At 31.8% G+C, this 72,089-nt stretch overlaps 5 protein-coding genes across 5 annotated transcripts; 3 read left to right on the top strand and 2 right to left on the bottom strand.

Annotated features, from left to right (window-relative positions):
• The first annotated feature begins 8,633 nt into the window (after nt 1-8,633).
• On the top strand, nt 8,634-11,164 carry LOC124933812 (serine/threonine-protein kinase PCRK1-like). The gene is made up of 4 exons (XM_047474256.1): nt 8,634-9,100; nt 9,187-9,450; nt 9,769-9,891; nt 10,440-11,164. Exons 1-4 carry the CDS (start codon nt 8,696-8,698, stop codon nt 10,965-10,967), a joined length of 1,320 nt encoding a protein of 439 aa, XP_047330212.1. The 5' UTR covers nt 8,634-8,695; the 3' UTR covers nt 10,968-11,164.
• Nucleotides 11,165-14,125: 2,961 nt separating this feature from the next.
• Nucleotides 14,126-18,592, bottom strand: LOC124933800 (amino acid transporter AVT1C-like). The gene is made up of 12 exons (XM_047474246.1): nt 18,407-18,592; nt 17,817-18,127; nt 17,151-17,365; nt 16,784-16,807; nt 16,516-16,696; nt 15,868-16,087; nt 15,520-15,655; nt 15,384-15,403; nt 14,883-15,028; nt 14,751-14,794; nt 14,569-14,631; nt 14,126-14,282 (listed from the first exon to the last, which is right to left on the bottom strand). Exons 1-12 carry the CDS (start codon nt 18,586-18,588, stop codon nt 14,187-14,189), a joined length of 1,638 nt encoding a protein of 545 aa, XP_047330202.1. The 5' UTR covers nt 18,589-18,592; the 3' UTR covers nt 14,126-14,186.
• Nucleotides 18,593-27,244: 8,652 nt separating this feature from the next.
• Nucleotides 27,245-27,997, top strand: LOC124943622. Its single transcript, XM_047484104.1, has 2 exons — nt 27,245-27,746; nt 27,852-27,997. Exons 1-2 carry the CDS (start codon nt 27,245-27,247, stop codon nt 27,995-27,997), a joined length of 648 nt encoding a protein of 215 aa, XP_047340060.1.
• Nucleotides 27,998-37,157: 9,160 nt separating this feature from the next.
• On the top strand, nt 37,158-40,720 carry LOC124919804 (U-box domain-containing protein 14). Its single transcript, XM_047460141.1, has 4 exons — nt 37,158-37,586; nt 38,733-38,849; nt 38,956-39,372; nt 39,446-40,720. The coding sequence occupies exons 1-4, from the start codon at nt 37,305-37,307 to the stop codon at nt 40,517-40,519; spliced, it is 1,890 nt and encodes a 629-aa protein (XP_047316097.1). The 5' UTR covers nt 37,158-37,304; the 3' UTR covers nt 40,520-40,720.
• A 2,286-nt stretch (nt 40,721-43,006) lies between these two features.
• On the bottom strand, nt 43,007-53,545 carry LOC124919803 (vacuolar protein-sorting-associated protein 33 homolog). The gene is made up of 22 exons (XM_047460140.1): nt 53,274-53,545; nt 53,141-53,180; nt 52,976-53,056; nt 52,687-52,881; nt 52,454-52,564; nt 52,304-52,369; nt 52,052-52,159; nt 51,896-51,940; nt 50,568-50,624; nt 50,327-50,421; nt 49,727-49,778; nt 49,531-49,587; nt 48,030-48,092; nt 47,838-47,944; nt 46,704-46,826; nt 46,334-46,415; nt 46,006-46,076; nt 44,710-44,790; nt 44,068-44,125; nt 43,903-43,964; nt 43,392-43,485; nt 43,007-43,302 (listed from the first exon to the last, which is right to left on the bottom strand). Exons 1-22 carry the CDS (start codon nt 53,324-53,326, stop codon nt 43,213-43,215), a joined length of 1,791 nt encoding a protein of 596 aa, XP_047316096.1. The 5' UTR covers nt 53,327-53,545; the 3' UTR covers nt 43,007-43,212.
• Between the last annotated feature and the right edge of the window lie 18,544 nt (nt 53,546-72,089).

Here is a 72,089-nt window from a genome sequence, read left to right as displayed (position 1 = left end):
TCATAATCTTGTTAACCAAATTCAACAATCTATCTTTATCCTTATTAAATCTCAATAAATCGACATAAAGAGGCTCTGATACCACTTGTTAGTTTCTTTAGTCTAAATCTTTAATCCTTAAGTCTATAATCTGTATACACTATGTCGATAAATCAAGATAAACTGTAATTGCGGAAATGTACCTGGATCTTGAATGCAGAACGGTTCATTAAGCCGTTCTTCGTTATTCTCTTCTTCTTGATCTTCTCTTGATCTTGAATCTGGACCTGAATCTGAATGTGGATCTTCTTGTTCTGAATCTGGACCTGGATCGGAATGTCAGATGTGGGTGGGGTTTAAGTCTTTCAACCCTATATCGATAACCTTCTTCTTTAGTGTTTTTGAGAGATGAACATAAACCTTATTGTTGATGAGAGAAACAAATAGGTAAGCTATTTATATGGGTTGGGGACCTAGCCCTAATATACCAATTTATTATTCGGCCCATCAACGAAATAATGAATGATATTTCTGCTTCTACACAAATATGTCCCCATATTTATTATAGATGTCTAAATAAACCCATAACCTTTATACATTAATAGATCACTTTATTTGAGTTTTAATCTTTAGTATGATAACAACTAATATACAATTATTAAATAATATATATACCCAAATATTGAAAATAATTCCAACAGGTAGACTTTTGTTCTATCAATGAAAGTATTGTGAGTTTTCGGAACCCATTTGTGTAGAAATTCTTACAGTCAAATGGACATTTGATGGTGCAAAGTTACATAATATGACTACCTTCATTATTGAAACAAATTGTGAGAATGTGGTGAAATATTTGTTACATAAATAATATCAACAGTAATAATTTATTACGGTTATCTGGCTTTTTAGGAACTAGCCCCTAAAGTTGTCGGAATTATTTGTAATAATATGTTGACTACAATTTAAAAGGTCTTATCAATAAAAATTTCTATTTATCCGCGAACTAGCCATAAGTAGCAATTTATTCTATATCATAAAAATAAATTGAACTTTTGGAAACAATACCAACCATTCGAATACAATTTGTACCTCTTGAAGCTAATAAGGCAAGTGATTGTGTGACACAAATGTCTACATGTCTAGGAGGTTTGGATAATGTCTTTTTAAATTTTTTATTTAATACATTGTCTTTAATACTTGTAATGATATGTTATCATGTTCTCCCTATTTATTTGACCAACAAAAAAAATCTCTAATTCGAATAATTTTATATATATTAACTTAATTTTTATATATTTATTTATTAAAAAAAATATTTCAATTGTTATTATATTATTGTTTTATATTTAATTTTTTTATAATAAATTATTTCTAACTAAATTAAATTATGAGTTAAATATAAGAAATTAATTAATAAACAAACTATATACAAAATTATAATATTGAGATTCACTAATTTAGAGATCTCCCATATATTAATAACATCAACTATAAATAGAAAAACTCAAGATAACTATTAATTTATTACATTTATTATACCTCACAATCAAAGTAGGTGGGCAATATATGTTGAGATTGGATCGAAATTCTTCAAAAAAAACTCTCGAAAGCCCCTTAGTGAAGATATCCACAAGTTGAAAGCGAGATAGGACATAAAGAACTCAAACCTGACCGCGTGAGACCTTCTCACGAACAAAGTGAATGTTCATCTCAATGTGCTTAGTCCGTTGGTGTTGAACGAGATTACTATAGAGGTAAATTGTACTCATATTATCACAGTAAACAAGAGTAGTGGTGAGAACCAGACAATGCAGTTCTAGGAGTAAATTTTGTAACCAACAAATTTAAGAAACCACACTTGTAACCGCCCGGTACTCAACCTCAACACTAGAACGAGACAAAATGGTTAGGCACTAGCCAACCAAGAGATTAGATTATCTCCAAAGAAGACACAGTAGCCAAACATCGAACGACGTGTGTCCGGACACCGACCCCAATCAGCATCAGTGTAAGCCAATAGGGGTGTAACAAAGAATGGAGACAAATGAATGTCAAAATTAAGAGTTCCCTAAATATACTAAATAATTCTTTTTAGAGTTTCCATGTGTACCTCCCGGGCATCATGCATAAAGAGACAAACATGTTGAACTGCATGCGTGATATAAGGACGAGAAAACGTCAAATATTATAGAGCACCAGCCAAGTTGCGGTACAAAGAAGAATCTGACACGAGAGAAGAGATTAAAGCCCCAAGTTTTAGTGTTGTATCAATCGGCGTAGTCGACGACTTACAAGATGACATACACGCACTGTCTAAAATCTCATACGTATACTTTCGTTGAGAGAAGAACATACCATTTGTATGAGGCCTTACCGAAATGCCCAAAAAATAATGCAAGGGTACCCAAATCATTCATAGAAAATTTTGTTCTCAAGTTGGAGATGAAGAATCGACGGAGAGAGTCAAAGGATGCCATCATTATTATATCATCAACATACAATAACAAGTATGTCATATTCTCACTCTATCGAAACACAAACAATGAGTGATCTAAAACAGTTCGGGAAAAATCAAGTGTGAATACAATAATCCGTAAAGCGTTTGTTCTAAACTCGAGGACCCTACTTTAAACCATACAATGATTTTTTCAAATGGTGGACATGAAGAATTGAGGAATCTCTAAACCTAATGGGTTGATGCATGTATACAACATTATCAAGAGTGCCATGGAGAAAAATATTTTTTACATCAAGTTGGTGAATTGACCATTTCTTCGATAGGGAAAGACTAAGAACCAACTGAATAATGGTCAGTTTGACAACAGGACTGAAAGTCTCTCCGCAATCAATGCCAACCTATTGTGTTTTTCCATCACCTACAAGACGGGCTTTATGTCTCTCCAAAGAACCATCAGCATTGTCATTATGAGTAAAGACTCCTAAAGAACGAATAATATTAACATCACTTGGACAGTGAACCAACTCCCACGTCTTATTAGCAATTAAAACATTAAATTCTTCCGGCATGGTTAACTTTTAGTTTGGATCCTATATAGAAGCTACATGGTTACGAGATAAAAATGAGATTTAGACCTAGTAGAAAGAATGTTAAAATTACGTTTGGGCTGAAACATCCTTCGCTGACTTCGAGTGACCGGTCGAAGAGGGAGAATGAACGGGAGGGAGAGGTGGAGATGAAGGTGTAGGATGATGATGAATCACATATGGTAATGGAGGATCATCGAGAAAATCATACAAGAATGGAGGGGACTGAATTTCAACAAAAGGAAATGAGACTCATGAAAGATGACGTGATGACAAATAATGATTTTATCATTTGATATGTCAAAACACTTATAGCCCCGATGATTCGGTGGATATCCAAGAAAGACACATGGAAGAAGTTTATGAATCGTCGTGGATAAAAATAGAGGGTAACACAAACACTCAAACACGCGTAAATGGTCATACGTTGGATTTTTGCGGTACAAACGTTGTAATAGAGTAACGTATGCCATGTGTTTACGCAGAAGAATATTTAGGAGGTATGGGGTCATTTAGAGATCATGATACTAAAATGAGGTGGGTATCTTGACATGAGTGAGTAATGTACGAATTATATTATTGATAGTACGAAAATGTCTCTCGGCCTTGCCATTCTGAGACGAAGTGTGAGGGCATGAGAAGTGAAAGGTCATCCCATGTGTGGAAGTAAATTTTCTAAACGAATGATTATCGAATTCCCATCACATTGAAAATATTTTATATCCCTCTCAAATTGGGTTTTAACGAGTGTCCAAAATTGCAAGAAAGCATTAAACACTTGGGATTTATGAGATAAAGGGAAAGTCCACAAAAAAGATGAAAATTCATCGAGAAGCAAAACATAATATATATAGCCCATAGAACTTAACACAGAAGACGTCCATACATCACTATGAATAATGTCAAATGGTAACAAAAAAAATTGAAGTTGAAGCCTTAAACGACAAACGAACTTGTTTTCCCAATGAACACAAAGGACAAATATGAGAAACAATTTATTACAGTGAATTAATTTATTTAATCCAAGATATTCAAAACTAGAGTTGTCAGAATGACCCAAGCAACTATGCCACAAGGATGGCGACAATGCATCAAAAACAAAAGACGATACCTGACTCCCAGTTGTGACCGGATATAGATCCCCTCGATTGTCACATCTCATTAGACGCATTCCTGTCCAAAAATCCTTAACAGAAAACCCAAAAGGATCAAACTCAACAGACACCGAATTATTCGTAGTGAATTTACGAACATAAACTAGATTTTTAACAAGAGCATGGAGAACATTATTCAAGGTAAGTTTATGATTCGAAGAAGAAATAGTGGTGCCTAATACTCGAAATCGGAATCGTATTAACATTACCTACAAGAATATCATGGTTAATGCTTAAATTGAAATAAGACGAGAGAGTACCTTGTTGAGATGTCATGTGGGACGTCGCACTCGTGTCCATGTACCATGTCGGATCAGGAGACGTAATACCAAAGGTATACATTGTCGCTTCAATGTCCGTCAGAGTTGGTGTAGACTAAGCCATGTATGTTTACGGACGCGGGCCAAGGAGACCCGAATGTAGTTGTGGTGTCGACGGACTAGAGCGGGAAGAAGGACTTTTCCATTGAACCGTTGAATACGGGCATAGAGAAGAAGCCCATGGCCACTACCAAGACAATGATGGTGGGCCTGAATGACCAGCCCATTGTTACTGTTAGGGAGAAGGAGGCCGACTTTAGACTTGGTACTAGGACTGCCCCGATGGACCCCTATTACGAGAGCCCTTCTTCTTTGAATTTTACTAAGATCCCCACAATGACATACAATGTGACTCATTCGCTCCAGACACGTCGGAGACAAGAGCTACACGCGATGTCGATGCCGAACTAGAGGCCACCCGCTTTACCAAGCCAGATTCCTCCAAAATCAACATGGATCGTGCTTGGTAGAACTGAGGCGAATGATCACTCTATCGAAGTAACGTTGCCACCCCATTGTACGCCTCTGCTAGGCCCCCGACCAACTACAATACGAGGTGGTCGTTCGAGACTGGGCTACTGATGCCCTACAATTGATCAGCCAGGACTTTGAGACATTGACAATAAGTCGAGACCCCGAGAAAATTCGCTATGATGGTGGTGGAAAACTCTTGCTCGAGGGAAACCGCACGAGAATGACAGTTATCTTGAAAAATTCCACGTAGCCGTGTTCAAGCTTACTCGGCTATAGAGTCCAGTTCCAAGATCGTGTGAAGGAGATCTTGTGAGATTATGACATAGATCCACTAAAGGACATTGACATCGAGAGTTAACCACATATCTTTCTCTTCATCCATCGATAACAGCGATAGAATAGGGACCAACAAGATGATGTGATGTAGGAACTGATGAGAATGGGCATGGATCTTGAACAACTTCACCGATGTCGTGTATTGAACCTTTTCCAACTCAAGAACAATAAAGACGTGATTCTTGATGTTAGAAACGACAATGGCCGGGTGAAATCCTTATTTGTTACTCGTCAACGGAAAAGAAAAGTGATTGAATAAAAGATAAATTATTATGATACGAGATAAAAGAGTGATTGAAGAGAAGATAGTAGAAAATGGACGGTTAGGCTAGGGTGCGGCGGAAGAGAGAAAAAACATTAGGCTCTGATACCATAAAGGAATACAATCTGTTATTCTATTCATTCCAAAATATAAAGTATATACAATATTATAACATTGAGATCCACTATTATAGAGATCTCTAATATATTAATTATGTCAATCATATATAAAAAAAATCAAGATAACTATTAATTGATTTCATTTATTACAGGCAAAATCAATAAAATAAACTGATGGTCCAGATATCAAATTTTATAAATAATTTATAAAAATAATATTATCAATAGAAAATATTCAATGATTATGCGATTTGTTGAGAATCACTCTAAATGCAAACTCATTTACGATAAGTGTTGAAGTAGAGTAAACCGAAATAACCAATTACACGTGTTGAAAGAATCTCTATAAAATATTTTGAGCGATAGTTAAAATTATTCTTAACCGATGGTTGGTAAGCAATGTCGCCAAATAATATTGGACAAATTATATATATGGTCAAAATAATAAGAAACATACAAATCATGAGAGAATACTTGTAAGATGATCTCTATATAAAAGACTAGTTCTAATAACTCTTTATTGAAGCAATAAAAAATTATTCAAATTTGATTATTTTGTTTCATTTTCTACTAAGAAGAGAGATACACGAACTCGAGAAATAAGTATCAAGACAATTAGAAAGGGAAAGAATGACAATTTTATCACTGAACTATAATGGAATATTCACGTATATCATTGAACTAATTTTTGTTCGCTCATATCACTGAAGTTGAGATTAATGTTCATCTATGTCACTACTCCACCAAACTTCTAACCCCGTTAAGTTTCAGTTAAATGAGATGCAGGTGGAATTGACATGTCATCTTTTTTAATTAATTAATATATTGACATATAATCTTTTTTAATTAATATATATTATATATTTTTTTATTTGTTTAAAATTTTAAATAATAAAACATTTACAAAGTCATTAATAATTTCTTTCTCCTGCCCTAATTAACTAAGCTCACCATTCTTTTTCTCATATTCTTGTCTTCAAAGGATTTGATTTCTCATATAAATGAACAAAGGAAGACTGACGAGTTAGCGAAAGAATTGAGGGCAATGGGAGATGAGATTTTGATTTCAGAACCCTACCACGACGAACTTTGACATTTAGCCTAGCCTTATACCTCAACTTTTTCTTTTACTTCGACCAGTCTCAAACAAAGTTCACAATGAACAATGATGACAGATATTGAAGTTTACAAATCTTCTTCCTGTTGAAAGTTTATTTCTAGATTATTGTTCTTGTTCTCTTCCTATATGCTTCCTTATTTCTTCAGATTTTGTTCACATTTCTCTTTCCATATTTTTGGATTCTTGTTCTGTTTTAGAAAGGTGAATCTATCTGATTGATTAGGGTTTATATTATCAACAAGAATGCATTATTAAGATAGCATTTACTTACCTCTGTTTTAGAAAGGTGAATCTATCTGATTGATTAGGGTTTATATTATTAATAAGAATGCATTATCAGGATAACATTTACTTACCATTGGTAGATTTTTGTAGGGAGGTAAATTTTTAAATTTGAGTATTATGAATTTGGGTAGATGTATTTAATGAATGTAGTATTTTGAATTTAGGATGTATGGAATGATGAATTTCGGATGTATGGAATGATAAATATTATATGAATTTTTATTAATGTTATTTATGTATGTTTTTAGTTTATTTTTTTGACTACTTAGTGAATTAGGATAAAAGTGGTTTATTTTATTATTTTAAAAATGTTAATAAAAATAAATGAATAAAATATATTAATTCAAAAAAAAAGTGAATTTGGGTAAAGGTATGAATCGATGTATCTAAAATGTAAGAGTAATTATTTAGAAATATGAAAAAAAATATAATATATATTAATTTTAAAAAATGACATGTCAATCAAATGTGTCATCTTTTAACGGGATAGATAACGAATTTGAATATTTTGTTAACAAATGATATAAACGAACATTAATCTCAACTACAGTGGTATGAACGAACAGAAATTAGTTCAGTAATATACGTAAATATTCTATTATAAATTAGGAACAAAAATAAACCGAACCTAAAAAAAAATAAACCAAACTCAAATTGAAACTCAAATCGGAACTCAAATCGGAGCTATAAACAAAATTCAAAAGTTATCAAACACACAAAAATCTGACCATAGGCAATTATCTAAGCCGGCGAAATGCAGACGTGAGAGCAGTAAACTTCTTCTCCGTTCCATTTGTATTCTCTCTTCATCGAAACGGATTGATTATCTCATCATTTTGGATACACATTTCTCTGAATACGTCTCTCTCTCAGAGTCAATGATCTCCGAATCTTCTTCAATTCAATATTTCTTTATTCGCTTTCTCTACTCTATCTATATCAATCATCCACGCATTCATTTCTATTTTATATTATATTTGAGTTTTCAAATGGGGGGCCTGTAGCTGGTGAGCTGAATTACAGCTACCATTTCATTGACCTCACCCTCCCTTAAAAATCATGGTCTGCTCGTCGTCCACTTTGAATTCCTCAACCCTTTCTTCCTTTTCTTTTCTTTCTCTTAAACCCCATCACTACGATCATGATTCCTTTCTGTCTTACTCTTCTTCTCAGCCTATACTAAGTGAGTATTTCTTCTTTTTCTCATTCTTATTTACATCATGATCATGTTTAAGTGCAATTTCAATTTTGAACCCATTTGGGTAATAGAAATGATTTGTAAACTGTTTTGATTGATTCTCTGTGGATCTAATGAATAACCCAATACCAATTAGTATTTGTTTGTCAAAGTTGACTTCCAACTGTTTCAGAATAATAATAAATTTCTGATCTTGAATCATCCATGGTGCACCAATTCAAAAAAAAGCTTCTTTTCATGTCAGTTTTGAATCTTTTTTGGTCTTTCTGGTTTAAGAACTAAGAGGGGTTTTCATTTTATGGAAGATAATTCAATTCTTCATGGTTTACAAATTAGATATAAGTATTAACCTCTTAAAGAATTGCAGTTAAGGATTTTGGTATTTGGGAGGAGGAGGAGGACTATGAAGTGTTTCCCATTCTATAGTTGGGACACAACCGATGGACCAAAGTCTAAATCTGTTCTGTCATCATCGACCTTGGCCTCCACTTTGACTGATCGAGATGAAGTTAACTCTCAAAACACCAACGAGAGGAAATTCAGTGATGCATTTAACTCTCAGAATATCTCGGATATAAGTAGTGGAATGCCTGGCAGACTCTCGTTCTCATGTTTGTCTCAGAGATCGAAGATTCTTAGAGTGTTTTCACATGAGGAGTTAAAGTTGTCAACTAAAAGCTTTAGTCGATCACTTATGATTGGAGAAGGAGGATTTGGTCCAGTTCATAAGGGTTCAATTTTGGATATAGATGATTCAAATAAAAGGATTGATGTTGCTGTTAAACAACTCAGCCAAAGAGGTTTGCAGGCGAGTTTTGTTTCCATTTAAGGTTTAAATTTTCTTGTAATACTTGTTCTCTTTATTTATTACAGTGATTTGGTTTGTTGTAACAGGGTCATAAAGAATGGGTGACAGAAGTGAATCTCCTAGGTATTGTTGAACACCAAAATCTTGTTAAACTTATTGGCTATTGTTTTGAGGACAACGAAAGAGGGATTGAACGGCTTCTAGTATACGAATATATGCCCAACAGAAGTGTTCAAGATCATCTATCGTCTCGATTTTCCCTTAATCCAATTCCATGGATTATTAGACTTAGAATAGCTCAAGATGCTGCTCGTGGATTGGCATATCTCCATGAAGGAATGGATTTTCAGGTTATAAATATTTTAATGAGATTTTCAATTATAAAAGAGAGTTTCTTATTTAAAACATGAGTAATTTGACTTCCCCTAATGTGTAGTTATGAAGTATTTAAAGGAAACCACTCCAAAACCCTGGTTAAAATAAATAAAAATTTAACATTTATCTCCACAGGAGTCTTTCCTCATTGGATTTGTGTTATTTTTACTTATTTCTAATGTGTCAAAAAAACTAGACAAAATAAGTCTCCTTGGAATTGATTTGCTTGTTCATTTTTGAATGTGCTATTCCACAAATTTTCCATTTACAATCTCTTATATGTTGAATTACAGATTATCTTCAGAGATTTTAAATCTTCAAATATTTTATTGGACGAACAATGGCATGCAAAACTTTCAGACTTCGGATTGGCTCGGTTAGGTCCTGCCAATGGAGCAGGCCATGTCTCAACAGCGGTACCCTTCTCTTTCACTATTATTAGTACGTTTTGCTCTTTCAATGAAAATCATTTGACAAGATTATTTGCGCGATATCACATTCTAGGAAAATGCTGTATTTCTTTAGTTTGCGTATCTAAAGATCTTGTTATTGTTCCTCTATTTTTAGGATAGAAGTTTACTTTGCTTCCTAAACTTGTAGCAAATGCTTGTTTTGCTTCCTAATCTTGTGTACTCTATTTGCTTCATGTACTTTTTAAAAAGGCTCAAACTATTTACCATCTTCAGATCATGGTTAACTCTGTTAAGTTCTTAAATCATCTCTTCACAATTTCAGCAGCTCCTTAATCTTTCTTTTAACTAAATTATTTTTTCTTTTTAAAATGCACATTAACGAAGTAATTTGAGTCATTTTTAAAGCAAAACGAGTCATTGTACTAGTTCAGATATCAAAACGAGCTTCTTTCCTTTTACAATTTTTCTTTTGTGATTCTTTTCATTGAAAATCTTCATGATCAAGGAATAATGTATATTTTCGTAAAACTAAAGTAACCAAACAATGACAGGTTGTTGGAACCATTGGATATGCAGCACCTGAATACATTCAAACGGGGCACCTAACATCAAAGAGTGATGTATGGAGCTATGGCGTTTTCCTATACGAACTCATCACAGGCAGGCGTCCTCTAGACAGAAGCAAGCCAAAACAAGAACAAAACATGTTGGACTGGGTGAGATCACACCTCTCAGCTGACATGAAAAGGTTTGAAAAGATTTTGGATCCACGGCTTGAAGGTAGATACTCTCTTAAGTCAGCACAAAGATTAGCAGCTATAGCCAACAAGTGTTTGGCACGACAAGCCAAAAAACGTCCCACAATGACTGATGTGCTGGTGATGATTAACCAGTTGCTGGTAGAAGAAGAAGAAGAAACAGAAACAATAGAAATGCCTGAAACTCCTTTAGAGGAAATCATCGTAGTTTCAGAAGGGGCAAGAGAGGTGATAAACCGAGGTTTGTTAAGGCTTATGTTTTGTGGATCTTCTTATACATCGAGAAAACAGATTGCTGGCGTGGCTAATCTAGATGAATGAACTTTGTAAGAAGTGGTGAGTGTTTGTGCTCTGCTTGTGCTGCTCATATGAAGAACATACTACTTATTTGTATCCATATTTTTGGCTCTTATTTAATGATGGCATTGTTGCTTGTTAAGGTTATAGAATCTTAATTTAGTGTATTAAATATATCATCATCTTACTTTCTAATGATAGCTGGAAAGTCTTTGATTGTAGTGTACAATATCAGCACAAAAAAAAATTATGGGACTTCATATACTTTATTTACCATTTTTGAAAGTTTACTTAAAATTGTTTGTCTGAATATAAACCTATAAAATTAAGAGTTTAATTGAAATAGTATTAAATTATTTTAAAAGAAATATTAGTTGTATATTATTATTATTTAAATATATAATTAAAAACTTTATACATGGATCATTTTTTTAAAATATATATAATTAAGTATAAAATTAATTAATAAATGACATTATAAGAAATAATACTTGTAAAATTAATTATATTAATTTATTTAAATAAATAATATATTTATTTATTTATAAATATAAATTCACTTTTTATTTTAAAATAATAAAATCAAAATTATTTATAACTTCGTAAAATTTTTAATATTAATAAATTTAAAATAATTTGACTAATTTAAAAGTTTACATAAATAATATTCTAGAATCATAAGATTTTAAAAGTAAATCAAATTCGTTAATCTATTATAGAATCACTGAATCTCAGGTTTTTCCATTGGAATTAGACTAGAATCGTTAAATGGTAAAAGTTAAACTGATATTTCAAAATTAACATAGACCCACCAAATAACTTTTATGACTTATATTCGACCCAAATAAAATATATTACAAATATTACCTACTAAGCATGAATGTGTCACCATTTTTAAAAAATAATAATATATTTATATTAGTTGTTTAATTTGCATATATTCTGTCAGTGATTGGATACTCACATTGATTTTAATTTTTTAAATATTTTTTACATTAAACTAAGTTCCAAACTTAGTTAAATTGAGATTATTTTGTCATGTCAAATAAATGTTGATTTTGGATACAGTTGTGTTTATTTATTGTTGTTCACAATATTTTTTATTTGTTAGGGGAATAATTGAGAGGTGAGACCTAAACCTTTCGTGACCAATATGTCAACCCTTTGTGATAATGTGCAACACATCTTATATAATTTGTTTTCTGCACTTGCATGAAAATTTCATTATATTTCATTAATGTAGACTTACTAACTAGTAGTTATGGTTAATTAACTTTCTAAACTAAAAATAATTATTAACCAATATCACTATTAGTTTACTTCAAATAAAGGAGGTCTTTGATCTTTCATCAATTCTTTTTTTAAAAGCTTACATGCTATTAGAATAATATTTTTTTTTTGTTTCCTAACAAAACTGTCCAAATTTTTGTTTCATGTGTCATGGTTTGTAATTGACATTTGCCGAGTGCTTTGAATTGATTTTATTTTTCATTTGTTTTTTCAATCAAACAAACATCTATAATGAGTCAAAATTCATTATTTTGTTCACTATTATGTACAAAGCCGGAGTCAAAATTTATTATTTTGTTCATTATTATGGGCAAAGTCAGTCCTGAGTTTTGACTTATCACAATCTGGTAAAATAAAATTGAATGGTTGTTGCCCTAAATTTAGTTTTAAAAAAAAAAATATTTTTTAAGATTTTAACTTATAAGTAAATAAAAATTCTTGTATTTTGAATAACTATACTATAACATTTATATTTAAAAATCATAAATTTATTTAAATATTTTATATGTTTTATTAAATGGGTTGCACTATCCCGAAGGTTTACTCGGCTTATCCAGGGCCGACCCTTATGATGAATTATCCAATTTATTCAAATTATTTTTGGGAAAAAAATAAAAATTTATTCCATTATAATGGATATAAATATTTCTCGCTATTTACTTTACTATAAATTTACTAATTTTCACTTAAAACACTTTAAATTAAATTAGAGTTAGGACTTAATTTACCTAAATAAATATTTTCATTCATATACTTCAAATAATACTTTGGAAATATAGTTAATCTATAAAAGTCAATTTATTTATTTATTTCATATTTTATAAGTGTAGTTTAATTTTAAGTTTTACTTTTTAAAATTATATTTAAAATTTTATTTTTATAAAATCTCATAATTCAATTTATATTACAATTTAATATGTCAATTATATTATTTAAAATCTAAATCTTATCCTTTTGAATCAAAATGAAACATTTGTAATGAATTTATTACACAAAATTATTAAATTAATTACTGATAGTTATTTTAAAATGTTTTAAAAGGAAAGTAAAGAACTCAGCTTACAGCCTTACACCATCTTAATTTACAAAATTAATATTATAAATTAAAAAAAAATCAATAATTCCATTTTAGCAAATTTCAACATATTCAGTTAAAGAATTACTTAAAAGTGTTTATCACTTATAAACTAGTGTACCTAATTATAAGTTTAATTTAAAAGAATATTAATTATATATTATTATATATATAAATATAAATATAAAATAAATAAAAAGTAGAAAACAAATATATTAAAATTATTAGTTACAAAATTAATTAAAAAAAATCATTTATTTAAATAAATAAATAATTTATTTTTAAATTTATAAATATAAATTCACTTTATTATATAAAATCATAAAACTAAAATAATTTTACACTCATAAAATTAAAAATTCATGAATTTAAAATTGTAAATTTTAACTAGTTTAAAATTTAAACTTACTTATTTCTTATAAAACATTTTATATATTGATTTTATAATTTTAAATATTAATATTAAAAAATATTATTAAAAATATAAATATATTAAAAATCTTAAGAATTACAATTATAATAAAAAAAAAATTCTTAGAAAAGAAAAATAATGACAAAAATATTTAGGGAAATAATATGTTCATTAGATTGAAAATTTTAAAATTCTATCTCTTATTACCTTAATGTCATAATAACCTTCTATCCAACTTGTATTGTAAAGAAGAATAAACCCATAACTTTTAATTTAATAAACATAATTATAATAATTTCTAAGAATAAAAGATTATGTAAACTGTAAAAATGAAATCTTATAATTCTAAAAGGTTAAGCAATTCAATTAAAATAATTTAGAACTCGGCCACACAAATAATTAAAGTAAGATTATGTTTCCTTCCAAGAAATTCAATAAAATATTCTAAAAGCTTATAACTAATATCTTATCTCAACTTTTTAACTATCTCAGAGATTGCTGAAAAAGATCCTATTGATGCTGCTATCATACCCACACCAATAATTAAAATGCAGAAATACACCTGCAATAAACAATAATTCATCAACAACCACAATAAAAAAATCCTAAAAAGTTAAAACTGAAAATGATTTTGTTACTTTTAAAATTACATTTTGAATCATAATTTGTTATAAATGTTTTTTTTTTTTTTTTATCATGGTTCAAATATTTTCTAGATTATGATCCTTATTTAATGACAAAGTATATTTTTTTATGATCATGATTTGAATTTGTGATAACAAAATAAGCCGATCAAGTAATCAACTAATCAAATAACCAAGTTCAATACACATGAAAATTAATCTTACCTCGACACGGCGTAATTTTCCACCACATATACGCAAGTAACAAGCACACGGAAGTATTAGGGTCTACAAAAAGAAAAGGTAGATCAAGATATGCGTTCTAAACTAGTTTCTTCTTTTTTAGTTTTATCACCAAAAATACAGTTGAACTTGGTTTAAAATGGGAAGAGAAAATAAGAGCTCACCACAAGCATTGTTAGTAGTGATCCAATCAATGCAAGCACTAGACCTGTGGATTGAGGGTGAAAAACATGTTAAATGGTTAAAAAAACCTTAGCTAGAACGAAAATAACTTTGAAATCAAAATGAGAACTCACCAAAGAAAGGGATGCAAAGACCAACAATGACAGTAGAAATCACCAAGGCTGTTCTTATGCATAGTGAATATCTATAAGTGTTTACACTGTTTGAAGGAATCAACTCCTCCAAACTTAACGCCACTGGGGTCATGGTTAATGCATATGTGGTTCTTGTTAAAGAGACAATTTGAAGAAGCTTTCTTGAGAGATTAGCAGGAAGGAAATAAATATAAGGCCTTGATTGATGTCTGTTGTTTGGGATTATTTTCAAATAATCCAAATAATACCCATCATTCAGATCAACAACTAAATTACTCATACTTTACTTTTTTAACATTTCAAAATAATATAGAATGTGATATTAGCAAAGGGCATTATGACCTATGGGTAAGGGGTTTGAATCTCCCTTTGCGAAACAAAAAAACACAAAACTTATGACATGAGAGTGAATGATAAGTTTCAAATAATCCTATGAAATAATCAAAATACCTTTCAAATAATCTATTGTAAAAAGGATATTTGGTAAAAGGATTCACAACCTGAAAAAAAAAGCAAATGAAGCCACGATTTCTAACTTTAAACATAATTTGAGAAGAGGGCTATCCAAGAAACGTAAATAAGGAAATCCAGATAATTGAATATTCAAAAGGCTTACCGTTGTCCAAACAGCAATTTTTGAGGCAACATAACCTTGGGGTAAGTTAAGAGTGAATTGAGACAGTGTTGATTCTCCAAACATCATATATCCCATAGAAGCAACTCCAGCATACAACAAAGTACAAATAGCAAAACTGCACAATTATACATGTAAAATTTTCAAGAGATTCATATGATAGAACGGAAAAGGAGATATTTAAGTTAAAAAAAAGGTATGAGACTCAAAATTGCTTGAATCTAAATATGTCATATTTTGCCCTATTTGAATGTGTAGTATCCAACAAGAAACGTTGCCTAAAATTTTTATACTCAAGTTTCCATAGCCAATAATTGGTGAAAGATTTACCTTGTAAACAGAACTGAAGGATATTCGCTTGGTTTTTCCATGGATGAGTAGATGTTAGGAAAGACAGCATGCCCAGAGTAACAAAAACCGTAGAGACCAATAGCAACAGGCATTGTGTTGAGGTTTAGAATTGACCCATGACTCTGAATGCCAATATGATCGACAACCCCCACCCAAAACAGGCACAAAACCACCACAATTGAAGCAAGGACTCCACCAGCTGGAAGGCAAAAGACAAGAGGATCTTGTTACTGCTTAGAATGAATCAAATGGAAAAGAAAATCTGAAACACATATTTTACACAGTTAGGAAGTCACCTATTTAGAAACTAGTATTTTGTCACAATCACAATTTTATTGAAAAATCGACAAAGTATAAAATTGAAAGTGACTTCCTTTTTTCGTTTGGTATAAGATTTCTTGTGGATAATGATAAAGAAAATAGATCATGATCAGATTATAGTATAGTTTTGGGTGATTCATTTGGTATACAATTTATTTTCTTGATAATGATCCAAATTATAATGAAATTATTTTATAGACATTGTGTTTTTTTTTACCAACCCAACAAATGTTGATGTTTAGATATGATCACTACAAAAAAAAAAAACTTGGTAACAAAAACATCTAGCCCAATGTACTACTTTACCAGAAAGATAACTCAACACTCTGAGATCTCGAAGCCAGACAGTTGGAAGAATGACAAGAGTGGCCACCAAAGCAAAAAGGTGACGTGAACCTAAATATAAACCTCCAATGTTCAAATGCGCATTAGGAAATAGCGATGATAAGTTGTCACCCTCCAGAATAATATATTCAACGCAAGAAGCCTGCAAGAGAGACTTGAGTTTAACCATGCTGTTTCCACTCTCATGTTTACAATATAAATGGTAAGGGAAATGAGTTACTGCACTTACATATAATTCAAGGTAGAGAACAATCTGCAACAATGAAAGTGCATAAACACAATTAGCCACCATATAAAGATGAAAACATTGCTTGAATAAGTAAATTTAGGAAACTTTTAGAATATTTCGTCAAAGAGCTTCATTAACAATAACTTTTTAACAGTTTTCATATTCTTAAGAGGACAAATTTATTGTAAACCTTTTCAATAGGGACAAAAATACCCATGTACTAATACATTAGCAAAGAATTTATCAAGTATAACAATGCTCATAATATCATAGAAATGTACATACATCTAGCTAAGGTACTGTTGAATAAGTCATTAACTAATATGAAACAATTAAAACCAAGAAAGGAGGGAAAGAAAGGACATACAGAAATGGCAAAACGTCCTGCAGTGCCAAATGCAGCCTGGCCAATGTCAGGATAAGTCTTTAGCCCAGGTCGGCTATCCAAGCAGTAACGCAAGAGAAGTCCTGTGTAGAAAGAAAGCAGTGCAAAAAGACCCAACAGGGACAGGCCAAGCCATCCGCCTTCTTTCAGCGCATAAGGAGTAGAAAGGATTCCAACTCCACATAAAACATTCATTCCTGCAAAGTTGATGGGGCAAGAGAATTATGTTTTGTGACATTCAAGTAGTTTTCCCTCCTTCAAACCAGTTGTTTGATAGTTGGTAATCTCGGCGATGAACATATGCAAGATTAATGTATTTGAAATAATATCCTTGAGAATTAATCACAGAAATGGACACGTAAAATTGAAAAAAATAATAATAATTTATGCCTTAGTGAATCACATAGTCAGTGTATGAAACAGTCTTGGGTAGAATGTATGTAATTAGTAGGAGATATTCCACCTTTCCTGAATTTTATTCTACAAAATCTATACGACAAACTAGAAGTATTTACATACATCTCAACTCCAGACATAAGTATAACGCTCAACCAAATGTAACATCACAATTGAAACAGGGTTGGGAAGGTTTCCCACCTCAATGATTAAACATACTATATTGTATTAAAAAGGCATGAATATTTTTACCATTTATCACTGCTTGACCATATGTGCTGTTTGGAGTATCTGGAAGTTCATCCAAGACCTTGGAGGATTTCCTTAGAGAACTCTTTCTTGGAGCAAGTGGTGGATATAGATAACTGTGCCTTCTTTGCTGTTGTTGGTCTTCATCTGCCACTGTTTCTAGAAGTGGCTTACCATATGTAGGTAACACCTCAGGAGTGTGTCTATTTGTCAATGATGAAGAAAAGAATGAACTTCCGAATCTTGATAATGTAGGATTTCCCAGAAATACCATACTTGGTGAAGGAACACTTCCATAAAGATCAATCGACTGCCTGAAAATTTTACCCAAACACAAATACTTGAGAATCAGAAAACTGCGTCATATATCAAATCACTACAGAAATCAATTTCTGATCAAAGATCTCTGGAAATTGTAAAATCCCTCAATGTTCTCTAGCAGTAACTTGAAATCCTAGGTTATATATCATAATAAGAATTAGCAAATCAAAATTTCTTATGCGCCAATATCACAGAATTCTAGGATATATATATATACACATTCGAATTTGTAATAAACATATTAAAAAAATGAAGAAGGATTAGGCATTTACTTGTAACTTTGTGGCCATGCTGTGCTGACAGAATTCTGCTTACTTCGATTCCTATTTTCATTAGAAGAATTTGAGGAATCTGAATCACCGTCATGATCATCACCTTCATTTTTATCAATTGATTTATCATCTTCATCCTCACTCTCGGCGTAGATGCTTTGTTCCGATACAGAATTCTTCATCTCTTTCTCAGCTACAAACACACAAAGAATAACGATCTTAACTTCAGAGATCTCCCTACTAAATCAAATTGAATCAGATTCCAAAACTTCTAAGAATGAACAGAAATCATTCCTGCACTCCTACTGTTTGCAAGAATTCCAAAATTCTATAATAATTTCTATGAATCAATGACTTGCGGTTGAATTCTGTTGAGAAATGAGATTGATATAAGCGTAGATAAATGCCAGTCGCATGCACATCCACGTATGTTAAGGCTTATTAGATATAATCGACTACTTTTTCTCTTTTAGCTTTTTCATTGCATGGAATTCTATGTTTAGACAACATATTAGCGAAATTTTAGCGCTAAGATCACACATGTTCATGAATCATTACTCATTCATACATTATACATACATTATACATATATATATAGAGAGAGAGATTACCTTCGTCTTCGTCTTCTTCGCAGGAATATCGTCGTCAGTCTGATTAGTACTGGATGAATATATATATCAAATAATTTCTGATGTGATCCGCCATTAACACTAAACCTTTTAAGGATTTGAATTTAATATTCTTCTTCTTATTATTCATTTATATATATATAATTAGTTTATAAAACATTTTTTATTTATTAAAGATCTAAGAATAGTAAAATATTATATATTTAATTATTTTTATTTGTTTGCTTATAAGTTTGGATTTGAATAATGATGAGCTGTAAATTATTATTTATAGATTTTAATGAAACAGTTTTCATCCTAAAAAATTTAACTTTTTTATATTTGGATATAAAATAGGAAACAATTTGAATAATTATCTATATAATAATATTTATATTATATAAATTAAAATAACAAGATAATTATAACATAATTAAAAGTTATACTATTCCTATCCCATTAGCCTACGGTATTCCAGAATCCAGCTAGATAATAATATTTACCAATTAAATTCATGTTTTTTTTGGTATTATTTTATTAATTATTGATTTTCACTTTTTCTTTAATTTTAATTTTAATTTTAATTGGTAATAATTATAATTATAATTTATAACACAGTAAAACAATCATAATGTTGATAAAATGATCCAATTTGAAAATTGTATTATGTATATCCCAATAAAAAATATTAAATTAAACCTATAAAAAAAAATATTTATATAAGATTAACTTGTATTTATCATGATTAAGAGATTTTTTTAAAATAATGATCTTAATTTTAGTTATTTATTAATTGTGATTTCTGTTTATATTTAATATAAATAATATTATTTAGATCATGATTTAATTAATTTTTGAATTATTATAAATATAATGTGATCCAGATTTTGAACCTATTCTGGTTTGCTAGTTGAGCAACTCCAAGTTATATTATTAAAAGTTCATTTAAAAGTTTAATTAAAATATTAATATTTTATTTTTTAATTAGATTCTTGATGTTTTAATGTTATCTTTATAAAAAAATTCTTCAATTAAAATATTTAATTTCTTAAACAAGATTTTTACATTTAATAAGATTCTTACATTTAAGGTACTCAATCTATTTAATTTTATAATTTAATTTAATTTAATTAATATCACATCATTAATTATTCATTTCATAAAATAATTTAAATGATTAAATTAAGTATACAAATATTTTAATTCTATTTGTATAATATTTAATTTTTTTTTTTGAAAAAAAACTTAGCACTATTTTATTAAAAATAGGGGGTCAAAATCAAAGTTAGACAATCTTTATCTTTGATTAAAGTATGACAAACCACGACCCTAGAGTATCTTGGAAACAACAAACAAATATTGCAGTAAAAAATAACAAAAGCAAATAAGACTTACAGTTTTAAAATTATGATTCTGGTGTGAACTTCCTTTTTACTACTCTTATTCTGCTTTAGAATCCCAATTTGCATTCTCAAAACACAATTTGTATTCCTCAAATTTCAACTATTATTCTCATACTCACTTATTTGACTCTAGACTTTACTATTCGTAATATTATTAAATACTAAAAAAAATACTTATACATCCCACTAAAATAATTAAACAACTTCTCACACCAATATTTTTTCATTAAGCTAAGAGTGGTACATTATTGAATAGTTTAATTCAAATTTTAAATAATTAATAACAGAAAATAATTAGCCTAACAATCCATACACTAAAATATTGTAATATCCATCAATTAACGGTCGGATCCTCTCCTCCAATCTCCTATATAAAGTCCCCCTTTTTATAAGTCTTATTATTTATGTCGGTCAGTTCTCTGTTTTATATATAAGTTTAATTATAATATATTTACAGAAAAAAGTTTTTGTATTTGTACAATTAGAGACATGTACTCATAAAAACTCATTTAAATAGATATCAAATTGATATAGGCTCATTTTGCCTTTATTATTAACTATAATTAATTTTTACTTTTTATTTATATATTTATTTATTAATATATTTTATCTTTTCTTTTTTCTCATTAATTAAACCATTTAAATTTATTTCATTCCTATTTTTATTTTATTTTCTTTTTTTTTTTATCAATTTTTATTTATTTTAATCCTTAAATTCTCACTTTTGAAGAAATTTTAACAATTTATTTATGAATTTTGTGTTTTACTTTAATATTTTTATGAAGGTTTCTTTCTTATTTAATTTAATATGAACAAAAATAAAATTAATAATTTTTTATTTAATTTTGATTCATGACTTATAGTAGTATAAGGAATATTATTTGGTATAATATTTGATTATTACTCTTTTGTTGTTTGATGAATAAGTTATTATTATCCAATTTTTGATTATTAATTTATTTATTTTCGTGTTAAAAGATTTTTATTTTTAAAATAATAAGTCATTGTTATATCAAATTATTGGGACTAAACAATTTTAAAATAATTTATAATCAATATTAATATAAGAAAAAAAGAAAAAGAAAAAGAAAAAAATATAAAGTTAAAATAATTAATAACGAAGGTGGAAAGAGTTCATTTGAAAAAGAAGGAGAGAGAAAATATATTAATATTTAATTAATAAATATATAAATTAAAAAATAAAAATTAACTATGGTTTATTAAAAAAAGGGATAAATTAGTATTTTTTTTATAGTATTTATATTTAAATGACAGTTTATTAGTATATAATTGATTTTTTTTATTAAAAAATAAATTTTCGTTTTTAAAGATAAGTATAATTTTACTTATTATTTGACTAAATTATTTTATTTATTATAAAAAAAATGTATACGTGTAGTATTTTATTTATTAATAAGAGAATTATATATATAAACAGGAATGCAGCAAAAGTAAAGAACCAATTACTGATATAAATTCTGAAGAAAATGCAGCAAAAAAATAGGGGGAAAATGAAGGAATATGGAATGTTGGGTATAATGAAAGAGCAAACCTCTTTGAACTTAAGAATCAAATCACAAAGCTACTAATGCATGCAAAGAAAGGAGAGATTGTGCTCAACAAATAAAAAATACAACAAACAACCGTCCAATTGAATATACATTATCTTCAAGATTTTTTTTTGGAAAAATGACTTAGCGTCATTTCATTAAAAATTCCCCAAAACGGGAAAAAACCACGAGTTTAAGAGATCATTCTAGATAGGCCTAGAATGATTTTGAAGTCGTAACATTCTGAATAAAAACTAAAAAGCTAAAAACGTAAATGAATTATCTGTTTACAATGCTTTCAATTCTAGTGAGTTTAAAAAACGGTAAACTCCGGTTCCTACAGATATTCCAGTTCTGCTCCGTGCTTGGAATTCCTCTCCACGTTCTCGCGAGGGCGCTGCAATCCGATACAATATCTTTCCATAACTCGTCAACGCTCCTACGGGTTCTGCCATATACCCTTGCATTCCGTTCTTGCCAAATGTTATACACCACTACTCAAAAGCCGCACTTGAACACGCTTGTTGCAAATCTATTTCCTTTGGCTTTGAGTAGTGCTGCTTCTTTGATTTCATTCCATTCGCTCGGGAAACTAATCAGCTCCAGGATTTTTATAGAATCTGTCCCAAAGCTCCGAAGCAATACAGCAGCTCCCGAATAGGTGATCTATGGTTTCTTCATTTCCTATGCATAGCATAGAAGACAGCTCGCGTCCGGGATGCTCATATACTTGCTGATACGATCACGAGTGCTGAGTCTTTCCCAGAAGGTGAGCCATAGGATGAACTGGTGTCGAGGGATAATCTTCGTTGACCATACAAGAGGAGCCCATTCTACTTTCTGCATTTTTTCCCAGATTACCTCCCATATTTTCTTCAATACCAGCTTTCCATTGTCCTCAGCTTTCCATTCATGAATATCCGGTCTATCGTGTAGTTGTATGTTACTTATATGATCAAGTATCCTCTTTTCTTCTGGAATTCTTCTCAAGAGCAAGTTCCAATTCCCGTCTTTGATGTCTCTGATTTTCGCTTTTGCGTAGTCCCTTATAATACGGGTATTTTGAAACTCCTCCTTGTCGATGATAGGCTAGTTTTCGAACCAAGGGTCGTGCCAGAATAGAGTATATTTCCCGTCCCCTAGTCGGATGTCATAAAGATCTGCAATATCGCTTCTTAGTTTAAGAATCTTTTTTAAAGACCAACTCATACCTTCATGAATTTTGCAGGTCTAGATGCTGGTTTCGTGTTTCATAAACCTCGTATGCAGCCATTTGATCCATAGTGACTCCTGATTGCGCTCCAAAGCCCACAGATGCTTGAAGGTTAGAGCCTTGTTCCACTCGATACAGTTCTTCAAGTCGATGCCTCCCTCATCCTTCGGTTTGCAGAGAGCGATCCATTTGACTTTCTTTCCTCCTCTTCCACTACTACCCCAGATAAAGTTTCTCATCAGCGTGTCGAGTTCCTTCATTACCTTCTTCGGAATGACCATTTTCTGCGCCCAGTAGCCAACTATGCCCATAACCACGGTTTTGATAAGTTCGATCCTCCCTGCATAAGAATGTTTTTTCGCTGCCCAGCCAGATATCGTGTTTTTTACCTTTTCAATCAGCGGCTTGTAGTGTGAGATCTCGACCTGCTTCGCAGTTAACGGAATTCCTAAGTACCTTATGGGAAAGATGCCTTCCTTGATGCCCATGATGTTGAATATGTCCTGCTTTGTTTCGTCCTTCACGTCTCCATAAAATGTCACACTTTTGCTTTCATTAATAGTTAAACCTGTTACCTCAGAAAAGAACGTTAGTGCAACCCTAATAGTTTTAATGGAATCAACGTCTGCGTGCACTAGAATGAACAAATTGTCAGCAAAGCATAAATGTGTTACCTCCTCTACCTCACAGAATGAGTGAAAGATGTATGGACGATTCTTTCGGAACATCGTGAAGATGCTCTCAAAGATCGCCATGATAGCTACGAAAAGGTAAGAAGAGAGGGGGTCCCATTGCCTTACCCCGTTTTCACCCTTGAAATAGCCTCCATGGACTCCATTGACGCTAACAACAAAGCAGGATGATGAAACGCATTGCATAATCCAATCGATAAAAATCATAGGAAAAGCATAAACAACTAGAAAGTCTCGAATGACTTCCCATCTAACAGAGTCGAAAGCTTTCTTGATATCTATTTTGAAAGCCACTCTCGGGGATATTTTCTTTTTCTCATAGCCTTTTAATAGGCTCTGCATGAGAAGAATATTATGTGAGATTGTCCTACTGGAGATGAATGCAGATTGATTAAGATTTATTATTTTTCCTATTACATTTTTAAAACGTTTAGAAATGATTTTTGAAATTATTTTATAAATCACATTGCAGTAGGAAATTGGTCTGAAATCTTGTACTTTCTCAGGTACCGCAGTTTTCGGGATCAAGGTTAGAACCGCTGTATTCCATTGCTTTAACATCTTCCTGTTTTTGAAAAACTCCAGAACCCTATCAGTAACATCTTTATCCACAACCGACCAATTGTCTTTGAAGAACTGTGCATTAAACCCATAAGGACCTGGACTTTTATTCCCATCAATACTAAACAGAACTTCTTTAACCTCAACCTTCATGACCACCCTTATCAACTCGCAACTATCTTCTGGAGAGATTTTCATATCAATAATCTGATACAAGGTATTCATGTGACTTTAATGCTGCTTTCTTGTACCCATAAGCTGCTTATAGAAATCGATAGCCAAATCTTGTACACTCTTTTGACCCTGAAAATATTCACCATCATCATTCTTCAGCCTGTACACATTGTTTCTCATGTTTCTAGCCTTGCATTTTCTGTAAAAGAAAGCTGTGTTTTTGTCACCCAACGAGAGCCAGCTCTGTCTTGATTTCTGTCTAACAAAATTCTCTTCAAGCAGACTCAGCTTCCTGAAGTTTTCAAGCGCATACCTTTCTGTTTCATTGAGTTGTTCATCACTATAATCCCTTAATAATTTTTTCTGAACCTCTTCCAGTTCTTCTCTAGCAGCTAGAACTCTATTGGAGATATTGCTGAACTTCTTCTTGTCAAAGCTTTGGAGATGATTCTTCAAGAGCTTAAGCTTCTCAGAAACCATGTACATGTTGGAACCTTGAATTCGTCATTATCCATCTAGAAATTGAAAATTTTAAAGGGCCTTTTGAACCTTTCTTCCTTTTCCCAAAACAATTTAATCGGGTAGTGATCAGATATACCCGGATTCATAACGTGAAGTTGACTTCTCGGAAATTGGTTAATCTAGTTCTTATTTACCAAACATCTGTCAATTCTACTTCTTCTAATTTTCTCATTCCCTCTCGTAGAAGACCAAGTGAAGAAGTTCCCAGAATTGGTAGGCTCGATACAACTCATATCTCTGATGCAACCATTAAAGTCAATCATATCCTGAGTTATTTTAGATCCTATGCTACGATCAGATTCGTTTCTGGTTACATTGTAATCACCGAGGACAGCTCAAGATTTATCACTACCGATCCAGTTTTCGAGACAATTCTAGAGGAGTCTTCTGTCAATACTTGAGTTGCTACCATAGACAATAGCAAGATTAAACACGATTCTTGTGATTCTATCTTTGACCTCCGCCAAGATTGCTTGTTTCGAAAAGAGAGTCCTTATCTCAGCAACTTTGTTATCCCAAATAACCCAGATTCTGCCTGTTTTGTCATTTGAGTTGTGAATGATTTCACAACTACTATCAATACACAACTTGCTAACCTTCTCAACGTTCCGACTTTTTATTTTTGTCTCAAGAATACCCATAACAGTGATCTTCTAGTTCTCAATGATCCTCTTGATTTTTTTGCATTTTAGAGGGTTATTGAGTCCCCTTATGTTCTATGTCACTATATTCATGAATGAATATAAGTGTTGGGTTCCTAAATTTCCAAACTATCCTGGACCTTTTCATCAGAGAAATCATAAGCATCACTTGCCTCGCTATCCTCAATGGCTACAGTTTGATTACATGAATTACTATTACCATTGAGTGGGGGTTGCTTCATGTAGATCCCATCTTCTCCCTTGATAGAGTTAGTGGCTTTTAGATCCATGATCTTTCTACTTTGTCTTCGATTTTCAGCTTGTTCTGTTTTAGTAGGTCTTTTCTGACTTTGAACCTTTTCTGCTTTAGTCGATTTTAATTCGCCCTACTTCAGAACTATGGCTCACTACCTTATTCAAGACCAAATTGTCTTCTTCTGCACTTAATATTTTGATTTCACAAAACCCAAGATTTCTCAATTCATTCTTAAGAGCTTCTTTATCAGGATTCTCATGTTCATTATCTCGAAAGGTGGCTCTAAGCCCAAGGATTAGGTCATTTCGAATTTTGATGACATTGTTTTTTCGGTTCCTACTTGCATTCCTAGAACTGTGAAGAGTGGACTCATGACCTATTGGAGTGCCTTTAGACCCAATTAAATGGTATCGCCTCTGGTGTTTGGATGCAAAAAAAACTATTATTAGTAGAGATGTTACTTTTGACGATTATTCAATGTTGAATAAGGTAACACCATACAAGATTGATTGTACTCCGCAACAGGTGGAGTTTGAGCAGATAAAGTTAAACTCAATACTTGTATCTCTTCTTCCTTATTAATTGATAGCCTTAGTGCTCGATATTAAAGATATGGAGGCTATTAAAGATAAGGATGCCCTTTTACATTCCAAGGAGACTAGAAAACATAAAGTCTCATTCATTCCTAAGGAAACGTCAACACCAACCAAGGGTCTGCCAATTATATATCATTAATGTTGTCATTTATTATTTTAATCTTTCAATGAATGTAATGTATATAAATAGTGTTGATGTAATATTTACGTACATAGAAAATATAATTTCCCTTCTATCTTCTCTAACTTGGTATCAGAGCAATCAACAGGGAAACCCTCTTACATCGATCCCCTTCTCAAATGGCTCAAAATAATGCATACTCTCTTCAACATACATCTATTATCAAACTTGACCAAAAGAACTTTGTTCTTTGGCGTTCTCAAGTTGTACCTGCTCTCAAAGGGTACGGATTCTCTCCCAGCTCCTATTAAAACCGCAGAAGCATCGACTTCCACTAAGCTTCAGGTCTGGGAACAACAAGATCAACGTTTGTTAAGCTGGCTCCTCGGAACACTATCTGAATCAGTGTTTGCACAGGTCGCAGGTGAAAACTGTATTTCATCTCAATACCTCTAGGAAACACTTGAGCGACGTTTCGCTACTCAATCCAAAGCTAGACTAATGCAGCTCCGTCTTCAACTTCAAACTATCAAAAAAGGAGAATCATCCATGGAGTCTTATCTCCAAGCTATTAAGGTCATAACTGATAACCTTGCGGCTGCCGGGCAGAAAGTTGTAGACGAAGATCTTATTCTCTACGTTCTTAGCGGCCTTGGACCCGAGTATGAATCCCTTCTAGTCGCAGTTACTACACGTCCAGATTCTATTAATGTCGACGATCTTTCTGGATTACTTCTCACATATGAAATCAGACTTGAGTCTCTCTATGCCAACTCGCCAACTGCTAATGTTGTATATAGCCGTCGTGGAACTTCAGCGACTACGAATCATAATGATAAAGGTGTATTTTCTCCCTCTTTTGGATCTGCTACTCGTCCATCGACACCAGGTGCCTCTTTTCACTCACAACAGAGTGCCTCTACTACATCTTCTATTTTAGGCCAGCCATCAAATTTCTTTAATTCAAGGACTGGCCCATCTCGCCCTCATCGTCCCTATCGTGGTCCTCAAAATCAAAATAGGCCTAAATGTCAAACATGTGGTCGTTTTGGACATCTCTCTAATATGTGTCGTTCTGGTTTAATTTGTCAACTTTGAAATATTCCAGGACATTCTGTAGGAACTTGTCGACGCAGATTCGACCATAATTTTTGTTCATCTTCCTCATCGGCAGCTATGATGGCAACTCCATCTATTGTATCTAACTCAGCTTGGTACCCAGATTCTGGAGCAACTGATCATTTGACCCGCTAACTTGGACAATCTCTCCATTCATTCTCCTTACAATGGTGAGCAACGAATTCTAGTTGGGAATGGAAATGGGCTAAATATTTCTAATATTGGACATTCGTCATTTACTGGTACGCACAGATCTATGCATCTGAAAAATATTTTGCATGTTCCCATGATTACGAAGAACTTGCTTAGTGTGGCTCGATTTACAGCCGACAATAATGTATTCTTTGAATTTTATCCAACCTTTTGTGTTGTGAAGGATCAGGTCACGAAGAAGGAAATTCTTCGAGGAACCTTGCATAATGGATTATATCGACTACTCAGTCCAAAGAGTGCACCCAAACAAGCATTTATTAGTTCTCGATCAACTGCATCAGTTTGGCACTCTCGATTGGGTCACCCGTCTCCTGCAACTTCTACTTATGTTATGTCTCATTTTAAGTTACCTTTATTGGGTAATATGCATACTGAATTTTGTGATGCTTGTCAATTTGGAAAAGCTCATAAACTTCCTTTTGTATCATCCAAAACGTGCTCTTCTGCACCTTTAGCACTTATTCACTCAGATGTTTGGGGACCTGCTCCAATTTTTTCCTCTAATGGTTTTCGGTACTTTGTTATTTTTATTGATGATTATAGTCGATTTACTTGGCTCTATCCGCTCAAACGCAAATCTGATGTGTTGACAGTATTTATTCAATTTAAAGCATTAGTTGAAAACCAATTCAGTAAAAAGATAAAAACTCTACAAACTGATGGGGGAGGCGAATATCGTACTTTTGGACATATTACCTCTCTTAATGGTATACATCATAGACTCACATGCCCTTATACAAGCGAGCAAAATGGGGTAGTCGAGCGAAAAATTCGTCATCTTACTGAAACATCTCTTACTCTACTTGCTCATGCATCTATGCCCCTTTATTTTTGGGATGAAGCCTTCTCCACAGGTACGTATCTTATCAATCGATTACCTACTCCTGTCTTGGGTAATCGATCTCCCTATGAAGTATTGTTCAATCAAACTCCTAATTACAACTTTTTGCGCACTTTTGGATGTCATTGTTATCCTCTTATTCGAGCTTACAACAAGCACAAACTTGACTTTCGATCCCAAAAGTGCTTATTTTTGGGCTATAGTCTCTCACATAAAGGTTATCGATGTTTTCACATCCCCACGGGACGCATGTTTATTTCACGCCATGTCATTTTTGATGAAACCACATTTCCTTATAACTCATCATCTCCCCCACAAAACCCACAGCCTATATATACATCACCAACAACAAATCCTCATTCTTTATTACCCATCACATCTACTATCCCTAGTCCACCTGAACACACTAGTCCACCTGAAACCACATCACCCTCTTCATCACATCCACCTTCACCTAACCCAAGCGGTTCACCCACTTCATCATCTCCACCTTCACCTAACCCAAGCGGTTCACCCTCTTCATCACATCCACCTTCACCTAACCCAAGCAGTTCACCCTCTACTTCAAATGTTTCATCACCCACTCCATATTCTTCACCACCTACTACCCCATAACCCATCATCAATCAACGTCATACTCCAATTCTCAAAGCCCCTGCTTGCTCCAATCATCCTATGTGCACTCGTGCCAAGTCCCGTCTCCCTTTTTCTTCCGCCCTTCTCACAGCCATCACCCCTGAGCCGACATGCTTCTCCTCTACCAATAAAGATCCCTCTTGGCGTTTAGCCATGACCTCCGAATATAATGCTCTTATTTAGAATCAAACATGGTCTCTAGTTCCTCCTAACTCTGGACAAAATATTGTGGGTTGCAAATGGGTTTACAAACTCAAACGAAAAGCGGATGGCTCAATTGAGCGTCATAAAGCTCATCTTGTGGCGAAAGGCTTTCATCAACAACTTGGTGTTGACTATGTTGAGACTTTTAGTTCAGTTATTAAGCCAACAACCATAAGGACCATTCTTGCACTTGATGTGTCCCGAATTGGCCTATTCACCAACTTGATGTTAGCAACGCATTTCTTCATGGAAAATTACACAATGAGGTATATATGACTCAACCTCCTGGTTTTGTTCATCCTGAATTCCCTAATCACGTGTGTCAGCTCCATAAAGCCCTATAGGTCTAAAACAAGCACCTCGTGAATGGTACTCTACGCTACGATCCTCACTCTTGTCGCTTGGATTCTTTGAAGCTAAGTCTGACTCCTCCTTATTCCTCTATCATACATCTACAATCACTGCATATATCCTTGTGTACGTAGATGACATTATCTTTACGGGAAACTCAGCCTCACATATGTCTACAATCATTTCTCGCCTATAAGACCACTTCCCACTTAAAGACCTTGGACAACTCCATTATTTTCTCGGTGTTGAAGCTTCTCGCTCATCTGATGGGCTCTTTCTGAGTCAGTCACAATATATTCAGGACCTTCTTATTAAGGCTGACATGCAATACTCCAAACCACTTAATTCTCCCGTCTCTACTGGTTCTTCACTTTCTAGATATGATGGTGATCCTCTTTCTGATCCCTTCTTATACAGAAGTATTGTGGGAGCTCTACAATATTTAACTCTCACTCGTCCCGAATTAACATTTGCGGTCAATCGTGCTTGTCAATTCATGCACGCTCTAACATCCACCCATTGGGTTGTAGTCAAACGTATATTACGATATCTTCGTCATACTCCACACCATGGGCTTGTCTTTCGTCCATCGGCATCCCTCACCCTTGAGGCCTATTCTGATGCTGATTGGGCAGGTTGTCCTGATGATCGTCGATCCACTACAGGATATTGTATCTTTCTAGGTGATAACCTTGTCTCGTGGAACTCCAAAAAGCAACATGTTGTTGCTCGATCAAGTACTGAATCTGAATTTCGAGCCTTAGCTCATGCCACTGCCGAACTTTACTAGCTTCAATCTCTTTTGAGTGAATTACGAATTTCATCAATCCATCCACCGACTTTGTGGTGTGATAATATCGGCGCAACATTTCTCTCTACAAATCAAGTGTTTCACGCTCGTACAAAACATATTGAGATTGATTTCCACTTTGTTAGGGAGAAAGTGGCTCAAAAATCTTTACTTATTCAGTATGTCCCGACTCATGATCAAATTGTTGACATATTTACAAAAGGATTGTCATCACCTCGGTTCATTTTTCTCCGTGACAAGCTCACGGTGTGTGCCTCCCCGTTTCGCTTGCGGGGGGTATTAAAGATATGGAGGCTATTAAAGATAAGGATGCCCTTTTACATTCCAAGGAGACTAGAAAACATAAAGTCTCATTCATTCCTAAGGAAACGTCAACACCAACCAAGGGTCTGCCAATTATATATCATTAATGTTGTCATTTATTATTTTAATCTTTCAATGAATGTAATGTATATAAATAGTGTTGATGTAATATTTACGTACATAGAAAATATAATTTCTCTTCTATCATTATTCTATCTTCTCTAACTCTCGGAGACGTAGGTAACATTTTGGCCGAACTCCGTTATCAAATTATGTTAGTGTGTTCTTTCGTTTGTTTCTTCTTATTGTTTCTGTCAGAGTTTTTCCCAACAGAACGAAATATTCGATTAGGTAAAAGCCTTACTAAACAGATGCTAGTTAAATTGGCGAATCAAAGTAGCGATGAGAATACCTTGGAAGATGTCATGTGCTTACGATATCCCAACTTGTTAATCGACTAGGGCCAAAAGAGAAGACGTTCGGTTCGATTTCTTCGAGGTTGTCGAAATGCTGGAGGAGTGACTCTTGATACAGACAAAAATCTGAAGGCTGGTATTGTGGAAGAGAAGAAGCCACCTGGAAATTAAAAGTTGTTAAGATTAGGACATCTGTTAGTCCAAAATATTAATTAAGTCCTTTATGTTTCTTATGTTTTTCAGCCAATTTGTTAAGCCTTGTCACCACCTGTTATTTCCTAACAAAATTCTGTTAGAATATTCAGACCTTCCAGATAAAAGGATCTGAATATTCTAAATTGTTCACTTACGTAATTTAGAATTGAAGAGCAATAGCTCAACAACTTTCTTCTCATCTTCTTCTTGGTATCATCTCTTCTCTCATCTCCTTCCCTAATTTACCTTGAAAACCCTAACTATTCTCTTTGTTGTATCAGGGTTGTAGATGATTTCCTTAGATATGAAAGTTGATATGAAATGGCAATTACAGTGAGTATAAAGACAAAGAAAATGAAGATAGAGAAACACAAGTTGTTAATCAGTTTGATTAAGTGTTGCCCAATTGAATATGTTGTGAGCTGGATGATTCTCCCATTTTTATAGTATGAGTGAAAATTGCATATATGATAAACTCTCAAAGTATAGAATCATTAAGTTCATTAGGATAGGATCCACTTACCTAGTCCGATGAACTCCTTAACGACAAGGAAGGAAGATGCATATAACACTTAAAACAGTGATTCTGCCCAAATTTGATTCCCAAAACAAAGTAATTTCATTATAAAAATTTAAGGATTACAGCAAATTAGTTAAGCTAGATAAGTAAAATTTCGATAAAGTTGATATTCCAAAAAACGAGATTCTATAAATTTATATCACAAAGAAGCAGGAAGAGTGAATTTCAAATGAAGCGTCGCCCTAAGTGTGGGGAAAGCGGCTTCCTTCGCCTACAGAGCCCGCTTTGTTGCCATTGCAAAGCCCTCAACAACTTACTCCGAAATGGGCTCGATAGCTGCAAAAATCAAGGTCGGCTGGTTCCGGGCATCCGATAAGACTGAAATGGGGCTTGTGTCATTTTCCATATAGGTGGAAGGCTTCCCTGTACTCAAAGTGAATTGTCTAACTTCTCTTCCCTTTTTTCTTTGTTTTATTGTCTATCTTGTAATCATTCGATTCCGTCCTACTCCTACTCCTCCTTCTCCCTATTGATAGGATCGTCGTTGGTCCTTTTTCTGATTTCTCCATCTTTTCTTGATATATGATAATATCGGTGATGTCTTTGAAGGATGCAAGCAAAGAACCACTACCACAGCTAAACTAAGGGGAGGCCTTTTTTTACTTAAAAAACAATGTTTCTTTGGCCGTGTGGAACATTATTAGCATTATGTCATTCCTACAAGTGATGCGTACCAACAATTCTTAATTGTTTTCCCCTACTTGATGTCTCTCCTCTTCTTCATCACCCACATGAGGAGAGAACAAGAGAGACATACTATTTTTCAAGGTGATAAGTTCAAGGGAATTTGCTTAACCCTAACACATAATGAATCAACCGCCAAATTTGTACAAGTCCTTCCTTGACTCTGGAGAGATTAAACAACGTCCATGGTGGTGGTTACAGTCTTCCTTCTAGCGTGCTCAGTGTAGGTCACAGCATCGCAAATCACATTCTCTAGAAAGATCTTTAGAATACCGCGAGTCTCCTCATAGATCAAACTATTATTCCCTTCACTATTCTATGACCAAGTCGATGAATATCATGCTTCGTAGTATTTGGATGTTATAAAGGAGAACTTTTCGGTGACGATTAACCTCCCTTTCCCAAGCCCTTGCTGCCATTGTTTAAATTTGTATTGTTGTTTTAGGTGACAAATATATCATGTTCTCTACCTCATTCTTTGGGATAAAATATTTGATTACCGAAAAAATTGTCTTCTTTTTTGTTTTTTTTGTTATCTTCTTCAAGGTTTTCTAGGATCTTCGACAAATTGTTATAGACATTGTTGATTATGAGAAGTCATTTAATTTAATTTTACTTAGTTTTGTTATTTAATTATAAGGTCAATTTGAAATAAGAATTTTGGCTATAAAATTAATATATATATATATATATATATATATATATATATATATATATATATATATATATATATAATACAGGTATATATGATTTGATAAGCACAACTGGACTACATTTTAAACACCGTTAGAGATTTATGCTAAGTTAAATAAATTTGACATTTTTTTACGAGTTAGTATGCATAAATATAATTTTACAACTTAATAAATAAATTTGACACCTCCATCTAACTTTATAAATAAAATTGACATTCTTCCAAAAAAAAAAAAAAAATGCATATAATCTTCTTCTTTTTACTTTCTAACACTTTCCTCCATTTCTCTCACTTCTTGCAAACTCACCAAATTTTTATTTCTTTCATCATTTCTGCTATGTTTGCAATAAGCTTGACATTCATCTTTCTCCTCAACCTTTCTTCAACAGTTCCAGAAATATCTCATTTTATTTCCTCATAAATATTTCGATCTATGACTATCGGACCTTCATAAGATAAATTTTTTTCTATCTTTTCAAACTTAGTTTTTTTATAAAAAAAATCATGTTCAGCGCCTATGAATTGCATGTTCAACACCAATGAATTCCATGTTCAACACCTTTTTTCAGTTTTTTTTTTCAAATTTTATTTCTTGTTCAGTGTCAATGAACTATATGTTTAGCGCCAATAAACTTCATATTCAGCGTCAATGAACTCCATGTTCAACACATTTTTCAATTAAAAACTTATAGGCTTTTTCAAATTTTTTTCATTTTCAACGCCAATGAACTCCATGTTTAACACTCATGGCCATATTTTTACAAGGCTGTATTCTCTTAACTTTTCAATTTCAAAGAATGAAGAAGACTTGAGCAGTTTCGATATGATATATCCGAATAGATAAAAAGAAGAAGATGAGTGGCGATTGGAGGAAGGGAATCTAACGTTGAAGGAGACTGTTGTTGATGGAGAAATAGTTAAATGAGTTAAGGAGAAGAGTAGAGTTTCTTGAGAAATACGGCCACGTTGACAATGGTTAGACACCACTAGGTAGCTAGTGATGATTGAAACCATATCTCTAATATATATATTTCTTGCTTTGATATAGTGAAATAAAATAAAATATTAATATCTGAGTTGATTCTTCGTCGTCTTTTGTTCATGAAATTTAGAAATATCTTTTCTTGGAAAGAGAGAAGATGAAGAGGCGTGTGTCGGTAAGGAATTTTTTTCTTTTCTCTCTTACACATTTGATAGGATACGTCGGATTCGTGACATTGCTTTCGTTGACTATATCGTTGTCCCCTTTGTTGTTCTAAATAAAATTGTTATCATTCTAACATTAATTTATTTAATTTTCTCTTTTTATTTTTTCCCTATTCTAAAAGAAAGTTATGATCAAACCCAAAGATTAATAAAGGAAAAATTATAACCTTATCCCCAAAAGAGTAACAATTCCTGTGAGATTTAAAGGGAAAATTTATGACTGCAATCAAAATGTTGGTCTTGAAGTTTGAAGCGCTCATTTTTTATATAGTTTATGTTATATTGAAAACAACTTTGTATTATAATTAATAAATATAATTAGTTGGTTAAATGCTTATTTTTTTTAATTCTTTTAGGTGGTCTTAAGAGGCTTCCTAGCTCGTCTCACCTAGTGGCGGAATCATGATCAAATTTAAACAAATTTAAACATGGGCTCAAAAATACTTATATATTATAATATATATATATATATATATTTTTTTTTTAATTATAAAAAAATTATATAAAAAATAATACAAGAAGTAACGATAATAAAAATATAAAATTATGTACATATCAATAGAATAATTATTTTCTTAAACTTAAACTACTATCACTAGTACTAAGTTGGGGACGTACACGGTACAAACAAGATGAGATAATTGTGTTCTACAAGTGTTCATTTACTCGTCATGTCCACGAAAAGGCAAACCTTGCATCAAAAGAAAGCATGTAACATCTAAAGATGTCGTTAATCGAGTAAGATATGCAACCTCCATTACGTGCCCTTGTGCTTGTAGCAAATGTGAAACACTTTGTCGTTGATTTTGAAAAGCCTCAAGTTGTGTTCTTGCATCATTATGAACACTAGTTACACCACCAACATGTGCATTAAATATTTAAATTGCTTTTCTCTAACTTCTTATTCCTGAATTAGTAAATGCCTCATCTCTAACTCGACATCCTCTATGAGAGTATGTAAAGAGATGGCACCAAAAATTAAAAGCAGCATCTTTCGATATGTTATCCTCTAACCATGAAAACTTTTAAACCATACATCTTGAAAACCCCTACACACTTTATCAAATTTTTTTTGAGGATAACTATGACCAAATGGTTGACAATTGATAATGAATTAACTAGGTTACAGTTTATGTGTTTATTATATTATGTCTTTTCTAACCTAACTAATGATTTAGTATCTTTAACATAATTTGTGAGAGCCTTACATTTTTTGAAAAAGAAATGTAACATGATTCAATTGCAGTTTTTTTTTTGTGAAAGACGACGTAACATCAATTAATTAAAAAGGCACAAAAAGAAAAAATGAGTTACATGAGTTTAAAGGAAATCGGAGTAAAAACAAACTGAATGAAGAATAATAATGAAAAATGAGAGATAACAAATGACAAATGAGAATCGTGAATTAAAGTGCAATAAAATCAATGGTGAAAGTGAATTTCTCGTAATCGATGTTCCAATTTTGACAGATTAACCAATTATTCTCGCATGTGGGAATACATCTCCACGTTCGGATGAGGGAGTTGTCGTCTTTGATGATATTGTTCCAGACTATATCCACTAAGAGCCTTATTGGAACACTATTTAATATTGGCATCTATATGAAAGCCATATGAAATGTTGTTACCCGCGTGACAGGCAGGAATACTTACCCTATACTACAACGACTTAATTCTAAATAATTTAACATATTATATTATTTCTATCTGTCTATTTAAAACCTATCATTTTCTTTCTATCTTACTACTAATCAATCCAGGAGTCAGCCGATGCACCTTTCTCGGTTTGGTTCCGCTACTAGTCTCACCTAGAGCTGCCCTGAACGCGATGCATAATCTTTTTATAATCTAAATGTCATTACACTGTTACATCGTAAATTAATTAAAACATTATAACACGATTATAACACGATGTAAAATTTGAATAATTTGAATTGAGTTTTATGATCACATGTTGTTTAAGGAAAATAAAAAATAATATTTAGAAAAAGGATTAGTCACATAATTTATATGTATATTATATTTGGTCTATTTTCTTCTCCTCTATATCTTTCTTGGAAATGGACTTTTACCCGACCGGGTCCGTCTATCTGTATTGAACCGGCATGGAGAATTGCCATCATCATCTTCGTCATCAGTTCATCAGAGAAATTTGACAATATAAATAATATTCATCTACTCCACCATACCTCAATTCCAAATATCTTTCCTTTCCTTAGCCGTCTCTCTACAAAGTCTCCGATCTCTGAATATTCATCTTCAATCCCCGTTTTGACCGCCGTTTAACGCTTTCATTTGGTTTTCTCTACATGGATTCATCATCAGAGGATTCAAAGGATGAACTGATCAAACGTATAGCTGCAGATATTATAGATATTTCTGGATTTCCAGAGTGCAGAAGCTGTTCAAGGAGGTTGTATAATGATTTGGTTCGAAGAGTGAAGTTGTTGAGCCCTTTGTTTGAGGAACTAATGGATTCTGATCAAGACCTTGGAGATGAAGAGATTCAAGGACTTGAATGTTTGAGAGATACTCTCAATTCAACTAAGGATCTACTCCGATCAATTAACGACGGCAGTAAGCTCTTTCAGGTATTTATTTATATTCTTTCGTTTTGTTTCATTTCTCCTTATTGATGTTGCTTTTCCTCGAATCAGACTCTAGTAGTATGAGTAATTTCGGAATTTAGCTAGTCATCATTCCCAGGCAATTGTGTGTCAACCTGTTCTGTGCTTTAATTTGGGAGAATGATCAAGATTAGCTTAAGGAGATATGCGAGTATTAGGGTTTACAGGTTTACATTAAAGTCTATGTTGTATTACTCATAATGGTAGAACCGCCAAAAAGGACTTACATTCCCTTCTACTGAAGTCGGTATTTGAGGGAGGGATGAAGACGACAGTTCTTATAATGTTAAAGTAAAGCGACTTCTATCAATTGAAAAGTAAAAGAACTGGTAGATAGAAGAAAAATGGGGAAGAATATCATGTCAGATAACCTCTAGAATGGAGAATATAATCAAATCTCAATTTTCTTCTATAGAATCTCAGCCTCTTCTTCCATGAATCAAAATCAACTTGAGAACACTCATATGGTGACTGAAAAGTAGCCATTTTCCGTTATACTTTTTATCTAAAATGTGTTCATGCTGATACATTAAATCCTAAGGAATCTTTATTCCACTCCTTTGACATTGTTCAGTTTATAGTTTGTGATTTTGTGTATCTAATTCTACAACTTTCTATCATTAAACATTCAGTTAGTATTGAAATAGTAATTTTTGTCATTTTGGATTTTCATTTTTGGTTGATTTTTTTTCATTTTGCTACAACTAAACATATATTAGGAAGGCTGAAATAAAGTGTTACAAGTAGAATACGGGGATATTACAAACATCAATAATTCATTATCCCCAAACACATAGAATGCCTTACCCATTCACAGAGTTCTTGAGCAGGATTTACAAACTGTTCAATAAAAGAACAAGATTACTTTGTCTTCCCCATATGCAACCATCATGCATGTAATAGACCAAACAACTATAGTGAGTTGCTAATAATTGAGAACTAAATTGAACTACCAATTCATGTTTGTGTTCTTTCATATTTGAAGCTTTCTTCCTTCTTCCAAGCTTTTTTGGATCATTGCTTGGCATTCGCAGTTCATAACAATTATTATTAATTCAAGCTCTAATTGTTTTTGTAAAAAACTTGTGGGTGTTTCTCTTTTCATCGCAGGCACTGCAAATAGAGAGAGTTGTAGATGAGTTCCATAATGTTACAACTCGAATTGAGGAGGCACTTACCCATATACTGTATGATAGACTTGATATTTCAGAGGAGGTCAGAGAACAGGTACTTTTTCGGATCAAATCTTTATGAACAAATATTTTGGATATCACTTAGTTCTTCAATTGATAATCAGATTTTCAATAATAAGCACATGGTTATTCAATAATAGGTTGAACTTGTTCATGCTCAATTCAAAAGAGCTAAAGGAGCAATGGATACCCCTGATTTACAACTGGCTATGGATCTTAAAATAGCTGGGAAAGAAACAGACAGTGATAGTGCAGTTGTTAGAAGGCTTTCAGAAAAGCTGTATCTCAAGACTATAAACGATGTAAAGAGAGAATCACTGGCCATCCATGATTTGGTGATCTCATCTGGTGGTGCTCCAGAGCAAAGCCTTGAGATGATGTCGTTTCTACTGAAGAAGATAAAGGATTATGTGGTGGGGAGAGCTTCAAATTCTAACTCAATGGAGGGAGATGAAAAGGGCGTGATTAAACACAGATCCCCAATAATTCCAGATGATTTCAGATGCCCGATCTCTCTTGAGCTAATGAAAGACCCTGTTATTGTATCTACTGGACAGGTATATACTAACAACTTCTTTAATAGATATAAGTGAGCAAGTGTTATTTGATCCATGATATGACTGATTGCAGACATACGAAAGATCATGCATTCAAAAATGGTTAGACGCCGGACACAAGACATGTCCTAAGACTCAACAAACTCTATTACATACAGCTCTAACGCCCAATTACGTTCTCAAGAGCTTGATTTCTTTATGGTGCGAAAGCAACGGTGTCGAGCTTCCGAAGAATAGTAATAATCAAGGAAGTTGCGCCAAAAAATCAGGAGGAAGAGGTTTGGATTGCGATAGAGGGGCTATCGATGTCTTGATTCACAAACTCGCGGATAACTCAAATCCAGAACAGCAAAGAGCAGCTGCTGGAGAGCTTCGTTTATTAGCCAAACGAAACGCAGACAACCGGGTTTGTATTGCGGATGCAGGAGCCATACCTCTTTTAGTGGAACTCCTAGCCTCTCCGGATTCTCGAACCCAAGAACATTCAGTAACGGCCCTTTTAAACCTGTCGATAAACGACGCGAACAAGGGGGCGATTGTAAATTCGGGGGCAATCTCGGACATAGTAGACGTGTTGAAAAAGGGAAGCATGGAGGCGAGAGAGAACGCGGCGGCAACCCTTTTCAGCTTATCGGTAGTGGACGAGAACAAAGTGGCGATTGGAGCTGCGGGGGCAATTCCTGCTCTGATCGAGTTGCTATGCGAGGGAACTCCGAGGGGAAAGAAAGACGCAGCTACGGCGATATTTAATCTTTCGATTTATCAGGGAAACAAGGTTCGGGCAGTTCGTGCAGGGATTGTGGTTCCTCTGATGGGGTTGCTTAAGGACGCAGGTAGTGGGATGGTGGATGAGGCGTTGGCGATACTTGCGATATTGGCGAACCATCAAGAGGGGAAAAGCGCGATCAGTCAGGCGGAGCCGATTGGGGTATTGGTTGAAGTTATAAGGACTGGTTCTCCGCGGAATAGGGAGAATGCGGCGGCGATATTGTGGTCTTTGTTGTGTATGGGAGATGAAAGTTGTTTGGTTGAAGCTAGAGATGTTGGGGCAGAGGAAGCTTTGAAAGAACTATGTGAAAATGGAACGGATAGGGCCAAGAGGAAAGCGGTTAGCATTCTTGAACTTATTCTGAGAGTTGTTGATTAGCTTAAGCTTAGCTATAGTTGATTGGTCAATCTATCTATTAGCAATAGCAATAATTTACAACTTTTGAGATACTAAGATGATAGTATGATGAAGATAAGGGTGTCTATTGTTTGGTTTTAGTTGGTGTGAGTGTTTGATTGTCTGTTTGTGTATATCATAAGAATGAATGAATGAATGCATTATTATAATTAAGTTTCACTAAAGTTCATCATAGTCTCATAGATAAATTCTCTCTTGAAGACCAAATTCTATACCCTGTCAGGATATGTAAAGGAATAGAGTTGTTCGCTAGTTATTTGAATCGGTAAAGTGTTTGTTCGTCGTTAGCTCGAGCTTTTAAATATTCGTTTAAAAGCTTGTGCTTGTTCGTTAGCCGGAGCTTTTAGATATTTGTTTAAAGCTTGACAATCTAAATGATTGAAGCTAGAGCTTTTGGATATTCGGCTTTTCAGTTCGCGAACATGTTCGTTTTGAGGCTCGTAACAATGTTTGTTTATGGGCTTACGAAATTGTTTGTTTAGAGGTGTGAAACCCGTGAAAATGTTTGTTTAGAAGTTTGTTTATGAGCTTGTGAAATTTTAACGTTAAGAAAGAACCTCCAACTTCCAATGAACTTTAATCACCACTAGAATGTGATGGATTGAAAAGTTTACTAATTAAATATTTTTCTTCTTAATTTTGCATGTAAGTATTAGAGGAAATTTCACGATCCAGGCCTGACAAACTTTGCAAAAATTATTTTTTCGGACGAAAATACCCTTTCGCGTTACGCGACAGAAATGACCAAAATGCCCTTAATATTTATTATATTTTCTTCAGTTTTTTTTTCTTCCCCTTTTCTTCCACGTTCTCTCTCTTTTCGGTCTTCTCCCCATTCTCTCTAAACCCTAAGCGGCGCGGCGAACACTCGGTTTGCGACATACACTGGTATACTTCCGTTTAGCAAGGATGTCGACATACACGGGTATACTTTCGTTTAACAAGGATGTCGACGTATACCGGTATACTTCCGTTTTGAAAATATATAGTTGTTTGTTTGTTTCCTGATAGCATTGTTCCTTTTTTTACACCCATAAGCGATCGCGTCACACGAGAGTATCAGAGTATGTTTCTTGTTTCCCAAAAGTTGATCGTGTTACGTGATCGGCTGCGGTACGGTCGCGGCATGGAAGGCAAAGATGCAGCACGGTTGCGGCACACGAAGTGTGGAAGGCGAAGAGGCGTCACGACCGCAGCACGTTGTCACGTGTATTTTGCTCATGTGTATTTTGTAAATATCTCTAAGTTTCTTCTATATGAGTGCAATAATATCTAGAAATTGAGATTATTTTATAAACAAAATTTAAGTTTCTTCTTTATGATTTTCAATACTTCTTTTTTGCTAATCTATCTTACACTTATACACTTGATAAACATGGAATATTTACCTGAGAGTAGATTAATTCGTTTAGTTTGACCTCTGTGAATGTTTAGAGGATTGGGTTATAAGCCCCGAGTCCCTTCTTTTCTTATGATGATGTGTGATGAGCACTTATAAAAAGAAAACATACGGCATAAAGTGTTTTATTATGGTTGTGTTTTATCATGGTTGTCTATGCATAATATTTTGCTATGTATATGTATATATCAAAAACATCTTTATCTTCCAAGTGTCATGAGTTATTATTCTCTAAAATCACATACGTCATTTTATATAATAGTTATGCCTACCAAGAGTAGTATGTATATAAAGGGTAATAGAAATATATTATGTTAGTTGAATATTGTAGCCACATTAATAAATCATATATCATCTTATTTATATTCTCTTCCAAAGAAGGTCCCCCAATCTTGTAAAAGACAATACAAAACAATAAATACAAGAGTATCAGTATGTTTCTTGTTTCCCGAAAGTTGGTTGTGTTACGCGATCGGCGTGACCGTGCCGCCTCTTCGCCTTCCACTCTTTGCGTGCCGCGCGATTGTGCCGCCACTTTGCCTTTCACACTTCGCGATAATATGTTGAAGCTCACTCCGGGAAATTTGTTTTCACGTACCAAGTCATTTGTGTATCATTTTGTTTGTCGTTGTGTTGTGTTCACCGTTCGCTTGCCATTTAGGGTTTAAAGAGAACGGAGAAAAAATAAATGAAAAATGGAGAATAATAAATTCCGTTGCATCAAGCGAAAGAGTATTTTCGTCTTTAGACATGACGAAAAAATCACTTTTGCAAAGTTTATGAGGCATAATCATCTCCTAAAAAAGTTATTATTATTATTATTATTATCATTTTGTATATATTTTAAATTTAAATAATCAAATATTTTATTTTTCAACTTTTTTAATTTTTTTATTCAATACTATTTTTAAAAAAATTTCTATTCAATACTATTTTTTATATAATTACTTTTTATTTTATATTAAACTACTTTTTTAAATATGTTTTAATTTGTTGTTAGGTCTCTAATATATATACTCTTTTTTTTTTTTATTTCTTGCAAGATAAAAACAAGAGGAATATAGTATTGATGAGTAGAATGTGACCATGGTAAAAACAAACTTTTAACATTTCAAAACACTCTGCAAATAAATAAATAAATAAAACCACAAAACAAAACATGCTCCATTGTTGGACATTAGCTTATATTAGTATTCATTCTCATAATAAACAGGAAATACAATCATATGTTCTTCTTAATCAAAATGAGAATGAATCACACCAATTTCTCTATGAACTCTTCAACCAGGGTCTTGCCATTCAAAACCTTTGTCGTGCCAATGATCAAGTCGTACGACATTCCTTCCTGCATTATTATATTTTTTACTTGTCATTTTTCTCGGAATGATTGACAATTTATAAAGAAAAATAATACTGAAATGATATGATGTGTACTTGAGCACTCAGAAAACGAAGAGCTGAAATCTCGGCAAATGTTACGCCTCCCATGAAAATAACCAGCACTGTTGAGCGTCTTCCATCACCCAATCTGATCAATAACATGAATTAATTAATAACTATTTACAAGAAAATCAAATCAAATGATACGTTTTCTATTATTCTACAAATCATCTTGATAATTGGGCAAAAGAGATGACAAGAAGATGAATATCAATTGTGTATAAAGAATTAGGTCCACTCTGGTAGTAGTAGTAGTAGTTATACAAGGGTAATATGGTAATTAATAATAGTATATGGATTGCAAGGTAAATAGTTACACAACTGTTTCGTCTTTTCTTGTTTCCCACGAGTAATTCAAAAATCATTTTTTTTTTCTTCTAATTCTCTATTGTAACAAGAAAGAGTAGTAGTTCATCTTACAATGCTACAACACTTCAAGCATTTGCTTTCGAAATAGATGACAAATACAAAAACAAAATGACCAAGTTAAGGAATGAATTCATACCTGTCTATACTAGGCAAGGCTCCCGATGAGACATCAAATGATGGACTGTTAGCAAATCCACTCTATTAAAACATAATACACCATGTCAAAGCACATAAAGACTCTTATAATAGGAAAACATGGAAACAGATCAAATGGATAGGGAGTGAGAACAGAAACACAAACTCGTTTGGATTCTGAGTGTGGTCCAGGCAATAGCTTAAGAATTTCTTCTATTGGACGCCTGCAAGACCGTGCAATGAATATTATATACTGAGTAATAAAGACAGACGTTTATGGAGAAAGTAATATGAAAGGATATTTTTGTTTCATTCACCAAAGCAACAGACTAGTTACTTTGTTTCTGGAGAATAGAGCTGCAGGCGTATAAAGACTCAAACTCATAATATTGCGGAGATAATTCTTTACACTCTACTACTGAACTAAATGAGTCTTCGTTCTCCTTATTCATACTTTATCTACTAAAATGAGAGCACTTGGTCTTATTCATGAACAACAACAAGTTTTCAAAACTTGTTTTGTTTCGAAATTTTACAGAACAAATGGGATATCGGAATCATTTGCTATGGAATGAGAAGAATCAATCTTATGCGATTACAGAGTAAGGTGCAAAATGACGTATTATTGGATGAAAATGGAAGTAATCATAATTTCTCAAATGAAGACTTTTGTCCATAAGTAAAATGTGTGAACCATAAGTTTAAAGCATTAAAGAGACAAAATAAAGGGAAACCATTTAATAAACATGGAGATGTTAGTGGTCATAAAAGATATAAAGATTCAGCTTTATGAAAACAAAATTCTCACCATCCTGATCGAATTGCATGTTGTACAAGGCGAATGCTAAGAGGTGCATATCCAGAGAAGACATAAGCAATATCATCAGGGCTTGCAAGGAAACAGAAAGAAAAAAAAAGTCAAGAGGTAATCCATGTGAATTGTATACAATTTCAGGAGTAATCAAAGCAAATGGTCAGATGAGAATATTCAATACTGTGATTTGCTTCAAATAAACCATAAAATACAGGAACTACTAGACATTGCTGAATGTACTTCATAAATGCAAATCATATGCTAGATGCAAATATTGCAATTAACCACTACTGGTTTTAGATAAATATGGGAATATCCTAGTTTTCTTTTGAAATCGTATTCTAATTTTCTTCTATTTCTTTGGATTAGTGCTAGGACAATAAGAGGAATTCAGTTTCCCACCCTCACCGAGAATATGTTCTTCTTCCTAGTCAAAACTTCTCTTAGGATGTGTATAATTGGAAATATAATTATAATTCCAATTTGATAGAATTGAAATTTTTATGTTTGACATGGGTTTGATTCCATCTGGAAGCGCTTTGAGTTTAAGCGGGGACCATGATTATGGGGTGTCATGTTAGTTCTGCTTTAATTTCCAAAAAAAAAAAATTATGTTTGGAGAAATATAATTTTCCTGGGTTGGGTCCATGTATTTTGTCGTCTTTGTGTCCTTTCTTTTGATAATCAGGTCTCTGTTGTTTCTGTAAGTCTTTCTTCTCTTTTATTCATTTCATTTCATGCTTTTGTTTCTGTAAGTCTTTCTTCTTAATTTTCATTTCATGCTTTTGTGTTGAGCTTACCTTTTTAAATAAAATCATATCATTGCAATTCTGAAGTGGGAAGGATGGAATTGAAACCTAAAAAGGATTGGGAATTCAATTCCACTGGAATTATAATTCCAATTCCTTATTTTTCAAGTCTTCAAACAAACAAAGGATTTGGAATTGAACCCCCAATTCTAATTTCATTTCCACCCAAATCAAACATAATCTTATTGATTCCTTCACAATATTTTCTTTTTCAGGTCCCCACCTATTCTTAACAAATATTTCAGAAGAAAATTTTTTATAACTTGAGTATAGGAGAGCTGCAAAATCAAGGACCGCTCAAACTTTATGCACAGATGTGTTTGATAACCAATACAAGGAATCCTAAGTATTGCGTTCTTATTGTAGTATTTGCCTAATGACTTCCAGGATATTTTCTTCCCATATTTTAGGATACATTGGCAGTATCTAAGCATGCATGTAGGAAATAATTCATTTTTATAGTTCCAAAAAAGAAGAATACTTGAATGTATCGACGTTCTCTGATACAAGGTTCAACACGCGTTTGACTGTCAACCAGTTGCTCTTTGTCTCCTGCAACAAAATGGAATGACATATTATTGCATTCACTTAAACTAATAGAAAAAATATGCGTGGCTCCAACATAAGATAATAAGATGTGACACAAGTTTATAGAGGGTAAGCCCGTCAGGCGGCAAGTTTTGCTCGCCTGGTTAATTGGTTAAGTATGTTTACGGGTTATGTGCTTAACCTGAGGGATTAGTCGCACTCCTAAGGAGAAGCGGAACCCAGCGTTCTAAAAAAAAAGTTTATAGAGGGTAAGAGAATACCTGTTTTTTAAATAATCCAGCTTTCTCTAAATTATAGAGGGTAGCCATGTGCTCAAAGCCATAACTATGAAGAAACTCTCTCCTAAAGCAATAGTGTAAAATTGACTGGAATTAGAAAAGGTAGAAATAAATCTTTTAAGAAGAGTGTCTAGAAAAGCTGAGAAAGATAGAATTATGAGTTTACATATATATGGTTTGGTAATATTAGCTGATATTAGTGAAAAGATAAAGATAATTTCAACGGAAGCATATGATCCATGTGGTCCACCCTAATTAATATGAGGACAGAAAATATTTTGGGGGAGAATAGAGATAGATAAGTGCACAAAGAAGAAAGATATACAGTTGAGACTAAGTGATAAATAGATACCTTAGGTAATCAAAATTCTTTTTTGGTATCCCAGCATTTGTAACAGAAAGCAAGACAAGAAACCGGAGGACATTGACAAGAGGCTCCTGCTTGTGGATCATTTCTTCAATGTAGTCAAGGCATCTACAGTTGTAAGTTCATTAATTGGATGATCTCATTTGAGCTTCTAAGAAATCTTATTGCCAATAAGGTCATCAGAGAAAGCTCAATTTCATTATGCAAAAAAGGAAGCGATAGGTGCAACAACAAACAAGACAGATGAAACGTATTAATCACAACAAAGAAAAAAATAACAAAAATTTCAGCTCATCTCAAATTATCATCTTACTCAATTAATTTAAGACAATCAAAAACCTCTTTCATCTCATCATTCTTTTCAGAAAGCATTGACATAAACCAATGGCAGGTGAATAAGGAACTATAATGATCTCATCTTTAGTGTGATTAATAAGATATGTTCTTTTGAGTCATTGATAGATGAAAGCAATTTTGTGTCTATAACTCATATGTCTGGTATTTAGATTACACCAGAAGAACTGTTTCTTCTTGTTCACGAGGCAAGTCAAACAACCAAGGCCTTGTTTGATGAAGGCTATTTAGATTTAATCCAAATAACCCCTTATCTCATCGCCAATCAATTCTTTAATCAAATCATTCAAAATATCAACCAATAACCCAAATTATCCTTGCTCTATTTTATTTTAAAATTTTAAATATTAAATAAAAATGAATTTTAGTCATTTAACTCAAATAATTCAGATTTTCATCGAACAACTTTTTATAAAATCGAATTATTTCAAGTAAAACAAAAAAGACTACATCAAACAAGCTCCAAATAAGAAAACATATCATGGAGACAAAAAATAATCGTTAAAGGAAATGGCAAAAAAGAAAAAACATAACATGAAATCCAAATGTACACACCCTATCCTCTTTCCCACTCCAACCTCCATCCCACCCCAACCTACATGGGCGTGTGGAAAAGATCTCAAAGTAATATGAAAAACTCTGCTCAAGGTATTACATTGTGCTGGCAGAAAAACATCAAGATCTTTATATGGCACATGCTCTTTATTTTCTGACCTGGCGCATAGAGATACCATGAGATTTATATAAAGTTCAAGATCTGCTTACATGTCATAGCTCTGGGCCTCCACTATGGTGTGTTCCATGTCCAAACGGGCAAGAAATGCAGGTTTTGATGTGAATGTTGTCAAATGTTGAGCAAGATTTATATGTCTCTATCACAAAATGCAAAAGTTAAGGTAAGTAGTGAGTTTTTATTTGTACTTGCCTACAATCTGTTTTATAAAACCATGCACTCACAGTGATTTCAGGCAACGAATTCAGCTTCTTCACAAAGTCCTTCAGTTCAGACACTGTTTGAGACTGTAGAAGTTGATGAGAAATACATAAGAACAATAAGAGAAACAACAAAGTATACCAACCATGTTACAATCAACACATGTTGGGGAATGTTCACATGATTTTGGTTTAGGTGTTGCTAAGGCGGATGAGTCATGGACATTGATAATCATGATCTTGGTGAAGGACTTGAGTCAATATATCTTTGTGAGGAATGGGGACGATGGGATTTGCCATCCAATTAATGTTAATGTAGTTAATCATTTGAGGGATGTAGCGCCTGGCGTGGCAGCACTCTCAGTTGTTTAATTTTCTTTTTAATAATATCAAGATGGAAGATCAAAAGGGGGTTGAAACTATCGAAGTGACATCAAAGAGCGGAAAAAAGATCATATAGAACGTAAAGAGATTAAAGAAGATAAGACCAAACTTGAGAGAGAAATGCAACACTAGAGTAGCAATGCTAATTTCGACATTAAGTTTCACTTAACTTCGATTGCAAGGACTATGTGGTTTCTAAAGGAAAAGGTAAAGGTCGGGTATGTAAGGTTTCAAAAGTTTCTATCAATTCCAACAAGAAAGTGAGCCTTCATGGAATGTTTGTCATGTGCTCGGTGATGGTGGTTTATTGGCAACCATGGGATGGATTAGTAGGGATTGGTTCTCTATGCTTTTCATTGGAAGGATAATAATTAGCGGAAGTTGGCTTGGATTTCTCAACTTGCTTTGCTCTTTTGTCTTTCTTCATTATGTTTTGCCAATTTCAAATCGCAGTTCTGCTATTTGTACTTTTCTTTTTCAATCTATATACAAATTAATCAACATACATAAAAATTTGTTTGACCTTTGAATAGATAAACTGATGATGCCTAACATGTTCATTGACTTCCCACATCTCTTTTGAGAATTGATATATTTAAGAACTTTCTGATTAATCAAATTGAACATTTGATCAGATAGTTTGCCTAGTACATGCATTACATATGAAGCATTAGCTTGCCTGTACAGATATATGCATTCTAAACAGCTTAAAACAAAATAGAACTCCATCCTTGCCATGTTATACACGGTTGCCTTTTGCACAAAGTTTAGGCTTGATCAACAAGGCCCGTGGCTAAGGAAGTTAGTTCTAGAAGTTATATAATATTTTCCCTTGAGTTCTCATTGAAGAAGTAATTTTAAACATCAAAAGGTGAGATAACAAGAAAATTAAATCATAAACTAATTCATTTGATGGGAAAATGTTATTTGAGTGGGCAACTTTAGAAAGATAGAATATGATGAGATACTGGACTTCTGCTCTAGTAATTAGCTTCAATGAAGAATGTGCAAAATATAAATAGTTGAGCTACTGTGTATAGTTTCAGAAATCCTACTCTACCACTTCCCTCTTTTTTAAACACAATGCAACACCGAAGCTTACACAAACACTCTTATTTGAAAATGCTAAGCAATTACTTACAGTAGTCGTCATCTCTGTGTAGTCTTGTTTCATAGATGTTGCTTTTTGACGCAAAACCTGCAATAATACCACTAATTGAATCTAAAGTAGAACGTATAGAAGAAAAATATCTCAATGCCAAGGCAAACTTAGTTGCGGAGATTCAAGGAGAAGTATGGAAGATGTTTATACATTAAAAAAAGGAAAGTGTATCTACCTGCACAACAGCTTCAAAGTTACAATCTCGTATCTCTTTGAATAGCTTGTCACTGGGAAAAAATATCCAAATGAATGAAACTATAAACAAGATATATTGAAACTCCTAAGCATTAAGTCATAGATATTATTACTGCTTCTAGAGATACATATATTCAATGGACAATAATAAGTCATTTATGCATGGAATGAGCTGAATGGAGTTCATTCTAACACAAGTGTTTAAAATGCAGTTGTATGATGTGTGGCAATTGAAGGAATATCATCTGTTTTTAACATTCCATTGGGTTGTTTTTAATCCCGAGAAATATGGGACAGTTATCTCTCTTTTTTTAAGTATAAATATTGATTATTGATAATCTACAATAACTATATGCTACTTATCCAATCATTCAAATTTTCTTACAAAAACATCAACCCATGACGGTGTTCCTAATAGATATTTCAACCATGTTAAAAGGAAATTACTTGAGACAAGTACAAATTGTAGATTTAAAAAGCAATACCAAAAAACTAAAAGATCACTATGTAACCAAGAGAAGGGAAGGAAAGGAAAATTCTTAATAGAAAAATTGAATGGTTTGATATGAGATAAATGTACCTAGAATTAAGAGGAACCTTTACTTTTTTTCCTTCTTGTTGAACACCCATTACAGATGCATCCAACTCAACAGCACCATTATTGACTTGAAGGCACTGCACAAAACTTTATTATGACTAATGGAAGCTTTTGCTTTCTAAGAATGAAAATATAAAACTTCTAATATAAATAATTATAACCGATCACATGGAAATAAGATTGTCATTTGTCTAGCCTCAAATTAGTTTCCAGAATATTTTACCTCATCCAGCAAGCCCTCATAAGTTAGCTGGGAACACATAGGAGTTACCATGTCCACCTGTATATAGACAACAATTTATAAGGTAAATTTCACCCCCACAAAATAACAAAAATAAATGCATCAGCTTCTACATAGATTGCCAACCATGAAGGCTGGCATGTCCACAAAGTACATAGAATGCAACACTCCTAAATAGTCTACATAATTTAATATGATTCTAGAATCCAGCACTGTGGGGGGTCGTGCTAGCTTCCCAAATTCATAAAAAGAAATATTATTTCTAGGTTAAGTAAAGCTATTAATTTCATTAACTGAATATACCTATATATTGCTCAAGTTGTAATTCAACCATAACTCAGTATGGGCCTAAGACCTAAGAGCCAAATCATTAACGACGTATATATCACTAATCCTTACCATAAGTTGGAGCATATAAACCAATTCTCAACTTGATACACAAGGATGAGAACAGAATATAAAGCAGAGGATTGGTGGATACATCATCGGTTGTTCACATGCAAAAGCGTGTGTAATTAAGAAAATCTTCATATTTTGGAGATTATAAAGAATTCTATTGTATTATTTTGAGTTAGATTTTACACATTTTATATGTCTGCTTACAAAGAACAAAAATAATACAATTAAGGAAACATAATTTTCCACTGAACGAAAGAAGAATTGCAAGGAACTCCCTCACAAAAGGGATCAGATAATTCTTCCATTTAAGGGATTGAACCTCTTAAATCCAGTGTTGAATATCAGTTAATTTACAATATATTCACAATAAATTTAAGCATATTTACAGTTTATTCACATCCTCTCACACTCCCTCTCATGCTGAGGTAGAAATGTCCTTCACTCCTACTTGAATATGATACTATGAGACTTGGGCAACTCATTGCTAAACCATGTTCTACGTGTCCCTCTGATGGAACGTATGGTATGTATACTAATCTGTCCTCCAATTTTTGTTTAATGAAATATCAACCAATTTCAGTATGTTTTCTCATGATGTAAATGATTATGAGCAATATTGACAGTTGACTTACAGTCACAAAATACTACAGTAGATGGCTTTGCCATGAAATGAGACTGTAAGATCTAAGAACAGATACAATTACAGAACAGAAAATGAAAAAAAAAAAACAAGAGAGAGAGAGTGAGAGAAAGAAAAAAAACAAAGGGAATGGAAATGGTTGATGAATAAAAAATGTACTTAGGAATCTGACTTGGAGAAAACAAATTAGAAGCAACTTCAATTCTTTGCTTGAGGTATAACACTAGATACTTAAATAGTAGTTCATACAAGACAAGGGGAGTAGATTTACCTCCCTATCAATGAGGATAAGCGTATTTATCTCTGGCATCCCCATCTGCAAAGGCAAGATCATCCTTGTGATAGAGACATGGACAAGTTCATACTTAAAACATTCAAATCAAATTAATTCAATTATTATCTTAAAGATGGAATTATGTGATATTACATCAGATGAATTGACAGGATCTTCTGCTTGCATTCGATTAAGAATGTCAGCTACACGTACTGATGCCTTTCCCTTGGCCCTCACATTCGGTATCAGTCCAAAAGAAAACTGGAACGCCAAGTTAACCATGATTCATTAGTGTGCACGTAGTGAACTGGTTAAGAGCTGTACAGATCTCAAAAGAAATAATAGGCAACCTAACCAATGGTGTCAATCTTCTCCATAAGAAAAGTAAAAGTAAAAAATTAAAACCTCAAGCTTGTGGATTGCTTTTGCTATATGCCAGAGAGAGCTTGCATCTCCATCAACTACCCAATCCTGACATATGACCCACAAAATCTCTGGTTATTTAGTTTCATATTATTTTCCACAGTAAATAAGATAATAATGGACAAAACATACTTTGTAGGCAAGGTCAAGTTCAAATGACAACACGTCTTCATCCAAAGGAACAATATATAGCGGGTACTCCCCAATGGTCATGAGGTGATGTACTTTCTCCTCCTCAAGTACCTTAAAAGAAACAAGATCAAAATTGTCATATAATGTTACCCAACCAAACTAGTTTAAGCAAGTCTGCAAAAGAGGATCTTGATCACTGAATGAGATGTTACTTGTTGCAAGAAAAATGATACCTTCTCACATGCAACAGATCGGCGAGGAACAAAATAAGTAAAATACTCTCTTTGAAGGCCTTTAGATATATCATTCTGAACATGTGCAGAAATTAGTTTCATTAAATTGAGCTGAGCTCGCACAAGGTAAAGAACTTTAGTGCAATCTGTCTGAATTGGTTCAGAAGTAAGAAGCCGCAATTCAACCCCATGTTCCTGATCAGATGAACAACCTTAACTTTCAGAAAAGAAAAAAAAAAAACTATACAGCTTTGAGGAAATCAAATGCTAAATTAAGATTAACAACTACCTTTAGTATGGATGTCTGAATAATTAAAGAGATTGAACCTCCAAGCTTTGGATCAATGATTAAACACTTCTTTCCTCGTATCTAATCAGTTAGAAACATTCAATTAAAAAGTTCGCAATCCATAGTTACCCATAAACAGGGAAAAGTATGAAAGATCAAACCCACATTCTTTAGTATATAAATGAGCTCCCTTTGAGATTGATCTCTATTTTCAAAAGAAGAAGAAGAAGAAAGTTAGAGGGTAACACGGGTAAGCTGAAAACATTGTTAATAATCAATCAAAAACTATATAGAAGACCTTAAAGAAGTAAGATTTACGGGAGCATTCTCCAAACTAGGAATCTGAGCCATTTCTTTCTCTCTCTCTCTAATGCGCACGATAAAGATAAAGCAGGGAAGAAGAGGGGATGCAATAATGATTATAATTCAATTATGGGTAGCATTTGATTTTGAAAATCGCGATAAGAATGACAAACTCTCACGATGGACTCTAGGAAGCAGGGGAGAGGATAAAGCCATAAAAGGGGAAGAGAAATAGGTCGGGATGTCGGATACTAGTACTACTTGTTAAAGGAACAAGGCAAACAGATCATAACAGGTTTTCTCAAATTATATCAAAAACATATTCTTTCTCCAAATTTTAGTTTTTATAAATAATTTAATTTTTGTATAATTAATACTTTTATTTTTAATGATAACATATTATAATATGTTTATTTTAATTTTATAATATAATATATTTTATTTATATAAAAATTAAAAATAAATATGAATATGAATTAAATAAATCCATTAATATAGTGAATTAAGAAAGAATAAATATGAGAAAAAAAAAGTGTAAAACACAAATAGAAAATTTAAAATATAAATAAATAAACTTATTTATTTTATATATAAATGTGTAAAATTAGAGAAATAATTGGGGATTGAATTTGGGTAAAAGAATAAGAGAGGGAATGACGTGGCATAATACTGGAAAAATCAAATAATTTTTCTCTCTTCTCTTTCCTCCCACTTTTCCATTTTTCTAAATGCCCATCTTCCAATCATTTCTCTTATAAAAAACTAATTATTCTATAATTAGGTATAAAATTATTTATAAAAAATAAAATTTTAATTTTACCTACATATTTATAATTTCTTTATTAGATAAATTAAATATATTTATTTATTTATTATTTTATAATTTTAATAACAAGTGATAGAAGGATAATAAAAAAGGAAATTAAAAAAAAAAAATTATAAGCATGTGAGGAAAGAGAAATGTTTTTTTTTATAGTCAATTTTTCTCTATTTACTTCTTCCAAATTTCTTTTTCTTTATCATTTTTCTTATAATCATTTATAAAATAATGATTTCAAAATTAATTGGATGTGGATATCTTGACATAGACTATTTTAGTGATTTGGTGAGTAGTTTCTAAATGTATATATATTTTTTTAAAGTATAAAATATATTAGAGTTGAACCTTGAAGCATAATATGAAAAAAAAAAATTATAAATTTATTTACAATAATGTTTTTTAAATTCTTTATTTCAATACTGATTTAGATAAGTAATAAATATTAACAATTTTTTTAATAACAATTTTTTAACTCAACTTCACTACACTAGAATGTCTGATTTGAGAGAATCAAAATTAATTATGATATGAAGGTTCTTTTATATTAACAACTTTGGGAAAGATTCTAAGGTGGATTAGAGTAAGTAAGAATTGAAATTAGATCTGTTGAAATTATTTAAAAAATCTTAACTCAATTACAAACATAAGACTCATATTTGATTAATTATATCCTTTAATTATTAATTAAAAAAATAAATCAACGAGTATATGTACTAATAAGGCCAAAGATACCTAGTCTATCTTATGGTGCCGACCGTGTCACCGGTTGCCAACCAATCAGAATAAGGTCGACTATTTTATTATTTAAATTCAGTCGGGATAAAAAAAATTTAAAATAAAGTTGACCTGTTCGTTAGTAATCCAAATGTTTTCCCGGCTTATCATTTTATCTACCATAATCGTTTCACCTTATGATCTCTTTCAATTTCACTATTTTATTACAATTACGATTTCTCTCTTTAGACGATTCACAATTCTTTATTAGAAACTTACTTCACGAGTCTCTGCCGGAAACAAGCTCAATAGCCCACGAAAATAGTACGTTTTGAACATTATTTGCACGAGATGAAATGTTCTTTTTTATTTGGAGAACTACAATGCTTTGTTTTGTTAATATTCAGGAAACAAACAACAATAATGATAATAATGAGAGGTAATGTATTTCATTAATACGGTGTTTTTAGTATTTCAAATTGATAATGATAGCTACTATAAACTAATTTTGTTTATAGTATTTCATGTGAAACATGTTTCACCTATAAGTGTACATCAGCTCTCATGTGAAGCGTGTTTAATATGAGAGCGCATTTCACCTAAGCATGCATTAGCTCTCATGTAAAGTGCGTTTTACATGAATGTTGTACAACTTTTTTTTATTTAACAAATATTTTTTTTTTCAAATATAATATATTTATTTTTTATAAATAATAACATTAATCATTATTTTTATTTTAGAATAATAATATAATCATCATTTTATTTTCATGTTCACCAACATTTTGTTTTATTAATGATTTAGAATTGAGGGTGAATTTATGAGTTGTCGTCGTTAATTAATTTTTAATTAAAACGATCATAGTTGGAGAGTACTACCCCTATGTATTTCAGGAGAATTTATACTACATATGGGTAGAGAATTTAAGAAAAAAGAAAATGTCTATGAATTTTATTTAGCATGCGCTAAAAATTGAATTTGGTATAAGGCGCAATTCAAAACACAATGATAAACATGTTCAATACTAGATAGAGTTTTTGTTGTAGTACATAAGGTTTAAAAGGGAAAAGACAAAAAAGATGTTTATGTCAAATGTAGTCGTCATAAACAAGGTTTAGTTGTGAGGCTAAAATGAAGATAAGAGGAAAGGAATGGAGTGTTTAAAGTATTGGACTTTCTCAATGAGCATAGTAAACCTCTTGCAAGTCCAAAGAAATCTCACATTATAGATGTCATATGAATATATCTTCATCTTCAAGTTTATAAATTGAGATGACATCTGATGTAGGGATCCCTCCAAATGCATCACATGCTCTTATGGCGAAACAAGTAGGTGGGATGGACAATTTATGTGTTATTTTTTAAGATTACAAAAACTACCTGCGATCTAAAAGAATAAGAGATTGGGGATACATATGGTGTGTTATAATATTTGCAGAAAATGGAATTTGTTGATCCTGATTTTTATTATGCTATTCAACTTGATGCCAACGATTTAATAACTAATATTTTTTGGACTGATGTTAAGATGCGAGTTGATTACAGATTCTTTGGAGATGTAGTTTGCTTTGACACGACATATAAGAAGAACAATGGAGGTCGTTCAATTGCATTGTTTGTAGAGTTAATCATCACAAACAATCTATACTTTTTGGTGTCGCTTTATTATATTGCTTTGATTTTTGAATGATTGTTTGAGACATTTACTACATCTATGTTTGACAAAATGTCGACAAATATTCTTACTGGTCAATATACGACAATGATAAAGGTTTTAACATCAAAATTCCTCAAACAAATCATCGTCTATGTATTTGACACATTTATCAAAATGCAACCATACAATTAAATGGAGTCTTCCATGAGTTTAGAGAGTTTTCCAATGATTTTTTTCATATGTATATGATTTTGATGAAGAGGAAGATTTTCTTAAAACCTGAAATCTAATGTTGTCAAAGTATGCTCTTCAAGACAATGTTTGATTGAGGCATATGTTTTGCATAAAGGAAAAATGACATTTTTTTGGGAAACAGTTTAGTGTCATTTCATTAAAAAAACTAAAAGAGGGAAAAAATACAAAAGTTTTAGATCAGATCTAAATAATTTCTAGATTTTAACAATGAAACAATAATTGAATTACAAACAACAAATACAATTAATTAACGCCTATAGCATTTTTACTTTGATTCTATTTGTGACTTTCTCAAACGAAATATTCCATATCTGGTAGAGCTTTCTATTTTCTTCATTCCTTTCGATTCCTCTCCAAGATTTAATGTGTGCATTTCCATCTGAAGTTATATCACCCCAAATATCTTCAGCAGTTCTACTTTTTTCACTGTGAGTTCTTGAATTTTTTTCTTTCTAGATATTGTAAATTACTGATCCAAAGTAGCATTTCAGCATATTTACATAGAATAATCTTCCTTTTGCTTTATTCTTCGTCCACTCTTGGATTTCTTCCCATGTTCCTGGAAAGTTGATGATGTTCATGTTTACAGCATACCTCCTCCAGATATGTATTACAAAAGAGCATTCCCCAAATAAATGACTTATGTTTTCCTCAACTTCCGAACATAGGACACAGTTGATATCAGTAATGTTTATGTATTTTCGATTATATCTTTTGTTGTCAACTTTTTCCTGTATACTAGCTAGAGAATAAATTTGTGACGATGAATAATCTTTAGAGACCATACCACATTATGCCATTCTACCTCTTGTCCTCTTGTTTTAACCATTTCCCATGCCTTTCCTATAATGAACTTCTCGTTTCTTTCTGTTTTCCAGCATATTTCATCATTTCTTTCATTGAGTTGATCCTACCTCATTAGGTTTAAGATTCTATCACCTTCTGGAATACGCCTCAGAAGTGAATCACATTTACTTTCATAGACGTCTCTAAATGAGTACTTGATGTATTCTCTTCTAACTCTGCTTCCTTATATTTCTTCTTTGAATATAATGGGAATATTATCCAGCCAAGGATCATGACAGAATAGTACCCTCTTCCATTTTCAATTGTGGTTTTCACCCTTTGAAAGACATCTTTTCTTGTTTTTAGGATCTTCTTCAATGACCATGTCATTCTTTCATTGATGCTTCGTGTCCAGATACTCTACTCTTCTTTCATAAATCTTGTATGCACCCATTTGACCCACATGAAGTCCTCTTTCTGCTCCAACTCCCATAAGCTCTTAATGGTGAGGGCTTTGTTCCATTTAACAAAACTTGTTATTCCTAGTCCGCCTTCTTCTATGGGAATGCAAACATTCTCCCATTTGACTTTTTTGCCTCCTTTTCCTTATCTTCCCTAGATGTAATCTCTTATGATTTTATCGAGTTCAACCATTACTTTCTTTGGGATGACTATCTGTTGTGCCTAGTAGATAATAATTCCAAAGATGACACTTTTAATGAGCTCGATTCTACCTATATAAGACAATTTTTTCGTAGCTCAATACAAGACAAAATTTTTAACATTTTCTATCAATTTTATAAAGTGATTATATCGGAGTTGTTTTGATGACATGGGTACTCTAAGGTATTTCACTAGTAGTTCACCTTCCTTAATTCTCATAATATTGAATATGTTTTCCTTCTTTTATTCATTAACCCCTCCATAGAAAGTCTGACTTTTGTCCTCATTGATGTATAAACCTGTAATACTCGAAAAGATTGTTAAAGTTTATTTGATTATACTTACAAATTTAACATCCGTATAAGCCACAAAAAATAGATCATCTAGAAAACATATATGGGTTATTGCTTCTTCTTTGCAGTACGGGTGAAATTTGAAATGATGACTTCTTAGAAGCATTTTAATGGGAAAAGTGACTTTAGCATATGGACGAAATATGTTTTGTGTAGATATGACTACAACCTAAAAAGTGAGAGCATGAATAGTGTTTTGAAAATGTATATCTCCTATAAATACAAGTTCTTAGACTTTTCAATCACTTTCAAAGACTCATTGATGACCCTAGATTTTAGCAGTTAAAAGTTGGTTTTTAATCAACTACTAGTGTGTCATGTTTGTCCTACCCAATTGAGGTCTTACAACATGCAAGTAATATTTACACTCTTGAGTCATTCAAGTGTTTTGAACGACAATGGTTCATGTCTCACGATAGTGGTGTATAAATTTTTTAAGATGTTAATACACACACAAAATATAAAATTACTCCCCACAAAAAGAGATACCATCATATAGTTACAATTGATAAAAATTGTAATAAGAATGAGTGTAACTGTCAAAAATTTGATTTTGGTGGGATTTTATGTTTTCATATTTTGAAGATATTCATGATAAAAACATAATGAAGATTCCTAATGACTTGATATTAAGGTGGACTCGAACAACAAAAAATGGATATTTAGGATTACAGATTTGATGGTGAACATGAACATTAGTATTTTGGATCCAAATGTAATTCATTGTGGCTTGTCTATGTATTTGATTACGAAGACATAAAAAATGGATGACACTTATAGGGATGTTAAAGAATTTCTATCGAGCCAATGTAAGATCGTGGACGATAAGTTAAAATAAACAATTGTGAGTCAAAAACTCATTGGTTTTGATTTCGGTGATGTTACCTCTATGAGAGTCAAATGAATTAAAGCGAAAAAGAAAATGGACTCTGGTACAAGATTGAAATGTGGCTTAGAGGAAAATTTCAAGGAAAAGAAAGTCAACAAGAAAAACAAGTCAATCAACAATAATTTTGGTATTTCACTATTTCAACCAAATAACAATAATTCCGGTACTAAGAGATTTTTAATTGTTTTATTGTTACAAATTTCAATTTCAATGCCAACAACAATTATAATATTAAAACATTGGAATGAAAGTTTGAGCATGGATGTTCACACTCCATTACTATATTTTTGTCATCTCAACTTTCTCAGGTAGAATTGACTACGTGTGAATGACCTTCATTTGACATGCTTGTTTTAAATAGCTCATATCAATACTGAAATTATCCAAAAAGTTGTATAAACATTGACGTGAATGGCCTTCATTTGACATGCTTGTTTTAAACAGCTCATATCAATACTGAAATTATCCAAAAAGTTGTATAAACATTGACTAGTATTTAGTCTCAAATTATACAAAGAGTTGTACAAATATTGAAATTATTATATTTCAACGTGTGTTAATATATTTAACACAATTTGTTTGTCTTCTTTATATTATTTTTTATTTTATATGATATATATTAAAAAAGAATAGGTGATTGAATTATAATGAAATTAAGCTTTATTTCATATTAGAGCGTACACCAACGACATGTGAAGTGCGCTTCAAATGAGAGTGTGATTCACTTGAGACCGTATGACAACGACATGTAAAGCGCGCTTCATATGAGAATGCGTTTTGTCTCAAAGCTTAAAGCAGAGATACGTGAAGTGTGCTTCACAGTAATGACATGTGAAACGCCCTTCACATGAGAGCGCACTTCATCTGAGAGTGCGCTTCACATCAACGACATGTGAAGAGCGCTTCACACAACATCGACATTTGTATCTTTTTTTATTTAACAATTACTTTTTCAAAATTAATTTTATTATTATTTTATAAATAATAATATTAATTTTTATTTTTATTTAACAATAATGACATAATATTTTGTATAAAAAATATACCATTACTATAAATAATAATTTTAAAATAACAATACAAAAATATAATAGTTATGTTTTAATTTTTTATTTTATAAGGCTTAATTTCATTATAATTCAACCACTTATTATTTTTATTTAACAATAATAACATAATATTTTATATAAAAATATATCATTATTATAATTAATAATTTTAAAATAAGAATACATAAATTTAATAATTAAGTTTTAATTTTTTTATTTTTAATTAAGGCTTAGTTAAATATATTAATTCTCATGAAAGCGTACACAACTCTCATGTGAGACATGTAAAATTGTTGTACATCTGTCACTCATGAATCATTTTTCTTATTTAACATTTTTTTTATTATAACTTCTATATATTAAGTTTTAAAATTTTATTTTACAAGGCTTTATAAGGCTTAATTTAATTATAATTCAACACCTATTATTTTTTATTTAATAATAATCACATACAATTTAAAAATCTGAAACAAAGTCCAACCTTCCGTTTGTAACCTAAATTCAAATATTATCCCACTGTCTCTTCATCATCCACAATTTTACACACAATTTCGATAATGTACTCACTTTCTCTCCACTTAAATATGGTTTTTCACTTTTTCTCTCTAGACAATTTACTATTTATAACCCTACTTTACTTGAAGATTTTTTATTTTATTTTTTCTAAAAAAAGCTCATTAGCTCACAAAAATGATATACTTTTAACATTATTTTATTTGCACGAAATGGAACCTGCTTTGATTTTATAAAAAAATCATATTGACTCTATGAAATGTTCTGTTTTGTATGACAAACTAAGATTATAATTAACATTTCCGATCTTTCTAGCCAAGACAAAGTTTTTGAAGGGAGATCAAGAAGAAGTAGTGGGAGTAGAAGATAGATGTTTATGTTTAATTTTTATATTTGAATGTTATGACTTGAAATTTTATTTTGTTTAATACTATATGTTTTGATTATAGTGGAAAAAATATATTCTATTTTTCTTAACACTATCTATTTTGGTTATGTTTTATATTAGTTTTTATGTTATGAATTTTTAGGTATAAATAGTCAAGAAGATGATGCACATGCTCATCAAATAATAGAAAATATATATAAAATGGTGTTACAAATAAATAAAAATAAATAAGATATACAAAGAACGAAATCACCGATTGAGATGTTGATTCGAGGCATGTGCTTAGCACATTTCCCTTAAAACAGTTCCACCGTCTCCTGTTTGTGCTGGAGCTTATCGTAGATGACTGTCTCCCAGGGTACAACGAATCTAGTAGTGATTCAGCACCAGAATCACTACACAACGAACTTGACCAACGTACCTGAACTATCACCGGGATCAAAGCAGAATTGTGTGAAGCCACAATTAAAATGATCAATGGAAGGTTTTTCTGAAAAACTAAGAAGTAGCTAGCTTCTTGTGATGTTGAAAATAAAACCAATTAATATTCATTTAGGGTGATTGAAAGATATAAACTATGTAATTCTGCCATTATTATATCTCTTTACAAACGTGATCAATTGAGATATATAAAGATAAATTAGCCAATCAACATAATGACTAATTTTTTTTTAACGTAGGAATAAAATCAATTAATGCAATCAATTGCATTTTCATCAATTGCATGTGAAAGGTTTCAAACGTATGCATTTATTATTACATTTGATTGAAAATTTCTCATTTGCACATTGATATTAATACTCATTTAACTGACTCATTCAATTAATATTTAATCCAAATCTATTATTTATTTTTATGCAATAAAATGCATTATGCAAATAAATTAAACCCCACTTGGATTAATGGAAAAATGCTACATTTTGCTATTTTTCCAATGTGGACAAATCCACTAACTCGATTTTATTCTTGGGACTCACCCAATCTCAGAATTGTTTTTGAATTCTCATTTCCATTCATATAATGGAAATAATCTACATAGTCTAAATTCCAACAGTTGGATGAACAAAGAACAACAAATTTTTATTGGAGCATAGAAATATATTGCAGCTTAGGAATGAAGATAGATAAATGTTTTGTATGATAAAATGGTAGTTGTGTTTCCTGGTACTGACCCGCGCCCTACGCCACATATTGACTAAAAAATTAAGGTTTTGAAAAGAATATACATTGTTGTTGAACGAATGCGTACTTTTTCAGGGTTTGGATGAAATGATATAGACAAAAGCATTTTTTGTGCTGATATTGTTCGGGAGTCACATGTAAAGGTAAATTATTTTTAGTCAATATTGCATTTAATTTTTTTTAGTCTAGCTTTATAATTTTTATTTTGACAAGGTTGATTCTAATGCACATGGACTAAGAGATAAACCTCTTCCATTTTATGAGGACTGGTGTATTGTGTTTGGAAAAGATAGAGCGACGGGGGAATTTACTGAAGGAGAGGTAGAAGCAATAAAATCAATGGAGAATGAAGTTGGAAATGATGATATAAAGTATCAAAATGGTGAAAAAATAACCTCTATCGGGATTAGTTAATGCAAGAACTAATGATGTGAAAGAATAATAAAATGTCAAAGAAGTAAATTTGATCCTATGATGGCATATATGAAGGATCTTAATATCACAATGAGAGAATTTAGCTGCATTAGTTATTATATAAAGTTACCATCATGATTTGTTAACGAAAAGAGTGCAAGTATGTGAAATGATTTCTCGACTTCCTCTTGATCCAGTTGATATAATAAATGCAACTATCTATCACGGCTAAGTCACAACTTGTGGACATATTTGCATCATTGACCGATGATGCCGACAGGTTATTGTTCATCGAAAGACTTTCTCATTTGACTAGTTAAGAAAAAAAATAGACTTGTAATACTTATTTTTTTTATAGTAAATGTATAACATGTCACTTTTGTACTTGCAAAATATGCACTATTGTATGGTTTTGTATACCTTTAGGTCATATTATATATGACATTCAGGCATATATAATATTTTTGTATTTATATAATTTATAGAACTTACAATTCATGTTATCAAGTTTGAATCTAATATATTGTGTCTATTTTATATCAAAGAATTGTGTACGATAAAATGAAGCTTATAAATATGTGAATGTGAGATTGTGTTTTGACTATATAAAAACGAGATAATTAATTTGGTGTAACATGCTTGTGTTTAGTGATGAAGGAAGAATATGACCCATAACTGTCACATGATTAACGACATCCAAACTTTTCTCTGTCGTAAATTCTCAAGTTGATTTTTCAGCTAGAGTTTTGGAAAATAAATATCATAACTAGATACAATAGGAAAGAGAATAACATTTAATGATTTGAGCATAACATTACAAACAAACCGAAGCTAATTTAGCTAATAATAATTAGGACAATAGAATTGAGTAAAACCACAAATATTTTTCAGGCTAGATAGGCAAGAGAGAAATTTCACTCAATTTTCGCTCGCAATAGTCAACCTATGTCTAGCAATTTTCATCACTCACCTTATTAGTTGTGGGCTAGAAATGATAGCGGATGCAGATGAGGTAACAACCCATCGTCGTGTACCATTTGTGGTCATTTTTGTTCATTGTGGTCATTTTTGTTCATGGTGGCATATTCAATCAATGACATTTGTATTATGATTTTCTGGTCATTTTTAAAATACACATGATGGAATAAGTATCTAATCATTTGTTTTAAAAACAAATATATATAATCATATAATATTATTATTTTTTAAATATTCATATGATAATTAAATATTATTTTTTGTTAATTTAAATATAATTAATAATAAAAATTAAAATAAGATCATTATTAAAATAATAATTAAAATAGTTATATAAATATAAGTGTAAAAGAGTCTTTTTACTCTTTTTATTACTTTTTTTATACCACCAATCAAACACAAAATTACAAAACATATACAATTTATACATCTTTTATATTTTCAATCAAACATATATAATCTATATAATTTATACATCTTAATACCTCATACAACTTATACTTCTTACACCTTTTACACATATAAATAGTACTACGTATCAAATGATACCCTGGTATATTAATACATGTTTAAAATTTTGAAATCCTTAATGAATGTTAATAACATGAAAATTTGAACTAGTGAAATTTCACAATGAGAGAATTGGTTGAAAATGCCGAAAATAACAAAAAAAAATCAATCCTATTTTCATGGACCTCTAACATTTTATTGGTAAATTTTCTATTAACATATAAGTACTATTTTTTTATATTTGATAAATATTAAATTTTCACTAACATATTTAATATAATTTTCAGTTATGCTATCTCGTTGGGATTGTTGAAAATATGGTACAACCTTATTAAAGTCTTTTCCAATCATCTCATGTTGGGATGATATCAGAATGTCAAAAGATTCTATCTAGAATCTCGAGGAGGTAGTTTTTGACGTGAGAGAGCTATTGCACGCCTTCCACTTCTGTAAGATCGTTTTGATGATCATCTTGAGATTCTAGATTAGGATTTGGGAGAGGATCATTATGATATTTCAGATCAGGATTTAGGAGAGGCTCAACATGTGAGGATGGATTTAGACTCTCCAAACAATAATGAAAAAGTATTTTATGTACAATTATAAACTATTATGTTGTTTAGACTCTAAACTGTTATATTGTTTATATTGTTATGTTGTTTAAATTCTAAAGTATTGTGATTTCAAAACAGATATTGACATCTAAAGTTTTCCAAACATTCAAGTATATAAAACACTAGCTATTAGATCTATTATGCGAGTTGAAGAAACTCAACATTGATCTTAAACCTATTTTTGAGGCAGATATCCACTATTTTATCTAGACAGATGTTTACAAAAATGTTACAAATATGAGGAAAATATCTTTGCAAATGCTCATTGTAAAGATGAGGACAATGTCAATGAGGCATTACAAACACAAGTCCCCCAATGGTCGAACGTGATGAAGAGCTAGAGCCCCATTATGAAGACCATTGAAGACCATCCAAAGGCTCACTGTGAAGATGGAGACAATGTCAATGAGGGAATTGCAAAAATGAGTCTCTTAATGAACGAACGTGATGAAGAGCTAGTGCCCCACTATGAAGACCATCCAAAGGAAAACTATGAAGATGGAAACATTGTTAATGAGGGCAATACCAACATGTGTCCCCTAATGGATGAGCATGATGAAGAGCCAAAGCCCCATTGTGAAGACCATCCAAAGACTCACTATGAAGATGTGGACATTGGCAATGATGACATTACAAACAGAAGTCTCCCAATGGACGAGAGTGATGAAGAGTCGGGTTGTGTAAATATTAAAGACCATTCAAAGAGAAGATTTAACAAGCTTTTGGTGGTCCTTCAAACCCCTTATTTGACAAAGGACCTAAAGAATTTTGTAAAATTTTAACTAAAGATCTAGTATTTTGTGAAGAACTAGATCCAATGTAAAGTTTTCCTCAAAACATCTATTAATGAAAATTTTATACAATCTGTTAGATACCAAGTAATATACGTTCTTAATGTGATTTACAAGGAGAATCTTTTCGTCGGTCCAAACTCTTGTTTGACACGTCAACTTATTACCAAAATGAAAGAAAAGACGGAACTTGACAATGAAATAGTTGACCTTTGAGCAATGTCTTGAACCTCAATTTTGGTCATATTTTATATAAGAGAAATAATAGGGAGAGGGAATTTGGAAGAGTGAATGATGTGTTGCAATTTAATTGACTGAAAAATTAAAAGGATTTCTCACTCTTCTCTGCCTTCTTCATTTTTCCAGCCAATAAAGCAATAAAAGGATCTTTCGGGTGAATCAAAATGTTGTGGCAAGATGTTTCAAACACCACATGTCGTGGGTTTATTAGAGGCATCTAAAAACTTATACAGAGACTGTGACAACACTCTTGACAATGTATGTATTAAACATATATTCTTTATTTTCACTCCTTATTGATGCTCTTATGTATTTTGGTTGTTGACTTGAAGGCATCATAACTACTGAACATGCCACAGATAAAAATACATTTATAAGATTCTGAAACTAGAGTTAAACAGTAATAAAGGGAATCTATTTAAATTATCCAAATATTTGTATACATCAACTATTAGTTAAAAGTTAAAACTTGTACAAACATTAAAATTATTATATTTTACATTAACTACCATTTGTATGCAGTTCTAATTCCAATTCCATGAGAATTGGCATTGAATTACAATTCAATTCCTATGTTTGGAAAAATGATAGAATTGTAATTCAATTCCAATTCCTATGTTTGGGAAAATGATAGAATTGTAATTCAATTATAATTCCAATGTTTGTAAAATAAAATATCTGTTCAAAATGTTAACTTTTAAAATATGTTTTCACGTTTTGGCACGTTTAATACGTTTTTGACATTTTTTCACATTTTCACACGTTTTTCACGTTTTTCATACGTTTTAACACGTTTTTCACATATTCACGCGTTTTTCACGTTTTTCACACGTTTTAACACGTTTTTAAACGTTTTTCACGTTTTTCACATGTTTTTCACATGTTTTTCACGTTTTAACACGTTTTTCACGTTTTTCACACATTATAACATGTTTTTTTACACATTTTCACGTTTTTACACGTTTTCACATTTTTTCACACATTTTAACATGTTTTTCAAGTTTTTCACACGTTTTCACGTTTTTCACATGTTTTCACACGTTTTTCACGTTTTCACATTTTTCACACGTTTTTCACACGTTTTAACACGTTTTTCACATTTTACACGTTTTTCACGTTTTTCATGTTTTTCACACGTTTTAACACATTTTAACACGTTTTTTACGTTATACACACGTTTTAACAAGTTTATCACATTTTTCACACATCTTTCATGTTTTTTTACACGTTTTTCACACGTTCTAACACGTTTTTTTACACGTTTTAACACGTTTTCACGTTTTTTCACACATTTTCCACATTTTTGGCACATTTAACATGTTTTTGACATTTTTAATATGTTTAACATGTTTTTCACACGTTTTGATAGGTTTAAAACGTGTTAAACCTATCAAAAATGTGGAAACGTGTTAAACGTATAAAAAATGTGTTAAATGTGTCAAATAGGTGAAAAACTTGTTAAACGTGCCAAAACGTGAAAAACGTATTAAACATGTTAAAATGTGTTAAACGTGTTAAATGTGTTAAAAATGTGTCAAACGTGTCAAAAACGTAAAAATATGTGAAACGTGTCAACAACGTGTTAAAAACGTTTTAAACGTGTTAAAAACATGAAAACGTGTCAAAAACGTGTTAAAAGTTCCAAACATGTGAAAAACTTGTTCAATATGCAAAAACGTGAAAAACGTGTTAAACGTGTCAAAAATGTGGTAACGTGTCAAAAACGTAAAAAAAAGTGTTAAATGTGTTAAAAACGTGAAAACATGTTAAACGTGTCAAAAACGTAAAAAAATGTGTTAAATATGTCAAAAACGTGAAAACGTGTTAAACGTGTCATAAACGTGTTAAATATGTGAAAAACTTGTTAAACGTGCCAAAACGTGTTAAACGTGTCAAAAATATGGTAAATATGTCAAAAATGTAAAAAAAACGTGTTAAATGTGTCAAAAACGTGAAAACGTGTTAAACATGTCAAAAACGTGTTAAATATGTGAAAAACTTGTTAAACGTGCCGAAATGTGAAAAACGTGTAAAACGTGTCAAAAATGTGATAAACGTGTCAAAAACGTAAAAAAAACGTGTTAAATGTGTCAAAAACGTGAAAACGCGTTAAACATGTCAAAAACGTAAAAAAACGTGTTAAATGTGTCAAAAATGTGAAAACGTGTTAAACGCGTCAAAAACGTGTTAAATATGTGAAAAACTTGTTAAACGTGCAAAAACGTGCAAAATGTGCCAATATATAAAAAAGCGTGTTAAAAGTGTCAAAAACGTGTTAAACGTGTTAAGAACGTGAAAATCATGTTAAACGTGTCAAAAACGTGTTAAACGTGTCAAAGACGTGAAAAACGTGTTAAATGTGTCAAAAACGTGTTAAACATGTCAAGGACGTGAAAAACATGTTAAATGTGTCAAAACATGTTAAACGTGCCAAAAACGTGTTAAACGTGTTAAAAACGTGAAAATCATGTTAAACGTGTCAAAAACGTGTTAGACGTGTCAAGGACGTAAAAAACATGTTAAATGTGTCAAAAATGTGTTAAACGTGCCAAAAACGTGTTAAACGTGTCAAAAACGTGTTAAACGTGCCAAAATATAAAAATATGTTAAACGTGTGAAAAACGTGTAAAACGTGTTTAATATGTGAAAAACGTGTTAAAAATGTCAAAAACATGAAAAACGTGTTAATTTGGAATTACAATTCCGACCTAAAAAGATAGGAATTGAGAACTATCAAATTACATTATATTGAATTCCATTAGAATTCTAATTCCAATTCCAATTCTTAATATTAAATTGTCTAACAAACATAAGAATTGGAATTGGACCCTTCAATTCCAATTCCAATGCCAATTCCAGAGTTATCAAACACACCCTAAATGTCTTTTTTAATAGTGATTTTGTTTGAAAATAATATTAATTTTAATAATAATTTTTTAAAAATTAAAATTACTAATATTTTTAAATATTTCATTTCAATATTGATTTAAATAAAACAATAATTTATATTATATTTTAATTATATATTTATACATTTAATAACATTTTTTTGGTTTAAACATAATTATACAGTTCTAGTTGTTTCTAAATAAATTTATATAAGATTTAATCAATTTAATTAGGAATTTATTTGTATATTTAATTTGAATTTGTTTGAAATTCATCAAATAATTTTGAAAATACATGATCTTAATTATTAATTATAAAATATTTTTTCAACTTTAACATTTAACATAAATGATAGATGTTTAAAATATTTATTTAGTATTTTATTATAGGGATGCTAATTTCTTATTGTTTTACTCTTTATTCTAATATATTTAATTATTTTTTTTTATAAATTTTAACAAATTTAATTATTTTTTTCATTTGAAGCAAATTCTTTTATTTATTTATTTTTTCTAATATGAAAAAAGAGAAATTTCATTAAACATGTTTGCATTTAGTTTAAAGTGAGATTGAGGGAATTCAATAATTTTTGTAGTATCAAGAATTATGCCTTAATTTTAATATTCATTTCATTGACCGAAATAAATATCAGAATGTTAAATGTGTAATTTCCACTTTCTTAACTAATTTGCTAGATTACATGAATATGTGTTTACATTAGTGTGTTGATCAAATAGATTAATCAATTCAATTTTGTATTATTTTATTCATCCATATCTATTATTTTTAATTTAAAGACTATTTATTTTCTCAAAAAATTAAAATAATCTATCCATATTTAAAACTAATTGAATTAAAGTATATATTATTATTTGTCATAAATTAATTTAATTATTAATTATTATATCAAACTAAATAAAATTTATATTTTAAGCAAATGCAATTAGAAATTATCCTTTCTAATTCTTTTTCTGGGTTTTTATTTTGTCACTCAATTTTTATTTTTATTTTGAAAGGTTAAATTTTTTTATTAATTTTTTAAAGTCAAATATACCCTCATTTGATTTTGTCCATTCAACTTCAAAAATTACTTCAATTTTTCCTCCATAGGCCTATTTGATTTGAGTTATGCAAATTTTATCCAAATAAATTATTATCTCATTATAACTAAATTTTATCAAATTATTAAAATTAAGTGGGTAAACTAACCAGTTTGGTCGTCTTGTTAATCCAAATTGCACATTTAAATTGTTGATGTCAATTTGTTTGATTAGTTTTGATTAGTTAAAAGATTTCTTCCATCTCCAAGTTTGACTCAAATATAGTTATTTCTTTTACTACGAGACACTTTCCTAACCAACGTTTACATTCGATTCTATCTAAACTTTTGAGTGCTACTTAGTATCAACAATATGTATGAAAAAAATATAAAAAAATACCTTATCAAAATATGGTGATATGTAATATCTGGAATATCCATTTATGACAACTGTGCAATTTGTACAACTAGACATAAGATTAGCCGCTTCAATGAGATCTCTTATTTTGGCTGGAGGAGAAATTATTAAACATCTAACATTCTCCACCAATTGGCGTCAATGAGATTTTTGGAGAAGAAATAAATGAATATTCGCAATATGCATAATAATAATAATAATAATAATAATAATAATAATAATAATAATAATAATAATAATAATAATAATAATATGACACTTTAAATTCGATATGAGAGCATTGTTTTTTGAAAAGATATATTAAATTAGGTATGGAGAGTAGTACGAGCTAAAACTATTTCCAATTTTCTTATCTATTAAGAGTCGAGAAATTTTTGTTTTCATACGATAGAAATTTTTAATAAATTAGGGTTTCTAGTATACCATATTCTGTAATTGCTCTTCTCAATTGCTTTATTGTTTTGTTCTGTTCTTCATTAAAATGGGAAAAAAGAAAAAAATAAGTATAAGGAAGTCAAAGAATTTGTAATGGAAGGTTTAAGGGAGGTGACTGAAAAGAAAATTGATATGATTGTTGAAGAAATAATCCAAGAAAAATAGGAATGCAGCAAAGGTAATGAACCAATTACTGTTAAATTTTTTGAAGAAATTGTTGTAGGAAAATATGGGAAGAAAGAAGTAATTTGGAATGTTGGTTATAATGAGCCAACCTGTTTGGTCTTAAAAACCAGATTACCAAACTCTTAATGCATGCTAAGAATGGTGAAATCACAATCAGTAAAGAGAAAGCTCAACAAATAACAGTCTAACTCAATATTCATTATCTTCAAGACTGGAATTTACTAAAGAAAATAGAATATGAGGAAATAGTTAAATGGTCAGTTGATGCAATGAAGGAGCTGATGAAGGCTCCCAAAACCAAGATCTACAATATTAGGAGTAATTCAACATGGAAAGTCAATGAGGTATGGAAGAATAAAGCAAAAAAGAAATCTGAAGATAATGCCTACAAAGGAAAAATCTACTTGGGGATATCCAAACAAAGGTAGAGGTACTCAACTCTCCTTTTGAATTCAAATTGCCTTTTAAAGTAGAGAAAAAATGTATTGAAGACTAAGAGTGTGTAGTGGTTGGAAACTTTATTGGGAAAAATAGAGTATCATTCCCAACTACCAAAGAGGCTCTAATTAAACAGTGGGGAGAAAAGGGCTTTAAAAAGTTTCTGCAAATATACATGATCTCTACTTCCTATAGTTCAAAAAGGGCTCAAATCTGAAAGAAATCTTGAAGAAAGGGAATACTTACATAGGATCAAATTGCATGAGGCTGGAAAAGTGGTCAGAAGAGATGAATCTACAAAGCAAACCAAAAGAAACAGCCCAGATTTGGTTCAAGCTTTGGAACATTCCAACCCACATGTACAATGCTGAAACAATTAGTCATTTTGTAAGTATAATTGGGAAACCATTATATATGGACCCAATAACTAAAAGAGAGAGCACTTGTCATTTGCTAGAATTAGCATTGAAGTGCATCCTAGGATTGTCTTGTCAATGAAAATGACAGTTGTTGACAGAAAAGGAAAGCACAATGTCATGGAGATCTCTTATGAATGGAAACCAAAGATGTGTGCTTTCTATAATACTTT

This window comes from Impatiens glandulifera, chromosome 1 (assembly GCF_907164915.1).
Source record: "Impatiens glandulifera chromosome 1, dImpGla2.1, whole genome shotgun sequence".
Taxonomy (NCBI): Eukaryota; Viridiplantae; Streptophyta; class Magnoliopsida; order Ericales; family Balsaminaceae; genus Impatiens; species Impatiens glandulifera.
This window is presented reverse-complemented; position numbering and strand designations above follow the sequence as displayed.

Bases quoted from the DNA above. Each gene is read 5' to 3' on its own strand.
- LOC124933812 (XM_047474256.1), top strand. From the start codon at position 8,696: ATGAAGTGTTTCCCATTCTATAGTTGGGACACAACCGATGGACCAAAG. The intron at 9,101-9,186 runs GCGAGTTTTGTT...TTGTTGTAACAG, and splicing joins TCAGCCAAAGAGGTTTGCAG to GGTCATAAAGAATGGGTGAC. The intron at 9,892-10,439 runs GTACCCTTCTCT...AAACAATGACAG, and splicing joins CAGGCCATGTCTCAACAGCG to GTTGTTGGAACCATTGGATA.
- LOC124933800 (XM_047474246.1), bottom strand. From the start codon at position 18,588: ATGAAGAATTCTGTATCGGAACAAAGCATCTACGCCGAGAGTGAGGAT. The intron at 18,128-18,406 runs GTAAATGCCTAA...TAAAATTTTCAG, and splicing joins GCATGGCCACAAAGTTACAA to GCAGTCGATTGATCTTTATG. The intron at 14,632-14,750 runs GTGAGCTCTTAT...TTCTTTTTGTAG, and splicing joins CACTACTAACAATGCTTGTG to ACCCTAATACTTCCGTGTGC.
- LOC124943622 (XM_047484104.1), top strand. From the start codon at position 27,245: ATGCAGCTCCGTCTTCAACTTCAAACTATCAAAAAAGGAGAATCATCC. The intron at 27,747-27,851 runs GTCCTCAAAATC...GAAATATTCCAG, and splicing joins CCCTCATCGTCCCTATCGTG to GACATTCTGTAGGAACTTGT.
- LOC124919804 (XM_047460141.1), top strand. From the start codon at position 37,305: ATGGATTCATCATCAGAGGATTCAAAGGATGAACTGATCAAACGTATA. The intron at 37,587-38,732 runs GTATTTATTTAT...TTTTCATCGCAG, and splicing joins ACGGCAGTAAGCTCTTTCAG to GCACTGCAAATAGAGAGAGT. The intron at 38,850-38,955 runs GTACTTTTTCGG...ATTCAATAATAG, and splicing joins CAGAGGAGGTCAGAGAACAG to GTTGAACTTGTTCATGCTCA.
- LOC124919803 (XM_047460140.1), bottom strand. From the start codon at position 53,326: ATGGCTCAGATTCCTAGTTTGGAGAATGCTCCCGTAAATCTTACTTCT. The intron at 52,565-52,686 runs GTATCATTTTTC...GTTTCTTTTAAG, and splicing joins GATCTGTTGCATGTGAGAAG to GTACTTGAGGAGGAGAAAGT. The intron at 50,422-50,567 runs GTAAAATATTCT...AGTTTTGTGCAG, and splicing joins ATGAGGGCTTGCTGGATGAG to TGCCTTCAAGTCAATAATGG.